Source organism: Emys orbicularis, chromosome 2 (genome assembly GCF_028017835.1).
Source record: "Emys orbicularis isolate rEmyOrb1 chromosome 2, rEmyOrb1.hap1, whole genome shotgun sequence".
NCBI classification, from domain to species: Eukaryota; Metazoa; Chordata; order Testudines; family Emydidae; genus Emys; species Emys orbicularis.
This window is the reverse complement of record NC_088684.1, coordinates 210,532,711-210,604,799: the sequence shown is the minus strand read 5'-3', so window position 1 is coordinate 210,604,799 and position 72,089 is coordinate 210,532,711. Positions and strand designations below refer to the sequence as shown.

The following is a 72,089-nucleotide window of genomic DNA, read 5'->3' as shown; positions in this document are numbered from 1 at the left end:
ATGCCTTATAAAGAATGAAATACATTTCTTAAGGTCTACAAAGGGATCTTTCTGTTGCTTTAAATGTGTCCCACAGTGTCCATGTAGCTGTTGCTTTAAATGCGTCCCATAGTGCAACAATTAAGAGAGTCAAAGGGGTATTACTTTGCAATTATTGTAAAAAGTTACTTACAGTTATTAATACATAAACATTGTTAGAAACATGGACAAGGGAATTTGAAGTGGACACTTTCTGACTTTCAAAATAGCTATTTTACAGGTAATCTCAAGGGGTATTAGCTGAGTTTTTTAGAGCATTTAGTAAAATCATAAATTCATCTCTTTGATGGAATGAATAAAGGACTATGTACTAAAAAAATGAAGTCAAGTATCAGAGGGGTAGCCGTGTTAGTCTGGATCTGTAAAAAGCGACAAAGAGTCCTGTGGCACCTTATAGACTAACAGACGTATTGGAGCATAAGCTTTCGTGGGTGAATACCCACTTCGTCGGATGCATATTTATACCTGCCTCTGGAAATTTCCACTATATGCATCCGACGAAGTGGGTATTCACCCACGAAAGCTTATGCTCCAATACGTCTGTTAGTCTATAAGGTGCCACAGGACTCTTTGTCGCTTTTAAAAAAAATGAAGTCTTACATTTTTTCAAATGCACTGAATCAGCAGTAAAAATACAGCATAATTATAGGAACTAGATTTTCCAAACAGTACACTAAAAAGATTGCATCTCCTTAGTGCCATTACTTCGTTATTCTTTTAACTTTTAATTGAAGATGTATAGCATTAGATCAATAACACAGGGATTATAGTATTCATCCCGTTTGGGGCTGCTGAAATTATGCGATATTTCAAAGAAATGTTCGTAAAAAGAATAAGAGAATTGTAAGGCAATTTTTAGTACACTATCACATGAAGTTGGGTTTTTGTTTGTTTGTTTGTTTGTTTACTTTTCATGTGCCTCATTGCAATATGACAGGTATCTTATCTCCCAGTTAGTCCTATGGGTAAACATGTATTTTTAAAATAATATAATTTATATATGCAAAGTAGCAGTATTCATGGTTTATTGAGAGCCTTCAACATGTTCAGCAATGAATAAATATAGATGACTTTTTTCCTTCCCCAAGGAACTTACATTCCGATGCCCTGAACCTTTTGCAGTCTAAACTCCCACTAATGTAAGAGATTAGGTGTACCAAAAATGTGGGCTCACATCCTAAATACATGTTGACTGCAGAGATTTCATGACCAAATCTGGATTGGATACTTATGCATGACTTCAGGCTTCTTTACACTGGAAGTTATTAGGAAGTCATACTGGTATATGGCAAGGGCCTGGTCTACACTTAAAATTTAGGTTGACATAGCTACAGTGCTCAGGCGTGTGAAAAATCCACAACCTTGAGCACCATAGCTCTGCCGACCTAATCCCTGGTGTAGACATGGCTAGGTGTAGACATGGCTAGGCCAGTCGAATAACCTTACTATCACTTGGGGAGTTTGTTTCTCTCAAGTGATGGAAAAAACCCTTCCGTCATTGTAGGTTCAGTCTACACTATGGGTTTATGCCAGCAGTCAATCTATACTGCAGTAGTTATAGGTGTATAACTCCACATGTGGATGCTCTGTTTTGGAATAAAAGTGGTCTTTTTACAGTTTAATTAATTAACTTGGAGTTATACCAGTATAACTCCTGCAGTATAGATTCACACCTTGCCTTATGCTAGTATAACTTCCTGATAACTCCCCATGTAGACAAGTCCTTCATTGACTCCATTTAAATTGGACGTGTGTATCAGAGGGAAGAATGTGATCCTTCACTAGTATGGAGCAAATATCAGATCAGATCAATACAACTAATTACAAATAGGTTTATCCAAATCCTTTGTTTTAAGAAACAGATTTGCATTTTATATGGACATTTTCAAAAAACGATGCTGTGTTTGACAGTATCTCCCTGAATTATTTCTAACTGAGCTGAAAACTGTCACTGTCCTCCACCAGGTTTTTGGTTTGTAAATTTTGTACGAACATATGGAGACGTACAAACAATACATATGAAATACTGTATCAGAACAGTACAGAGTACTTACTTTGTTGCTGTTTAAGAGTATGCAAAACAAAACAAAAACAAAAAAACAGAGTTTGACACTTCACAACAAATCTTTTGAATAGGTTGTTCTTTTTAAGTATTTTAAAAATAAATTAGATTTTATTAGTTTACAGAGACCCAAGATTACAGCTGGCATTGTGGTTTAATGAAGAGCTACTTTTCCTGTAGTTTTGAATCCACAGTACATAGTGAATTTGAATAACAAATGCAGGCATTGCAGTCACCTAATCAGTAATACTGCCTGCCTCTGGAGGCTACTGACACCTCGTAGAAAACTCTGAGCAGCATTCTGTTTAGAAACAGTTCTGCTTATAGCTAATATTTTTGAACTATTTAATGTAAATATCATTATCAATATATGGACTCTTTGACTTATGCTCCACTCCATCCAAAATGCAGCAGATAAAATTATTTTCCTAACTCATCCAAGATCATCCCTGTTTTTTTAATTATTCCAGTAGCTCCATTGTATCAAATATAAACATCTTATGCTGACTTTCAAGGTGCTGTATAACTCCACCTCTTCCTCCCTACCTGATCTAGTTTTTTACTGCTTCATTCTCCAGTCCACTTTGCTCCCCTTCATTTATATCTCCAACAAGCATCTCTGTACCTTTTTTTCATGTCATGTCCTATATCTGCAATGCTCTTCGTATTCCGGTCCACAAAGTCAGCAGCCTCTCCTCATTTAAATCTATCCTGAAAATTTGCCTTTTCTGCGATGCTCACAAAAAACATGTCAAGAATATTTATTATCTTTTTAATTTTGATTCATATAAAAAAGAAAAACGTATCTGAACTACCATGAGGTACTGTATATGTGCTTAACCTAAGTCACCATGTGATCATACTGCTGTGATCCCTATTTTGCTACACCCCTGTCTCTCCAACTTGTTTTCCTGACTCAGATCACATGCTGTATTTAGATTGGAAACTCTTTGGAAAAGGGATCATGCCTTATTATTTAGCATTTCTATGGTGTCAAGTATCAGAGGGGTAGCCGTGTTAGTCTAAATCTGTAAAAAGCAACAGAGGGTCCTGTGGCACCTTTAAGACTAACAGAAGTATTGGAGCATAAGCTTTCGTGGGTGAATACCCACGTCAGATGAAGTGGGCATTCACTCACGAAAGCTTATGCTCCAATACTTCTGTTAGTCTTAAAGGTGTCACAGGACCCTCCATTTCTATGGTGGTAGTACTGAGAATTGGGGCCTTATTGGGTATATCTACACTGCAATTAAAACCTGTGGCTGACCTGTGTCAGCTGACTCAGGCTAGCAGGGCTCAGGCTGCGGAGCTGTTTAACTGTGGTATAGATGTTTGGGCTCAGGCTGCAGCCTGGACTTTGGGACCCTCCCTCTTTCCAGAGTTCCAGAGCTCAGTCTCCACTCCAGCCTGAGCCTGTGTGTCTATATCACAACTTTACAGTCTCATAGCCCGAGCCTGGTGAACCTGAGTCAGCTGACACGGACCAGCCATGGATGTTTAATTGCAGTGTAGATATACCCATTGTGCTAGGTTCTATACAAACACAGGTAGGCATGGTCCCTGCCTTGAAGCACTTGCAATTTTATTGTCTTCTGTTAAGTGCCGAGCATACCTTTGAGTACTATAACACAATAATAAATATCAGTTAAATATGCAGTAAAATGGATTTATAATGCCTTAGGGGCAAATCTTGTGTTCTGTGAAAACCGGGCTTTGTGCAAGAAGAGGTGATCTTCCTCTGGGCTACAGGTCCCTCATGCTACAGGATAGTAACTGCCTGGGGTTAGAAATTAATTGCACTCATACACCATGAGAATTTTACACCTTCCTCTGAAACATCTGGAGTAGATGGGGCGTTGTAGTCAGATCCAATATGGCAATTCCTATATTCTTATGCTTCTGTAGCTTCAGACACAACCCCCAGACCCATCTTCCACAAACGTTTTGGTCAATAGATCTTCATAGTTACAGTTCCACTAGCCACATTCCCTCCCCCTATCCACCCAGCTCCCTTCAAAGCCCAGTTGTGTGGTAGTATAGAAGGGGGGAACAAGGTCCCTATGTAATTTATAGATGCCACTTTAGGATTGTCAGGGACAGGTTTAAACATTCTTTCACTCTGAGTAGAAGGAAGAGAGATATATACTCTAAATGCAGGAACTGTCAGTATAGTAGGGCTGGGCAGGCTATCATGAATTATTGAATAATGTGCAGTAGAAGACATGCTCTCTGCTGGGAGAAGGCAAGAAAATATCAGGAAGAATCTTATGTAAAAAGCACCCCTATTTTTATTTATTTTCATAGCCTTTTCGAACACTCAGTGTAGAATCTGACTATGGGTAGTTCATTTTGGTTATTGTGACCAAGCTCCCAAAGGCTTGATGTACCCATTAATTCTGGGATACTGGAATGAATCTGAATCTAGCATGGCAGACTCATCACAATCCCCCAATCTGTCCTGTCTGCAGCTAGGACCCCCTTGTATGGTGGAAATGTGCCAGTCCTGATGCCTTATTTGTCTTGTTACAGCTGCAGGATATGGCCCTAAGATCCTGGGACAGATTCTCTAGTGCAGGGGTAGGCAACCTTTCAGAAGTGGTGTGCCGAGTCTTCATTTATTCACTCTAATTTAAGGTTTCGCGTGCCAGTAATACATTTTAACGTTTTTAGAAGGTCTCTTTCTATAAGTCTATAATATATAACTAAACTATTGTTGTATGTAAAGTAAATAAGGGTTTTAAAATGTTTAAGAAGCTTAATTTAAAATTAAATTAAAATGCAGAGCCCCCCCAGATCGGTGGCCAGGACCCAGGCAGTGTGAGTGCCACTGAAAATCAGCTCACGTGCCACCTTCGGCACACGTGCCATAGGTTGCCTACCCCTGCTCTAGTGTAAAGAGCTATCCTTGGTGCAGGACCAGAGGAGGATGGGGAAATGGCTTTAAATTACCATGACATTCCACCAATCCTGGATCTGACTGCAGTTGGTTTGGTCCCTCGCATAAGTTGGAGCAGTCTAAAGGCAATTCCAATTTACTGGTCTCCCATGTTATCAAGGGTCCATTCCACAAATGGGGATCAGCTGAGCATGGGGATGCCACAATCACATGGGCAGGAGTGATAGTCAGTGCTATGGCATCCCTGTGTTGCTAGATAATTCCCCAATGATGGGAGAATGATGTGGTGGAATCTAACAGATTTAAGTCAGCTTTTTTCAGGGGACCAGAACAAAGTAGACTTAACAGACCCAGGAATTAGGTCCCTTATCTGCAGTCCTGCTGTTTGTTTTTCATCCGTTTGTGATATCAGGACCAGTTGCTGCTGGAATGTCTGTGAAGTTACAGAGGATTATCATTTCAGGGACAGAGCAACAAGGCCAGAAAGAATAAAACCAAAACCAAATAAACATCCTGCATTAATGTGAATGTCCTTAGTCAACAGAATTAATGAAAAAGAACACAAAGCAAGTATAAAAATCTCACACTTTTTCTCAATGTCAGAAAATCTCACAGACAGAAAAAGTAATGTAGCACATTGAAAAAAGACTGGTGAAATGAGAACAAAATCTGACTTTCCAAAAGGCCAGAACACTTGAGACCACTTTGGTCTGTGGTCTCTTTATACATAATTGATGTTGGGGGAGGAAGACAGGCGATCTGGGCACAGCTAATGATTTATCTACACTAAAATTCACTGTATCCATGGCTCTGGCATAATGCTAAAAACATGTTTAAATCCTGTTTGTGCTGCAAAAAAACAACAAAGCTTTTAATTATTTTAGGGAAAGACTATGTTGTAACCAGGTCACATGATAAATTTGCATTTAATTCTAGTACATATAATCTTTTAAAAAAAGGAAATAAGATCTATTGTTTAAAGCATAAGACTCTGAGTCAGAAGATTTGAATTCTGTTCATAAGTGTGTGGCTTTGGGAAAGTTCTTAATCTCTCAGGGTATGTCTACCCAGCAGCTGGGAGTTGTAATTCCCAACTTGGGTAACCATAAACACACTAGTTCTGCTTGAGCTAGTGCCTAAAAATAGCAGCACAGAGTACCTAGGGGTCTCAGACAGGATTGTACTTGGGTGGCTACACTGAGTTGCTGCCTGTACTTCCATGGTCAAGTTACTCATTTTAGTGTGCTAGCTGAAGCAGAGCTAGCAGGTGGATGTCTACCTGAGCTGGGAATTACACCTCCCAGCTGCTGTGTACAGGGCCGGCTCCAGGGTTTTGGCCGCCCCAAGCAGCCAAAACAAAACAAAACAAAAAAAGCCGCGATCGCGATCTGCGGCGGCAATTCGGCGGGAGGTCCTTCGCTCCCAGGCGGAGTGAGGGACCGTCCGCCAAATTGCCGCCGAATACCTGGACGTGCCGCCCCTCTCCGGAGCCGCCGCCCCAAGCACCTGCTTGAGAAGCTGGTGCCTGGAGCCGGCCCTGGCTGTGTAGATGTACCCCCTATGTCTTGCTTAACCGTCTGTAAATTGGGAATAACACTTATAGTCTCAGAGGTGTTAGGAGGCAATTAGCAAATCATCAATGTTTGTAAAATTCTTTGAGATTCTTTGAAATTCTTTGAGAAAGAATAGGAGTACTTGTGGCACCTTAGAGACTAACAAATTTATTTGAGCATAAGCTTTCGTGGGCTACAACCTACTTCATCGGATGCATTGAGAAAGAATGCAGTACAGAAGTGTAAAGAAGTACTAATAAATCCATGGCAAGGGAGCAAATCATGTGTTGGTATATTGGTTTGTCTGAAGCTCTAGTGATTTATACTATCATCTAGTATAACTTATGTGGTGCTGTTGGGAGGAATTTAGGAATACTAACAACCACTGAATGGATTAGTCAAGCAATGTCCAACAAAAGGTCACTAGGGCTCGAAAGCAATGCATGATCTCATTGCTGTAATTTTTGCCCTTCGCCCTCCACTCCCTTTCAACATTTATTTTTCTTCATCACTGCATATCCTAGTTTAAGTCCCGGTCCTGGAAACACTTACTACTAAGTGTAGAGAGCTACATTACCTTGAGTAGTCCCATTGATTCCAGTAAAGCTACTGTCAGTAATAAGGCACATAATGAGAATTTGCAGGACTGGGGACTTAGATAGTAAACTCTTTGAGGCTGGGACATTTGGCTTAATCCTATTCCTACTGAAGTCAGTTGTCACGCTGTCGGGAGTGGCTCATGACTGTGAATGCAATCCTCGGGGGACACTGTCTAAAATCAGGGCAGAAACTTCAAACTGGTTGTCTGTTCTTTCTATAATTAGACTTCACCAACCCAGTAACAGTCTTACCATGGAGTCACGGACAGTGCCCTTGGGCTTTCCAGTCTATCTTGCCACCCAGGCAAGCTGGACTTTGTGACAGACTGTCACTTTACACCACAAATCAAAACAATATTCAGGTTACTCCCAGTCCCAAAGGACCAGTCACTTTCTTCAGGTCAATTGTACTCAGATCTCAAACCAAAGACAATGCCTGTAGTCAATCCTGTAATTAACTAAAAATGTATTAACAATAAGAAAATAAATAAGGAAGTTATTTACAGGGTTAAAACAGGAAACATACACAAATTATAATAAGCAGCTCTGTGTGTCCTTTAGGGCTGACCCATGCATCATGGGGATCTCGTGCTTATGTTTAGGAATCTTTGCCCCCAGAGTCCAGACAGCATAAAGATCCCAGTTTCTCCTTGTCAGGGATTTTTAACCCCTTCAACCCAGAATCTAAGCTGATGGGATGGGTTCATGTGCAGGCCTTCCCTTCCTAGAGGGAGTAGGGAATACAATCAACAAGGTCTCTGTCCTTTAATGCTATACAATGCCTCATTTCCCTCCTGTGGTCCATCTTGTGTGCAGGAACAGCACTTTACCTTAATTAATGTTGTTTTTCCTGTTTAGTGAGTTACACAATTATAGAGGTTTACAATGCAAACACTCAATATAACTTTATACCATGAGATACAGATATTATAAGTTGGATTATTACATGCAGCACCCTACAAGCATTCCATAAAGTCTAAACACAAAACAGATTTTTATAACACTAATATCTATTTTAACTATACTAACTAGGGCTGTCGATTAATCGCAGTTAACTCACATGACTAACTCAAAAAAATAACTGCAATTAAAAAAATTAATCATGATTAATCGCACTGTTAAATAGAATAGCAATTGAAATTTATTAAATAGTTTTGGATGTTTTTCTACATTTTCAAATATATTGATTTCTATTAAAACACAGAATACAAAGTGTACAGTGCTCACTTTATATTATTTTTTATTACAAATATTTGCACTGTAAAAATGATAAAAGAAATAGTATTTTTCAATTCACCTCATACAAGTACTGTAGTGCAATCTCTATCGTGAAAGTGTAACTTACAAATGTAAATTTTTTTTTGTTACATAACTGCACTCAAAAACAAAACAATGTAAAACTTTAGAGCCTACAAATCTACTCAGTCCTACTTCTTGTTCAGCCAATCGCTAAGATAAACAAGTTTGTTTACATTTACAGGAAATACTGCTGCCTGCTTCTTATTTACAATGTCACCTGAAAGTGAGTACAGGCGTTCGCATGGCACTTTTGTAGCAGGCGTTGAAAGGTATTTACGTGCCAGATATGCTAAACATTCCTATGGCCCTTCATGCTTCAGCTACCATTCCGGAGGACATGCTTCCATGCTGATGTTCGTTAAAAAAATAGTGTGTTAATTTAATTTGTGACTGAACTCATTGGGGGAGAATTGTATGTCCCTTGCTCTGTTTTACCCGCATTCTGCCATATAGTTCATGTTATAGTAGTCTCGGATGATGACCCAGCACATGTTGTTTGATTTACGAACACTTTCACTGCAGATCTGACAAAATGCAAAGAAGGTACCAATGTGAGATTTCTAAAAATAGCTACAACACTCGACCCAAGGTTTAAGAATCTGAAGTGCCGTCCAAAATCTGAGAGGGATGAGGTGTGGCGCATGCTTTCAGAAGTCTTAAAAGAGCAACACTCAGATGCGAAACTACAGAACCCAAACCACCAAAAAAGAAAATCAACCTTCTGCTGGTGGCATCTGACTCAGATGATGAAAATGAACATGCATTGGTCTGCTCTGCTTTGGATTGTTATCGAGCAGAACCAATCTTCAGCATGGATGCATATCCTCTGGAATGGTGGTTGAAGCATGAAGGGACATATGAATGTTTAGCGCATATGGCATGTAAATATCTTGCGATGCCGGTTACAACAGTGCCATGCAAATGCCCATTCTCACTTTCAGGTGACATTGTAAACAGGGCCGGCTCTAGCTTTTTTGCTGCCCCAAGCAAAAAAAAAAACCACGGCAGCCACAGGGAGTGCGTGGAGGGCAGTCAAGGCGGCTCGCAGGGGGGTGAAGGGCAGCGCCCGCCTGCTCCCTCCACCCATGGGCAGCCCACTCGCAGCCTGACGAGAGGGGCTCCCCCCTCCGGCCTTGGGGTGCCTCTCCCAGCTGGGCAGGCAGAGCCCCCGGGAGCTGCAGGAGGTGCTGGCTCAGCCGCTCCTTTAAAGGCGGCTCAGCCGGGCCGGGCTCAGAGCGGTGCGGGAGGCGGAGGCCGGTGCAGGCGGCGGGGAGTGGCGCGTCCCGGGGAGCCCGGCAGCACGGTGAGTGGCGGGGATCGCTAGTTCCTGCCCCCCCGGGCCGGGGTCTATGCCCTTGCAGGGCTGGGCTGGGACTGGCGGAGCGCGGGGAGCTGGCCGGGGGCTCTGGATCTGCGGACCGGGCTGCCAAAGCAAAAAAAAAAAAAAAAAGAACCACGGCAGGGCGGCCGGAATGTGCCGCCCCAAGATTGGCCAGAATGCCGCCCCTTACAATGTGCCGCCCCAGGCACGTGCTTTCTCGTCTGGTGCCCGGAGCCAGCCCTGTTTGTAAACAAGAAGCGGGCAGCATTATCTCCTGCAAATGTAACCAAACTTGATTATCTGAACGATTGGCTGAAGTAAGACTGAGTGGACTTGTAGGCTCTAAAGTTTTACATTGTTTTATTTTTGAATGCATTTTTTTTTGTACATAATTTGACATTTGTAAGTTCAACTTTCATGATAAAGAAATTGCACTACAGTACGTATATTAGGTGATTTGAAAATACTATTCCTTTTGTTTTTTACAGTGCAAATATTTGTAATAAAAAATAAATATAAAGTGAGCACTGTGCACTTTGTATTCTATGTTGTAATTGAAATCAATATATTTGAAAATGTAGAAAATATCCAACAATATTTAAATAAATGATATTCTATTATTAACAGTGCGATTAATTGTGGGATTAATCACAATTACTTTTTTTAATCGCTTGACAGCCCTAATACTAACCCACAGGTAAACCAGACTGTCCAGTTATGCATTTGTCATGCCTGGACCTTAGCATCAGTTGCCACCTGGTCTGCCAGCATCACATCAGTATCACAGCTCACACTGAATTCAGTAGATGCAGGATTGGGTCCATTGTCTTTTACTTGTCTGTAAAGAAAGCATCATGCCCACTTATGGTGCTGGATAAATAAATAATAATTGTATACAAAACAAATGTTAAAATAAAGTTATTTAGGTTGTAAAGTCAAGTGATGTTAAGTTAGGAAATGCCAGATTTCTGATTGCTTGTGCATACTTAATTCTGCCTCATCATGTGTCCAACCTTTGCACTGAATTAGGCAGGAGTCCAGTGGAAAAAATTGCATGTGATCATGTAGTTAAAGATTGCATAATAGTGCATATGCACAAGGAGAGCAAATTAAAGTTGCATGAGCAACTGGAAGTCCGATATTTCCTATCTTTTGAGTGCTTGACTTTGCAGCTTTAAATAACTTTATTTTAATTTTGCATGCAATTTTATAGTTTTTTTTAAAAGGGAAAAATATAACAACAAATTATGTTACATACCACTGTAACAATCTCCCCCCTTCCCCTATCAACAGCATTTGAACCATGAACCTTCAGCACAGATAGCTACTACTCAAGCTACAGGACTATTAGTTGGTAGCAGAAAAAGACTACTATCCCAGTGGGGGCTGGGGGTGAGCTACTGGTGCCATATACTCCATTCAGGGGGTGGTCAAGGGAAGCCCAACCCGGCTAAGTATTTCCCTTCCCTTCAACTAGATCATAGGAGACATCCTGATCCATGTGGTGTTCCCTGAATGGAGATGAGCTGGTGGGATCATATGCTAGGTCCTGGGGATTACGTGAGGGGAGCCTGGTCCAGCTGTCTCTCCTGATGGGAGTTGGGGGACATTCTGACTCATGTGGTGCCTCAAGCAGAGGGGATGGAATGTGATGGGATGCTGGAATCATAGGCTGGGGCTGGGTTTGAGAGCCCATTCAGGTTCTTTCTCCCACTGTTTGCTGCTCCAGCAGCTTCCAGGTATTCACAGTGTAGTGTGCTGCATAGACAGGGTGAAATGTTTCTGTTGTTATTTTAGTATCCTGCCAAAATGTTCTGAAAGACACAAGTGACAGAAGTGAAATGGTGATTTTCAGAAGTTTATAACTCAACCAAACCTGAATAAAATTTCAAAGGGAGGGGGGTCGTGGGAAGGCACTTTTCTAACTTGAGGCTTTGTTTCCCTGCTGAATTTTGAAGCCAAGTGCAAACAATGGAGGTTGTTAGAGCGTCTCAAAAAAAGACTGCAAGAATATTTTTAATGAAAAGTATTAGGCAATCTAAATATAACAGTCATTACCGGCTCCTTCTATAATATAGTAAATATCAATGTAGAAAAACAAATATTAAAATAAAAATCGTTCAGTTTTATTATTTGCATTAAACTAGCACTCAGCAGTCTTAGCAGACAAGACCCATCTAGTAAGAAACACTCAGCTTGCAATCGTATTTAAGAAACATAAAAGTAGATGAAACAAACAACACGGGGGCGTGGGGAGGGCAGGAGAACAACCGTGTAAGAATAATGTCAGGGACCAGCTTTCGTTTGGCTCACAAGAGAGCTACAAAGCAGCCTCCGTCGCTCCGCTCCGCTCCGCTCCGCCCGCCCTTGGTTACTGAGAACAGGTGAGCGGAAGGGAAGCGCCACTGCGCAGGCACCTAACGCTGAATTACCATGGAGTGGTGGGGGCGGGGGGCACAGAGAGAGGGGCTATGGAGGGAGGGGGAAGGATTTGAGGCGCGTGGCTGGGCTAGGGAGGAGAGGAAGTGGGCGGGGCTATGAGAGAGGGAGCTCGACGATGACGTTGCGGGGCGGGGCTAGGGGAACCGGGCGGAAGAAAGCGCCTGACTGACGTGCCGTGCTGAGGTCAGAGTTTGCGCAGATCCCGGAAGTGCGGCGGGTGGGCGCGGGCAGTTCGCTGTACTGCTGCGGGCGGACGGACGGACGGACGGACGGACAGGCCCACCAAGCGCAGGCAGGGGGAGGGAAACATGGCGACTTTTATTTCGGTGCAGTCGAAGAAGGCCTCCGAGGTGGACTTGGCCAAGCCGCTCTGCAAGTTCATCCAGCAGACGTACCCGGCCGGGGAGGCGCAGAGCGATCACTGCCGCGCGGCCGAGGAGCTCAACAAGCTGCGCAAAAGCGCGGTCGGCCGCCCACTCGACAAGCACGAGAGCTCGCTCGAGACGCTGATGAGGTGCGGGGGGGAAGCACGCGCGGGCGGGCTCCACGGTAGGGGGGGGCGGGGAGGAGAGCGACGCCAGGCCTGTGCTGCTGTCCCGTCCGGACAGGTCGGCGCTGGGCGCCAGCCGGGTGGAGCGCAAACACCCACGGCGGCGGCTGTGCGCGCGGGCGGGCAGGAACTCCAAGGGGCGGGAGTGGGGAGCAGGAATGGGAAGGTGCGGGGGGAGGGGCAGGCGGTAGTGTTACTTGTGGGAAGTTCTTGCCGAGCGGACCCGGTGTTTCCCAGCCAGGCCCCGGGCTTTGGGCTGCAGTGCCCCGGGCGTCGCGTCGCCCTCCCCCTGGGGGGTAACAGGGTTTCTGCCCCTCCTCCCGCCCCCTGGCTGTGTTCCCAGAGCGGCGGTTTCTTACCTGGGATGTGCTCGCGCCGCCTGGGCGTCTCCCGCGTGACGTCAGGGGTCCGCTCAACTTGCCGGGACACCTTGGCCGGGCCGTGCTGTGATGCGAGGCCGCGTCGCGTCACGCTGGCGGCCTGGCCCCCACGAGCCCAGTGGCCTGAGCAAGGCCGCGGGTCGGGGCAGGGAGGTGCTGCCCGGGGGGCGCTCTCCGCCCGCTGTCTCCGGGACGTTGCCATAGGTGGTAGTTCCGGACCTTTATTGCCCCTTTCCTATGGCTTACAGCTCTTCCCTCCTGTCCCCCCCATCCCCCGCGTGCCGTGAGCTGAGCTGTTTTCCCGTCGCCTCCTCTGTTTTCCTTCTCCTCGCTTCTGTCACGTTTGTTGCTTCTTAACTTGTCTTGTGTTTGCGCCCCTTCCCGGCTTCCCAAGCAGCGCATGTCTGTGATCTGCTTGGTATGAGGGAGTCTGTGTGTGGCTCTACTGTGCCAGGACTCTTGCACTCTAGGTGAGTGGCATAGGAGAAAAAGGAACCGTGGGCAGCTGTGGTGCTGCTTCTAACCCGCAACGCTGTGCACTTGAGCTGCTTCTGTGTCCAGCTGTTGGGGATGCTGTGCGGCCCACCTGCTCCTTTACCCATGGAAGCGCTCCATCTTTCTTCATCCCCACTGGATTAGGCACAGTTTGCTTGGGAAACACTGATCTGGGGGTTGATTACAGGTTTCAGGGTGCCAAGTAACTTCTACTAATTTCCAAATGATAGGATGCATGCTGGGACTCGTAGTTTGACACATGTATTGCTAAATTGAAGGAATGGCTGCAATCTGTTAAGTTTTATGTGAATGGTGTGAAGCCCTTTGGCAAATTGTCAGTGCTGCGTTAATGGGGCAAAATCCCTGTGTTAAGATCTTGGAAATATCCCAAATAGTAAGCTGCTTTGACAGCTAGGAGAGCAAGTTATACTGTCCAGTTACTCAGGCGAAAGGTACTGTAAAAGGGCCCATATGAGCAACAGACTTCTGAAATGCAAATTAGACCAACCTAAGGCTTACACTACAAAATAGTAAAGGAGAAATCAGTACTTCAGAGTGTTTTGTGTACTTTGTGTTCTAAAAGTACACAGTGAAAGCTCGGGGGGGGGGGGGGGGGGCAAATGAAAGAACTTGAGTCTTTAACTCACCAGACTCTCATGAAGGTGGTAATGGAAAACGTTCTTTGAAAACCAGTGCCTTCTACATAGTGACTTAATAAATATTGAAAGTAACCAGGTATACTCACTAAAACATACTACACAAATGGTCAGAATTTGAATGAAGACACTAATTTTTTAGGCCTTGTCTACACTACAGAATTTTGTCGACAAAAGTTATGCCGCTTTAATTAAACGGCTTTATTTAAACCACTGTTGCATGTCCACACTATGCTCCTTGTGTCTGCAGAGTGCATCCCCACTAGCAGCTCTTGCATCAACACAGAGAGCAGTGCACTGTGGGTAGCTATCCCCTTGTGCAAGGGGCTGCAGGGTGCTTTGGGAATGGTGTGCAATGCCTCCTGGGGTAGGTACAGCATCACATGATGCAGGTTTCTCAATCCCATCCTTCCGTGGGCATCCTAGTAGGTTTCCAGCTGCTTTTCAACTGTGTGTGTGTGTGTGTGGAGAGTGTGACAGGGATTGATGTGTGTGGGGAGAGACCAGAAACAGTGTGTAGATGCCCCCCGCATCCTGCTTTGCCTGCCTATGGTTCTGTGATTCCCTCTGAGTCCTCCCAGTCTCCTCAGCTGCTCGGAGCAACCTCCTCAGCAGCTCTGTGAGCTCTCCGCTCTGAGAAATGTCAAAGCTTCCTGAAGCTTTGAAATGGGAGGGGCGCTTGTATACATAGCTAGATGCAGGGCAGCTGAGTTCATCAGTCCCCACCTTCCTCCTTGGTTCTGCACAGCGTCCTGTCCCGTTTCCTCTCCCACCCCCACCAGGAACCTGCCTGGTGCTGTGTTCCTAGTGTGGGGAGAGCAGGAGAATTCCATGATAATGATTTGCTCTTTGCTGCCTGAATGGTGTGCTCAGCTGTCAGGACTTCCCGGAACTTTGAAAGAGGAGGTGCCAGGCCCGCTGACAGCAATTTCGGGCCCCAGAGCAGAACGGTCCGCCTGACATTTGGGCGGTGCTGCTGCCTGCGCTGGCTAGTGCCCAGCGAGCAGCTGCTGCTGCCGCCGCCTGTGCTAGCCAGTGCCCAGTGAGCTCTTCCAGCACAGCCAGGGCTTCCACATGCGCGCTTGGCTGCCTTTACCACTGTCGGTACCATCCCGTGTGTGTCTAGGAGTCCTGTGGGCCGCCTGGGCAATTTAAAAGTGCCTTCTGCTGCTACTGTGGCAGTGTCTGGGGGCCCCCTGGCCGTTTTAAATCGCCTGGGCAATTGCCCCCTATGTCCCTCTTCCCCCCTCTCCCCCGTCGCCTGGGAGGGGCGCATGCCTGTAGGGCAGCTGAGTTCAAAACAGAGAGAAGAGCGGTTACGGTGGGCATTGTGGGATAGTGGGGGAGGCCAGTTCTGGTGATATAATGAATGGCAGTGTCTACAGTGATGCTTTAACTTTGCCACAAAAAACAACCCAATAGCTTCCCAACTCTCACAGAAGAGCAGAAGAATTATCGATAAGTTGAAATACTGATATACTGTAGCAGTATTCCTGTGGCATCAGTTAATACAAACCTGTATATTAGAGGGTAGTACATTCATTTTAATCTCCGTAGAAAAGGCAGTTCTTCATATATAAATTGTCTCATACCCTGTGAGCCAGATCTTTGGGCACAGTGCCACTCCACCAGTGAACTTTGTCCACAAAACCTAAGTAAGTGACCCCATAAAGATCACCCCAAGGAAGCTTTCTCTACAAAGGCTATGAACAGTGTATTGTCAGCAGTTACAGTTTACCACAAGCGCTCTCTCTCTAAAAAAGCACATTTATTCTTTAGGTAAAAGCATTACAGAGAAAACATAGTAACAACAAAAGTTCCTATTTGCATGCTAAAAGCTTTCCAGAGGTTGCACATCAGTCTTATGGGGCCTTCATAGGCCAAAGTTTTTCCAGACCCTCTACAACGCAGCGTTTTTATCCCAAAAGTCCTTTCTTTGTGTTTGTCTCTGGAAAACCCAGTTTGAACCAGTGTATGCAAGCTTCCCTAAGGGTTGGCATCTCTGTGGAGGAATTTACAATCAAAGTGATTCACCTTAATCACCCCCCACTGTGTTTGGTTCTTGGGGGAGCTGTGATAACCTGATCCCCTGGAGTTGCATTCAGTCCCTGGCCCACAGTGATGCACACACTTGATACATTATGGTCTCCAAAGATACTGTATGGCATTTCAATATGTGTCACAAGCACCATCCTGCAGCTCAGCCCTGATAGCTTTTTAACAGGCTCAGGTGTTTGTTCTTCAATTAACTGCCTAGATAAGCTAATTTAAGGGGAACGAGCCTTGTAAGGGTAGCCTGGGCCTAGACTTGTCTTAAAGGAGCCAGCAGCTCTGTGGCAAGGACACAACAATTTGAGATTCTCATTTGTCTGAGAATTTTGTGCCTACTTTGGTAACACCTACGATTACAACTGAAGAATCTAGTAAGGGAGGGAAATCTTTTTTTTTTTTTTTTTGGTTGACTTTGTGTATGTCTACAGTCATAGTGTTTTCACTGTATAGCATTCACTTGCTCCAAAAGATGTTTATAAATGTCAACGTGGAAGCAGAATAATTCTTTCAGTAAGGATTTTAAAAAAGGACATGCCTATTTATATCAAACTGGAATTTCTTTGTTAATAATTTAAAAAAATGTTGACTATCCCTTTTTAATACAAAAATAAATTCTTATATTGTATTTATCAACATTTTGTAGGGAAATAAAGCAGGCTATCAGACAGAAGCTACATCAAATAAATTCACATCCCACTCCACTCTGTAGTTGACTAAATTTAGGCTCTAGAAGCCCATAAAAAGGGGTATATGTGTGAAATTCCAAAGGGAGTGTAAGGGTCATAAAGTGAGAGATCTACCACAGCCATTCCCAGCGTATTTGACTCTAAAATGGTGAGAGTTGGCCAGCTGACTTTAGTTGCCAGGTTGTAGGCCATTTAGGGACTTAAGGGTATCTAGGTGATATATCTACACTACAGTGGCACAGCTACAGTGCTGCAGCTATGCCAATGTAGTGTAGCTGCTTCCTACATTGATAGATGGAAAAACCCCTTCCATGTGGGTAATCCACCTCTCTGAGAAGTGATAGCTCGGACTAGGAAAGAATTTTTCTGACAGCCAAGTTGAGTCTGCAGTGGGCTTAGGTTGACCTAACTTCTCCGCAGAAGGTGCAAACTTTTTCACAGCCCTGAGCAATGTAGCTAGGTCAATCTAATTTTTATGCGTAGACTAGGCCTGTATTCTTTTTTAAGGATGTAAAGTAAGTTAATTACTAACGCTTTGAATTGCACCTAGAAGTGAACAGGAAGTAAGTACAAATACTTCAGCAGGCTGTGTGATTTTTGGGACTTTAAAATCACTTCTGTCATCACCAGCTCATCTTCCCCCCCCTCTCTCTGTGCCATACAATCACTAACTACTTTGACTTAAAGATGGTTTTTAGTAGCTGCTATCTTGAAATGCTAGAAATAAACTGCTTTGTCATCTGCAATCCACTTGGAAGTCCAATTTGCAAATGGTATACAGCATTAATCTCTAACTAGCACTTTTAGAGAGCCTATTACATTCCTATCAGAATGGAGGTGTTATTGAGGAAAAGAAGGAAGCCATTGTTCTGAGTGACTTGATTTTAAATTTTGTCACCTGCCAAGAGTGAAATATAGAGAAAAATGCTAATTTCTATCCTTTCCACTTGTGTAAGGTATGCTTCTAGAATTCATGGATCATGAAATATAGTCTCTTAAATTTGTTGGTCCCTCATTTTAGAATTGTCTTCCTTGCTTTAGCTCAGCACTAAATATACCAAGTCCCTACTACAAGACGGGCCCAACAAAGAAAGTAATGGAATGCCACTAGCCGTCACCTACAGCCCCCAACTAAAACCTCTGCAGCGCATCATCAAGGATCTACAACCTATCCTGAAGGATAATCCCTCACTCTCACAGACCTTGGGAGACAGGCCAGTCCTCACCTACAGACAGCCCCCCAACCTGAAGCAAATACTCACCAGCAACTACACATCACACAACAAAAACACCAAACCAGGAACCAAACCCTGCTACAAACCTTGGTGGCAACTCTGCCCACATATCTATTCAAGGGACACCATCGTAGGACCTAACCACATCAGCCATACCATCTGGAGCTCATTCACCTGCACATCTACCAATGTGATGTATGCCATCATGTGCCAGCAATGCCCCTCTGCCATGTACATTAGCCAAACTGGACAGTCTCTACGCAAAAGAATAAATGGACACAAATCTGACATCAGGAATCCTAACATTCAAAAACCAGTAGGAAAACACTTCAATCTCTCTGGTCACTCAATAACAGACCTAAAAGTGGCAATTCTTCAACAAAAAAACTTCAAAAACAGATTCCAGCGTGAAGCTGCAGAACTGGAATTAATTTGTAAACTGGATACCATCAGATTAGGCCTGAATAAAGACTGGGAGTGGTTGGGTAATTACAAAACCTAAACTTAATTTCCCCAATACTAATTTCTCCCTACTGTTACTCACACCTTCTTGTCAACTGTCTGTAATGGGCCACTCTCTTACCACTTCAAAAGTTATTTTTCCTCCCTTGGTATCCTGCTGTTAATTGATTTCTCGTTAGACTGACCTCACACTTGGTAAAGCAACCCCCATTCTTTCATGTATTTCTATCTGCTCCTGTATTTTTCACTTCATGCATCTGATGAAGTGGGTTCTAGCCCACAAAAGCTTATGCCCAAATAAATCTGTTAGTCTCAAGGACTCCTCGTTGTTTTTGCTGATACAGACTAACACGGCTACCACTCTGAAACAAGTCTCATATTTTGATCCAGTATTTATTGGCTAAGTGAGGCCCTACTCAAAAGTGATGACATTTCTCTTTGTTGGATGTAACGTAACTTCTGAACACTGTATCAAATTAGTTCCTTCAGGGAGTGTTCTAGGCATCAGTGGGCAGAACCCTATAGATTTTGATGAAAATTGGGTAAACCAGAAAAGAGGCTTGCACAGCTGTGGGTTGGATGCTTAGCTAGCAGCAGGAGTGGAGAATAAAAGAGGCTTTATTTCTTCTTTTCTAATGCCCTGCCTCACCAAACCCTGCTCGGTTGGGGTGGAGGGGTGAGAAGGAGAGGGCGCCTCCCTTCCAGTTCAAGGGAAAGATGGGTACGTTAGAGGGGAAGAAAGGGGGGGGGGAGAGAGGTGCCTTGGCATGAGGGAAGGGGAGGTGGAGGGTTTTTCAAGGAATCCCTGAAGTAGAGGAGAATGGGAGTGTGGCACACAGGGAGCTTGCGGGTGTGACTGGAAGGAAACAAGGAGCCCTTGGTGTGTGCAATGAGCTCCACTATGGAAATGTGCAACACTCTAGTTTATTTTCATTACAGTAGTTCTGGGAGGCCAGCAGAGAATGGGGCCCCCTTGTGCTAGGCAAAAATAGTGACCAAAGAGCTTGCAATCAAAATAGACAAATGGTTGGGGGTAGAGAGAACATACAAGTTGAATCAGCATAGTGATGGTTAGCAAATGTTATGTTAATGTCATGATTTTTTAAATTTAATTTAATTCTCTGTAACATGATCATGAATGTCAAGGGCAGATTTGTTTCCTTGTCTGTCATGTGTTCATACGGTGGACACTTTGCATAAGGATCTCTCCTCCTCCTACCACATGTGGGAAGTGGGATGGAAGAGACACATTGTCCTCAGTATCCCTTGCCTTCCATCCACCTCCCCTCCTAGATCCACAGTGATTGCTGCCACAGTGGAGGCACATTGCATGTTCTAGTTATCTTTCCCAAAACGTTGCAGAATTAGTGGGGGAGTTCCATGATTTACGTATGGAGGGCAACCCTTCCTCAATGTAAACAAGACCAATACAACTCTTAATCTGGTATTTACCTCTGCTCTTTTGTCTGTTGGTCTAGATACTACGATCAGCTGTGTTCCATAGAGCCAAAATTTCCATTTTCTGAAAACCAGGTAAGGTGTAAGACTTGCATTGGCTTCACATATACTGTATTGGGACAATAGTTCATGGAAACCAGGATGTCTTTTTTTAAATTTTCTTCTTCTTCTACTACTACTTCTTCTAGGCCTATGTCTAAGACCGTGTTTCTCCCAGGAAAGACATTAATCTCTCTTAGCTTCATTTCCTAATCTCTCTCTACTTACATGTGGCTGTGGACGTGTTTAACCCTGATACTTTGAGATTTCACCCGTGGTAACTGTCATTGCTCTCATTTTACAGATGCCAAAATGCAGGCTCAGAAAAAATGTGATTTTTCTGGAGGCCACTGTGATCTGGTCCATCAGTAACAGTGGCACTTATTCAGCTATAGAGTTCATTTGCAATCACCTTATTTGCTAGTATACACTATTTTAAATTTTGTATTTAAACCTGATTTATTTTTAATAAGGGTTGCAAATTCTTTCTTTATGAGCAAAGAGGTAATGTAGATCTTTTAGCTGTTCTATATCCGTCTTTAAGGTGTAAGAAGACATCAGTCATCCATTTCGAGTTGGCTGCGCCAGTGTCTATAGGGCAGAAGTCACCATTTCTGTTTTTTTAAAGCCTTGCTCCTTTCAGACAGTGATGTCTTTGTCAGAAAGACTGACACACTTCTTACAAAGAGATTTGTATGACAGCAACTTAGTCCTTCTTTTAAACATGCTAAGTTCCACAAGGTTTATTCAAAGAGAGCTTCTACTGAAGTCTGTAAAGGGTGCTCCAAGGTAGGATGGCTCAGTAAAGGGGAAATAATTGGAAGTGATGGTAAAGAGAACCCAGAGGTAAATATATTTTTGTATATAGTTGCACAAACTTCTGGCATGGGACTTCCTCCTATGATAAATTCTCTTGTGGTGATCTTCACACTTTGCCATGCTGAAGAATTGAAGAACTTATCTGAGTTTCTCAAACCTTCTTCTCTTCAAGAAGTAAGGTCTACAAATCCCACCCACCCTGGGAATAAAATATGGCAGGCACCCTTTTCTGTTAGCAGTACTTGCTCAGAGTGGAAAATTCTCTTGTATTAGTAATTCTTGTCATGGTTACAAGGCTAGCTACACCTCTGACCCTTTCTCCGGTCTCCCTGAGTGCACCTCCATTAGGACTAAGGCTTCCTACTTTGCCTTTCCTGGGATGGAATCCGATCGTTCTCCCTCTTTTAGACTGGGTCCTAGGATATAGGCCCTATGTACTGACTATGCTTTCCTGGCAGGTACAACTGGATTCAGGGTTGCCAACCCTCCAGGATTGGCCTGGAGTCTCCTGGAATCGGCATTGATCTCCCAGTGGCTATTGAAAGCAATCCAGGAGATTTTAATAGGATATTTTAAGAAAATGACAGTACTTCATGTTGGGGGGGAGGGGGGGGGAATCTCTGAGAATAGCTTGTCAGAGCTGGCAACCCTAGGTACCAATGGTGGTTCTCTGTGGAGTCTGTGACCAGCTGTGAATAGGGATCCAAGCAGCCTTCCTAGAACAAATTATTTTTTGTTCTTAACAGTAGGAAAAAAACATTAACATAAGAAAAAAGGATTATTAAAACAACAAAAGGTCGACATAAGTCTCTTTCATTCAGACTCCTAGACAGACCTAGTTTCCCCTGACCCCTAACCTCTGGGTGTCTGCATCTCAGTCTCCTAACTCTCTCTCCCCCTCCTGTTCAGGGAGTGTCCTTTAAAACCCAGATAGTTTTTGTTCTCTTTTCCTTGAGCTTGGGTCTGCTTTGCCAAACCAGTTTGAGTGCAGCAGAGTTTCAGAAGTGGAAATTCAAAGTGATGTCTCTTGTGTTGTCTCTGAAGTTTTTGCTAGGAAGTGTGTATCAGGATCCACACATACACATTGCTTCCTGGGTGCATTTCTGAACAATCCTGCTATTGAATTAAATCAGTATATGCATGCAGTAAGCAGCACAATCATCCAGGCAAGATATGATATTCATAAATTATTGTAGAGCATCTTCAAATCCATCACAGTTCTTAAAACAAAAAAAAGTTCATGTACTTTGGAGAATGGTTAGGTTTCCTTGTAGCTTTGGAAATTTCTCACATTGGCACTCTCTTCAGGGGAAGGAGGTTCTGCCCTGTCATTCACAGGTATAATTCTGCTTCCAAAATGTGAGCATTAAAGACCTGTTGTGAGAAACTGAACCTTTCTTATTGAAGACATTTTGTGTAAGCTCAGATAGAAAGTTGAGTAGGAAAATTTATATGTGAAACTTAAGACTGTCTTAAGGTTCATAGGATTTTTGTAACATTACTTACACATTGCTAAGCATTATAATGCTTTAATTAGAATAAAACAGATAAAACTGTGTACTGGATGTCTTTTTAAAATAAGTCTTTCTAAAATGAAATGCAGCGCATTCTCCTTCCCTTTTTTCAGATCTGTGTGACCTTTACATGGAAAGATGCCTTTGATAAAGGGTCGCTTTTTGGAGGATCTGTCAAACTTGGTATGTAATTCTAATGAAAATAAAATGCAAGTAATTCTTCTAATAACGAATTTTGAAAATATTTGTATTTTGATGGTGGCCTGGTTTTCAACATCACCGTTTCTCACTGTGGCTGTTTCAGTGAGTCCAGGCACTAGAACTCCTCCTCTTGGAGATTTTATCCCTTTGGAGCTGTGCAATCAGCGGGTGTTTGCAGCAACGCAGGACAGCCTTTTCAAAACAAGGCAGCTTTTATTAGTCGATTGGAATACAGTATTTTTGGGGTCCCTTTTTTTTTGGAATGAAAAAGCCAAGCTTGTACATGTTACCATGTTGGCAGCACTACCTTCCTCTCTGGCCCAGGATTGTGTGTCTGCAGTGGGCAGCAGAATACTTACTACAGCTGCTGACACATGAGTTCTTTGTTTCAAGCTCTACTCATGCTGTTTTCCTATGCTCTGCTGGCCAAGGGAGGTAGTATTGAAAGTTGTCTGGTGGTTGGTCCTCCACTTTTTCTTCGAGGTAATTCAATGTGTTGACAGTTCTTGGGGGTCCATGCTTACCAATCCAGACGTATGCACATGACCAACACCCATCTCTTATTCCCCTGTCCTAGAGAAGAATTTAAACCCCTCAGTCCTAGAAGGTCATAATACAAAAGTGAGTGGGGAAACCAAGTCACACATTTTTTAATAAAATACAAAAATTTCCCCCATTCCACTTGGCAATACGTGCAATCACGGTGTTCAGCTGGATAAATAAGACTGACTTCCTCTCTTTCCCCAGTACGTTACTTTTGATTTCTTACTGAAGCCCTACAGATGCATTTATTACAGTACTGCTCACTGTTGAGGGGTGTCCTGGTAGGCCATACGTCACCAGTTCATGGAGAGGAAACATTAAAATCCCTGGGTAGCTACTTGAAGGAAGGGGAAGAAAGGAACAGTTTACTCCCTCCTGCAGCTGCTTTGTTCTAACCTTATCACTTTGGACCTCTCTCCCCTTTCCTTTCTCTCCTCCCTCCTGCCCCAGTTTGTTTCCTACAAAATGCTCTACTGTGTGGGGAAGGGAAAGTCTTGTTCAGAGCAGAGAAGGGTGCAGTGCAAGTGGGTGGGAGAAAGCACTTTCAGCAGCAGTGAGTTTACCCTATCTCACGTCATGGCAGCTGCATATGACTAATAACTTCTCCAAGGCTATTAATGGGCTTGGCTGCTTGATATTCAGAGCCAAGTGTTTCCCAATGTGTGGGTTAGGTACATCCTCTCAGGCTGTGAAGAACTGCTGGGGGTTGGACAGGCCTCTCAGTTCTCCAGAATGAAGGCTTAATTTAAATAAGGATGTGTGTACCCTGCAGCTGGGAGGTGCAAGTACAAACCCACCAACCCTCTGGGTCTGAGATCAGGTGGCCAGCCCAAGCCTCTGCCTGTGCTCAGGGCCGGCTCCGGGGTTTTGGCAGTCCCCCCCTCCAAAAAAAGAAAGCCGCAATCGTGATCTGCGGCGGCAATTCGGCGGAAGGTCCTTCGCTCCGAGCGGGAGTGAGGGACCGTCCGCCGAATAGCTGGACCTGCCGCCCCTCTCCGGAGTGGCCGCCCCAAGCACCTGCTTGCCAAGCTGATGCCTGGAGCCGGCCCTGCCTGTGCTGCAGTGTCCACACTGCCATTTTTATCATTCTAGCTCAAGCAAAGCTAGCACAAGTAAGTCTGTCTGTCTGTCTGCTGAGAATCATACCTCTCAGCTGCAGTGCAGACATACCCTAAGTGTCTAGCTGTTATGGATGCAGAGAGAATCTTGACAATGTGAATCTAGCATAACTAATGCAGAGATATCTGCCAGAATTTGCAGAGATCGTGAAACAATAGCTCTCAGGTCTGAAATGCACCATTCATTTCAGTAGATGCTAACTTAAATGTCAGTGATGATAGTTTAAATGTTAATAATTGACTATTTCACTGATTGTTTAAAGCCATCAAAGAGGAAGTATCATGCACAGTTACACAATCTACTCTTAAGCGACTGCTCACTTTGAGCAGGACTTCAACAATAATACATGCTGGAACTGAAGATTTGTGACTTATTTTCCTAATGTGGGGCTTATCTTTTAAAAGTTTGGGAAATGCTGTGCTACATGTAAGATTCAGCCTTCTCTAGATAAACAAGGATTCTTCTTTCTTTGTAGTTCTCTTTAACATGCAGGATCAGAGTGATTTGGGTGTTAAAAGTTCCATACAGTTGCTTCCTTAGCTTCTTGTTTGAAACTACTGGTGGTCTCCAAATTCAGAAGATACTTACTTTCCTGTAAGTCCTGGCCTTCTTGTCTTTAGGAGGGCAAAATGCTGAAGCTTATTTTCCTCACAGAATGCTCACTCTGGCTTTTTTGGTTTCAGCTCTGGCAAGTTTGGGATATGAGAAGACCTGCGTTTTGTTCAACTGTGGTGCATTAGCTAGTCAGATTGCATCAGAGCAGAATCTGGATAATGATGAAGGATTGAAAACTGCTGCTAAACATTATCAGGTGTGGAAGTCTCTCTGTACTGACAAACATTGAAACTATTAATTCTTAAAATTAAAAATTTCCAGTTAAGAAAAAAATATATCTTAACCTCCCATTACTGAAAAACTTGAAACTGTTGACCTCTGACTGAACACCAGAACTCTAATTGGCCAAACTCAGAACACCCCAAATAAACATCTTCTATTTTAACCTGTAAACATGACTCTTCCCCACCCCCAGTCCCTGCCTTTGGTTAAGTGGTCTGCTGAGCAGCTGGTCTTTCTAAAAAAAAAAAAAAAAAAAAAAAAAAAAAGTAAATATCAGTAAAGTATGATATAATACTATGTTTGTTTGCAAGTTCCTTGAGAATCCTAAATAGATGGCAAACTGTCTTTGTGTTTGCTGAAGCCTTTGAACTGCATTGGCTATATCCTTGGTAATAAGTTCATCAAAATCTTTAAGTTGAGTTCGTCACATCTCCCCTCTCCAAAATTAGGAGTCCAAAGAAATCTGGGCATTGCAACAATGTTTAATTCCCCACCACATCCCGAACTTTTAATCTGTTGTAGTATTTTTGAGGACTTGCTTTTACTGTTATGAAAATATATGGGCCATCTCAAATGTTCTTTCAAAATACTGAGTTTGCTGGCTGTGGTAAGAGAATTCCTTATTGGACTCTTTGCCTGGTTTTGGGTCAAACAAGGAAGTTTGGGATATTGAAGGATATCTTCAGCAAAAATACAGTGTTGCTTCCAGCTAGGCTCAGCCTTGGAATGTTTTGTAACACAGTAAGGAACTGTAGGTGGTTAATTATGATAGAAAATTGAGCATAAAAATCATATCTGTGGGAAGCAAGGGCTATGAAAAATGTAGTTTCGTGTTCTCCAACATCTTATTTACTGCCCATTTAAAAAAAAAAAAAAAAAAAATCCCAAAAAGTATAATAGCTGTGAAAAACATTTAGGTTTTTCATAACTTGTTTCTTCAGTTATGCAGTATTCTTAGTTCGAACAGCCCCTTTTTGGTAAGTATGGAGTGATAACAGTACGGTCATCAGTATTTCAAAGGAGTGCAACTATGATTTTGAAGTTTATTTGTAGTACCATTGCTAAGGTCTCAGCCAGATATCGGGGCCCCATTTGTGCAAACACAACAGACTGTTCCTACTCCAAAGAGCTTGTTCTCTAAGAAGATAAAACAGATCTAAGGGTGGTAGAAGGAAGAGATGCACAGAGATGAAGACATGATTTGTCCAAAGTCACTCAGCAGGTCCCTGGCAAATTTGGGGATAGAACCCCAATATCTGGAATTCCACACTGCCTCCTCTAGAATGAGACGTGTCTTCTCTAACGTTAACTACTCAGTACTCCTATCTTCCATAGCTGTATCGTCAATACAGGAAAAAATTGTGTAATATCACTTAAACTGTATTTCTAAATTTTGTACCTCTCAAGATCTTTATCATAATGCGGAAAGCATAGGTAGCTTCTCTGAGATTCATGTAAAAGGTAAAAACTTTCTCTAGATGTGCATGTATTGTGGATTATGTACACATTAGACAAAAGGTATAGACACTGTTTTGTCAACCTGTGCTTGTACTGAAATTGATATATCCATGTTCAGTAGTTCGTAAATAGTTAACCTGACAATTGAATCACCTCAGCAACAACAACAACAAAAACTACAGCAACTTCAATTTGTCTCTTACCATGATTATGGATAGCATACATCGTCTTGGTCTTAAACTGCCTTTATTCATAGAATCATTTTAAGAGACAATAGATTCAGAAAAGTCTGTTTAGGTTACCCAGTTTTAACTTTATTTGTATTTTGCAACTCTTCTCCCCAGACTGTTGTTGATACTTCTAACAGAACTAATCCATTAATTTCCATGCTCCCTTCCCTGCCTCTTCAGTATTTACATGCATCTGTCTCTTATTGTATCACCTCATTTCCTTTCTGGTGGTACCCCTCTAGGTATTTTTCAATCATGGTTTATTATACCATGCTGCTGTAATGCAAACTCAATTATGCACAACCATGAGGGCCCTTCCTTTTTACTGCTTATTTCATATATCTTTAGCATTGCTGTAAGACCACCTTAATTCCATGTCAGTAGTTTCATTTAGAAGTGTTGACGTTGCAGTGTCAGAACAGACCAATAGTCCTTTTACACCAGTATCGTATTTGATCATGACTAGATGCTTCAGAGGAAGTTATTAATGTCCACAGAATGCCCATAACTATGGAATATAATACCACGACAAACTTTTACCTTATAACCTGCACTTGGAGGTTTAATAGCCCTTGTCTGAGCCTGTATCTCAGTGCTCTTAATATAATTCATATTAATCCTAACTTTCCTCTTCATTTGACTTAGGCCTGGTCTACACTATAGCATTCGGTCGACATAAGGCAGTTTACGTTGACCTAATTATGGCAGTGTACACACTACAGACTTGCTCCCGCCACTGTAAGTGCCCTTAACTTCCATGAGAGGCATAGGGCTTATGTCTGTGTAGTTAAGGTGATGCAGTGTCCATTTAGACATTGCATTACTTACATCTATTGGCTGTCATCCTTGACAATTTCACGGCTGCTGCCCAGGCTCTTGGCTCCCTGGTCCCTGCTGGGAGCACCTGTGTTCCTGATGAGAAGTGTACCTGGGCTCCTGGCAGGGATATCAGCCCCCAGTGTCCAGTCAGCTGCCATTTCTAGCAAGGAGCTGAGAAGCCTGTTGCGTCTGCTCTGTTGCTGGCAAGGAGCTGGGCTGCCAGTGAGGAGCTGCCCACGGAGCTGAGAGCCCTGTCTCTCAGCCCCCCACACTGCCCCTCTGAAGTCGGTGGAAGCATTCCTGGTGGGGATGCGCACCATCGACAGAAGAAGGGCGGTATGGACATGAACCACCGCAATAATTACAGCTGTAAGTCGATCTAACGTAGGTCGATTTAAGTTTATAATGTAGACATACAATGTACTCAACTGAGGGTATCTTCCATATTTATATACTTTTCTCCTTTATAGCTTTGGTTAATAGCTTCTCAGTCAGCTTGTTCAGCTGTCTTAGAACAGGTGGGATCTCAAGAGTTACAAAGCCCATATTCTAGATTTTGTCCTTTCTGGTCTCTGCATTGCTGTTAACTATAAAAGTAAGTTTGTTTCTCAGACATCTGTTTATGCTGTACCTTTTCTATAAGCAAAAGTTTGTTTAAAATACAGGAAGAATAATTTATTCATTTTTGCTTTGGTTCAGTTTGCTAGTGGTGCCTTCCAACACATTAAAGACACAGTCTTGTCTGCGTTGAATAGAGAGCCTACAGTGGACATCTCTCCAGATACAGTTGGAACCCTTAGTCTTATTATGTTGGCTCAAGCTCAAGAGGTGTTTTTCTTAAAAGCGACAAGAGGTATAACTTTACATTTTACAAATGTACTTAAGTGTTCTTCACAACTTCCACAAATGTTTTGATTTTGACTTATTAATTTGAGAAATTAAGTTTAGTATCATGTGGGCCTTTCAGAACTGCCTCATTCATCCCTCAACTTTTCTTTTCACCTCAATGGAAGTACTGATTGTGTGAAAACTTAACATTTCTCCTTAACTCTTCTTGTCATAGTGAATATCAGTTGTCAGGTTGTGACTTGATTTTGAGAAGTGAGATGTACCATTTCATCATCCCGTCTTTCTCTTCCTGAGTCTTACCAGGACTGAGCATGCTGCTTGAAAAGTGACCATGTTCATGTTGGAAATCTATCCCAGGTCTTGCATGTGGCAGAGAGTGCTATTTACTAGACTACTGGATGACTTGAATTCTGTTTTTCAATTTAATTTTCCTTGATAAAATGCTTCAATGTCATTCCTGTAGATTCATGGCATTGGACTAGCTTTTTTTTTTTTTTTTTTTTTTTTTTTTTTATATTGGATATTGCATAGAGGCAGAGTTGAAGGAAAACAACTAATAACATCTTATGAGAGATTGAAAATAATTTAAGTATCAACTAGTAAACTGCACACTAAATTTTTAAAGCCTCGGTCAGGAATGTCTAAATGAAGAATTTACAGTGTTAAAGTATGTTGCTAGAGCAGACCCTGTTCATGTTACGTCTGCAGCACCTCCTTGCAGTGAGAAGCAGGGTGACCAGAATGAAGCTTCCCAAAAATAAGTAGGGATGCCTCTCAGTCTTGCTATATTCATGACTGCTGACAGTATTACATAGGGGGACCACTATCTTGGGATGTATTGTGTAGAATACACCCCAAAACTTTTGCCAGTACATTCTTCGCTAAAGGTGAACATGGGGGAAAGAGAATAATTGGTTTGAACCAAAACTGATTTTTTTGGGTTTCCTCTTGCTGAAACAAAAACCAAGTTTTGAGTCAAACAAAACATTTGGAAACAACAACAACAAAATCTTTTTAGTTTTGGGACATCATCAGGTGTTAAATCTTTTTTTGGTGTGCTAAATTTCAAAGCAAAATGCATTTCAAAAGTAAAAGTTGAAATAAAATGCGGTTGCAGAATGGTCTCTTTGCCAAATACAGCCTGTGAAAATATGCATATTTTTGTGCAATTTAATATTTCTCAGTAAAATTTGGCCCACCTATATTCCTGGCCCACTTTTGAACCAAAATGTTCACGTAAAATCTTCCTCCTAATCACAGGCAGCGACAAGTCACATTAGGATTTGTAGGTCTTGTTGACACTTTCCTTCTTCCTGAGAAATCTGGTTTACAGGCATGGATTCCTTTCCGACCTCTGTACAGTAAAGATGTTGTCTTTCATGGTAGTTACAGCGTTTGTTGGCAACCTCCTACATAAAGGAGATATTGACAAAGAACTGTCTGAAAAGTATCCCAGATGCATCATTATAATTTAAGCAATCATTCTTTCTATTATGTGCTTTGGCTCAAGCAGAAAGACAAGGTGGGTGAGGTAGCAGCTTTTTATTGGACCCTCTTCTGTTGGTGAGAGAGACAAGTTGGTCCAGTAAAAGATATTACCTCACCCACCTTGTGTCTCTAATATTCTGGGACTGATAAAGCTATAACTGCACTGCATACAACATTGATTCAAATAGACATGCTAGCTAAATAATCTCATTAGAAGACCTCTGTGTGGCATTTCATTCCAACACCGCACTAAATGGAATTTAAACTACCAATATAGCAACTTTCAATTGAGATTTTAAACTTACTTGAAAACTTGGTCCAGAGCATGTCTACCTAATCGTATTCATAGCAGTGCCCCTTCTGTCCCCAGTGGACACTGCTATAAAGCATTGTATTGTCAGAGCTGCACTGCCACCACATCTTGTGTGTGAATGTGCAGAGTCCCTCCTGAGCTCGTTACAAGTGAGTAACCTGTCTTTTCATGAAAACATTTGTATTAATGATTTTTGTTTTTGTTATTTTTAATTCCAGATAAAATGAAAGATGCTATCATAGCTAAACTGGCTAATCAAGCTGCAGATTATTATGGTGATGCTTTCAAACAATGTCAATATAAGGACACTTTGCCCAAGGTTAGTAATGCTAATAAAAAAAAATACAAAATACACTAACATAACTCTAGTTGAGTGTTACATTCTATAAATTATCTCTAAGGCTTGGTCTACACTAAACCCCCAAATCGAACTAAGGTACGCAACTTCAGCTACGTGAATAACGTAGCTGAAGTTCGAAGTACCTTAGTTCGAATTTACCTCGGTCCACATGCGGCAGGCAGGCTCCCCCGTCGACGCCGCGGTACTCCTCTCGTCTAGCTGGAGTACCGCAGTCGACGGCGATCACTTCCTGGTTCGACTTATCGCATCCAGACAAGACGCGATAAGTCGAACCCAGAACTTCGATTCCCAGCCACCGAACTAGCGGCTGGGTGTAGACATACCCTAAGATGGTTTCTCAAGCATTTTTATGATCACACTTTTGTAGCAATGGGGGGGGAGGGAGGAAAAAAAACCTGGGAATTCTTGAGTAACTGTAAGAATCCAGAAAAAACCTTCCAGTTCAAGTATTGTCAGCTGTCAGAAGCACACTTCAGTTTTCTTTGAAAGCTAATCATGTTAGTATTAAAATAATACTATTTTGAAATACACAAAATACTGTTATTTTTAAAACTGTTACTTTGGGTTAACTTGTGACAGTATATTTAGGGATGGCTTATTTAACTCCTTACTAAACTTGTTTTTCAAACTAACGCTTTCTAATGGGGTTTATATATATTTTATTTTGTTGGTGTGACCGTAGAACTATTATTATTGTAGGTCTACTGATAATTATTTAAATCTTGGTTCACTGTAAATGAAAACTTATTGCAGTAGTTTCTGCTGGATAATGGTTTTATTATCCTTATTAATGGTCATGTGGGGAAAAAGTAGATGTAGAACTATCACGTCAGCCTCTAAAGTATGATGACTTGATTAATGAAGAGGGCTAAATATTATTTCATACTTTTTGAAAGTACTTTGTCTTTGGGATCTTTGATGTCCTCTCTACTATTCTTTCTAATGCATGTTTGAATTTCTAATCTTTGTAAAGTAAATGTTGCGACTTCATGGCTTTAATTAAATGAAATGCAATCCCCAAATCAACATAAAACAATTGAAATAATTTTACCAGAGCAATATATTTATTTTGACTGAATTCAATCCATGCAGTCACATATCTCTAACATTTACTTCTAATGTTTTAACCTATCTAAACCATTAATTGGGTGATTCTAATTTCCTTTTCTTCTTCCTTTTTCTTCCTGCATCCCATGTTGTCTGTGGTGGTTTATGTGGTTGGACTTTCCCCTGGTCAGTATTTTTATTTCCAGGAGGTGTTTCCTGTTCTGGCTGCGAAGCACTGCATTATGCAGGCCAATGCAGAGTATCACCAGTCTATCCTGGCAAAGCAGCAGAAGAAATTTGGCGAAGAAATCGGGAGACTACAGGTGGGTTGGGGCAGAACTCTTAAGAAATGTAGGAAGACTTTTTTAATTTCTACCTATGACAAATCTTATGTACTTTTAGTTGCAAAACTCAGATCGTTAAGATTGACAAGTTTCCTAAAAAAATAAAATACCCCCCCCCCACACCCCCACCCCATACACACATTGTATACTTCTTGAAAAGTTCTTGGAACTTCCATACTGGAATGGTGAGATGTCTGGATTCTGAAGTATATGTTTCAGTCAGATCTTTGGAAGTATGACACCACAAGAACATATAAAACATAAGAAAGCCCATACTGGTCAGACCAAGGGTCCATCTAGCCCAGTATCCTATCTTCCGACAGTGGCCAATGCCAGGTGCTTCAGAGGGATGAACAGAACAGGAATCAAGTGATCCATCCCCTGTCGCCCATTCTCAGCTTCTAGCAAACAGAGGCTAGGAACATTAGAGCATGGTTTTGCATCCTGGCTAATAGCCATTAATGAACCTATCCTCCATGAACTCACTTAGTTCTTTTTTGAACTGACTGGTTCGTAGCATTACAAATGCTTAGACACCCATGTCTTCACAATTGAAGATCCTGCCTCTGCCAAAATAGTTTATACTAATAAATTTGACAATAATTGCAAACAAGCAACAAATTTTATAGGATGGATGATGCAATCTGGGACTTACTGAAATATTGGCTCTACTGATATAAACCCACTATCTTGTTTTTAATATGCAAATTGATTTTTTTTTTAAATGTTTTCTCTAGCCACTGCATCTACTTCCATGGCTGGGAGTTATCTGTTGTGACATACAGTCAGTGTCACAGCAAAGGCTTTTTCAAACCATAAGGTCCACCGGTCTTGGAAGTGTGGTAGAGAGAAGAATTTGGCTCTGTGACTGTGTTCCTCAGTATACCCATGTGTTTAAGATGCTAAGAGTGGAATGTTAATCTGAGTTGTTGGTTTCTTTTAAGGTCTACATTATCCATGAACTTCTATTTGCTCTATTGGTGGAGAGGCGGGGGAACCACATTGTGATATACACATTGGTGGGATGAGAGATTAAATATGTCACATGACACTTATTGTGACTGTTATGGCTGTGCATACTTTATCTGGTAATTGACAGGGCTTGAAAGGTTCCTTTCTACATTCATGGGAAATGGAAGAAACTATGATGTAGTTAGTATATTTACACACACAGTAATAAATGTCATAGAACATTCCTTTATAAGCTATAAGGAAAAAACAACATCTGGCGGTCTTTGTTACTTTGTGGATTAAATATAATTTTATGTCCATGTTTGTTAGATTCTAGCTATGGGAGATGCCTTCTTGTAGTATTTGCAGATATTTAGTTTTTTTGTTTAAGTGTAGAACTACCTAAATTTGAGGGAAACATGGTATCTTCACTCTCTTTTTACACTGGATCATGAGCAATTAGCAGATAGTTGGAGGAGTTGATAGAATACTGTCAGTCTGTTCTCCTTATTAATAAGGTGGTGACCATTTAACAATTGTTATTCCTTAAAACTAGAGCAGAGATTTAGCCAACCTTAGCAGCCTTCCTCACTGCTGTAAGCCTGTGACCAGAAAGGCAGCTAAAAGCAGTGCCCTAAACAGCCTGATGCCGTACAAGCTTGCCAAGTTTTTGAGTGGCTGATAATACTGTGTGCTGTACCTGTTTTTCCAGCAGTGAGGTTGCAAGTGAGAGTCAAGACCAGAGACACAGCCTGCATTTTCTATCTTTGCTATTCTTTTCTTTCCCCATTTAGTTTTTGTCTTTTAGGAAATGGGATTGGACTTTAACAATCACAACTCCAGTCCATCTCAAATAACTTATTCTCTCTTCCCTAAAAGGACAGTTATTACCATCTTTAATGCCATCTAAAAGACTTTTGCACAAGGGGGTTTTTCCTTCTAAAATCTCTCTCCAGCTAAAGGGAACAAGTGATGTAGTTAAAGTGGAAGCCTTACTTAATACTTTACGCTTCAAATTCTTTAATTCGTTTTTCTGTATCTTTTAATAGTGGCTTTCAACCTTTTTTTTTTTTTTTTTTTTTTTTCATTTGTGGACCCCTAAAAAAGTTTGAATGAATGGAGATATATATGGACCACTTTGGAAATTCAGCCTATGGTCTTTGGACCACTACCATAGAAGTCCTAGACTGAAAACTGACTGAACAGAATTCAACTATAAATGTTTCATGTGTTCAGCATGGCATGTGATGCAGCACGAGAGAGGGCGCTAAACTGTGGGCTTCTATGATAACCATACTTCTGGGTTTTGACCCATAGATGGGGGTATACACAAACTGTTGATTGATCAGAAAAATTGAATGCCTTTTTTGGGATCTGAAACTTTGTTTAAGGAGTCCACGAAAGGGGACTATGAAAATAATCAGCGGCGCCCCAGTAGTCCTCGGGTCGCAGGTTGAAAACCATTGCTTTAATAAAAGGTTCAAAAGGATGTTTAATGATGTTTGCAATGGTACTAAACAGACTGAGGTTTCTATGCCAAATCTCAAACCTTGTTTAAAACTGTTCAAAGTTGGATAGTGACTAAGTTATGTTAATGCCTTTGGCATGTACTAATTTAGATTAAACATATAACACCCACCCACTGTTTCGGGCCTGCTTCAAATATTTCAGTTTAAAAATCACAGGGCATGGCTTAAGAAACACACTTCCCATTTATAAATGGTTTATTTTATAAACTGTAAAAGTGCCCTTAAGGTAAAATACTTGTTAAATGGTTGATTAATGTTATAAGTATGTTAGACATAAGTAGAAAGGGTTTTATAAATAACCTTGTTTGGTTGGACAGCTCTCTGGCCTCTGGCTGTGGGATATTTGGTTATTCAAATAGGGAAATGATTTTCTTTGGTTTTTGAAATGGGAGGTCTGTGCTACTAGAGGCAGGTTAAGGTGGGAGAATGGGTCTCCTGTGGCTGGTGTTGGTGGGGTGGAAGGAGGGGAAATTGGTATCCTTTGGTTAGTAATGGGAGTGAAGGGTGTTTTCCCTGGGTGTAGATGGCAGGTCAGGGTGGAGGAGGAGGGTTCCGGGTTCCTTATTCTCAACTTTTCAGAGTCTGAGCTGGGGCTTAATAGACCGTGGTAGCAGGGAGATGGCTGTAGAATTCCAACTCTAGGTGTGCAGCTGTTTCTTAATCTTTTTTGCACGTTGTTCGAGAAACAGGCAAGAACTGGAGAACAGGGGTGGAAGTACACGGTGTCTCCCATGAACCTTTAGCAGCACATGGGAAGGGGACACAAAGAAAACTACATATTGTAGCATCTGCCACAAGGTTCCTTGAACTAGGAACAATCAACTCAGTTCTAGTCCTTGGAGCTGAGATAGTGTTAGCTTTTTTGAGTGGTCTTGTGAAATAATTTTACCCCAAATTATAACTGAATTCTGTGGATTTTGGAGACTATTGGTGAGATTACTTAGGGTATGTCTTCACTAGCAACGTTAAAGCGCTGCCACGGCAGCGCTTTAATGTGGCTGTGTATTGCGGCACCAGCGCTGGGAGAGAGCTAAAAAAACCCACCTCCACAAGGTGCAGCACTCAAACACACCCTTGAGTGAGAAAGTTGCAGCGCTGTAAAGTGGTAGTGTAGACAAGGCCTTAGTATGAACTGCAGAGGACTCTTGATCCCATTAATGACAGAACTGTATATAAAGTCAGTGAGTGTATTGCAAGAAGTAATTTTGCTAATTCTTCTCAAAATCCTTAGACGGGGACATTCCCTTAGTAGGCAGGGAGCAGCTAATGCTGAATCTTATGCCTTTGCAATAACCATAGTTGGCTAACTAAGATGATCAGCTGTTTTACTATATATTGTTTGTGTTAGAGATGGAATACTGCTGGGAAGAGGATTGGGTGGAGAGACTTTGAATTGTAATTGTGTGTATTTTGATTTTTAGCATGCATCAGACTTGGTAAAAACAGTGGCATCTCGTTATGATGAATACGTAAATGTAAAAGATTTGTCTGACAAAATCAACCGCGCCCTTACAGCTGCCAAGAAGGACAATGACTTCATTTATCATGACCGGGTTCCTGACTTGAAAGATCTAGATCCCATTGGCAAAGCCAGTCTTGTGAAATCTACCTCAGTTGTTGTCCCTATCAGCCAGAAGTTCACTGGTAAGCAAAATATTCAGAGCAGATTTAGAGGTGAAATGTCTCTTACCTGTATATGAGATTAATATGGGCTCCAAAGTTCAACCATAGCTCTGTGATTTAGATGTACACTATTAAAGTTAATGTTCAATTTCCAATAGTGTGTTCTTCTTCAAGTGCTTGCTCATGTTGATTCCATTCTAGGTGTGTGCGCGCGCCCACGTGCACAGTCGTCAGAGATTTTTGCCTTAGCGGTATCCATAGGGTCGGCTGTAGCGCCCTCTTGAGTGCTACGTTCATGCATTGGTATATTAGGCGCTGCCGACTCTATGCCCTACCAGTTCCTTCTTACCGCCCATGACGGTTGGTCAGAGCGCCTTGTCTTGCATCACTAGAACGTTAGGGGTTCTTATAGGCCATTGTTCTGTCTCCTTTGTTGTTAGTTGATAGGTACTTAGTTAGATCTTAGTTAGATTAGTTGTTTTTAGGAGTTAGAGTCCCGGCTGGGACTTCACCTCGGAGTGGGGCGTGCCTCGTTCCTCAGGCTTTAAGCCATGTTGATCGTGCAGCTGGTCGATGCCCATTAGTGACCCCCATGAGAGCTGTTTAAAGTGTTTGTGGGAATCCCACCGAAAGGATAAGTGCAGGGTCTGCATAAAAACTTTTGTCCTTGAACTCGGAAGGAGCGAGGTGTCAGCTTGAGGGCCCTCCTCATGGAGGCTGTGCTTCGTCCCATCTCGGAGACCTCTCGATTGGACTCCACACCCGGTATGTCGGCGCTCCGTGCAGCACACCACCGGCACCAAAACCCTCCCGGCACCGTTCCACCTCCCAGAGCTGAAGAAGCAGTCAAAGTCAACAGGCCCTCTGGCACTGCAGAAAAAGGGTGACTCGGGTAAAGGAGCTCTGTCAGGCCACGTGCCCGCTCCAGAGCTGCTCGGGTGTACCGCTGCGGTCAGACCCCCTAGTCCAGCCAGGGACCCGACTCCTGGGAGCGGCAGGGTGTACCGGCCCCTAGTGGGGTCATCTATGCCCAAAGTGGGCCTGGCGGCCAAGCAGGCCAACCGGCACCGCAGACAGAAAGCCAAGCGACAGACCCGGCCAAGGCCCCAGCATCTATGGGCAAGCCGGTTATGGGACCGCCCCTAAAACAGCAGAGCGTACCTAATCCCCGGACTGCAGGCGTCGGTCCCCATCACTGCAGTCTCGGTCCCCAATTAGAAGAGACAGGTCCCCGACACCAAGGTCTCCACCTACATGGCACGGGACACATGAGTCGCAATGCCGATCCCTATACCCATGGTACCGTTGGGCCTCCCGCCAGAGTTCGCCATGGCGCAGATCACCACAGCCTAGGTGGTCTCCCAGGCATCGATTCTGCCCCGGTGCGGGATCATTCCTGGTCGCAGCACCGGTCTCTGATTCCCTGGTACACTCTTCAGGCAGGTACCTGTCCTTTCCCTCTCCTTACTGGTCGCTGACAAGGGGGTCAGTCAGCAGATTCGGGTATCTATGGCTCCGCCCTGGTCACCGGAAAGGCAATGGTCCAAGCCTGAAGGGGAGTTCAGCCCTTCGCCTATAAAAGGCAAATCGCCACCGGCCCGCGAGACTGGCATGGCTTCTGCGGCAGTGGTGTGGAGGCAGGGTCAATGGCCCGCTCAGTGGCAGTACTGGAACCTGTGGGGTGTACCTGTTATGCCGGTCCCATACTCCCACCGTTCCTCCCAGGCCAGATCGGACAAGCTGCCCCTGGCACTGCTGGCACCCGAGTCGGAGCACGGTGCCAAATCCCACACGGGGCGACACAGCAGGCCCCGATGCCCAAGGAGCCGTCCCTGGACGAGAAAGGGGAAGCCGCCCCTCCCTCTGCTGTACAGTATCTTGGTTGTCTCTGGACAAAGTGGTAGCAGGCCCCTTGCAAACGAGCAGCTCCCCTGACGACTTCAAGGAGCACCAGGCCAGGCTTAAAAGGGTGTCTGAAACCTGAACTTGGAGGTCAAGGAGCTAGCGGAGGAGTCAGACGATCTCTTTAATGTTATACCTTCCTCTACCCCGGCCCGGGTTGCACAGCCCGTCCAACCAGGGGTCCTTAAAATTGCCAAGTCTGTGTAGCAAACCCCCTCTTCCATTCCGCCTACTCCAAGAAGGCAGAAGAGAAGTACTGTGTCTCCGCAAAGGGGTTTGAGTACCTGTCACCCTCCAGCGGGATCTGTGGTCGTGTCCGCCGTCACTGAAAGGGCTAGGCAAGCAGCACGCCGAAAAATAGACGCCAAGAGGCTGGACTTGTTTGGCAGGAAAATTTATTTGGCGGACAGCCCGCAATTTCGGCTGTCTAATGGTGCAGACACCCTCCAGATGGCCTCGGATGCTACGGACTTGGCGGCCAGGATAGTCGCCTCCGTGGTGGTCATGAGGCGCAGCTCCTGGTTACAGTCCTCTGGGCTGTCCCAGGAGATGCAGACTACCATTCAGGACCTTCCGTTTGAGGGAGCAGGGATCTTTTTGAAGCTGACTGATGCACAGCTCCATGACCTTAAAGATTCCTGTACCCTCCTCCATTCCTTGGGCCTTCACACCCCTCAGCAGGCTAGAAAGCCTTTCTGTCCACCTCCGTCGAGGCCCTGGGTTGTCCCCCAGTCCAGCTCCTACAGAAAGAAGGACAGAGACAAAGGATTTAAACTGCGTCACCCTTCATCTTCCCGTTCCTCAACCTAGCCTGGTTCTTCCAGAGGCCAAGGAAGCCAGAAGTAGGCGTTTTGAGGATGCGCCCAAGGACGGCGCCCCAGTCACTTTCCAGGATCCACCTCCCTGCTCTTTCCTCAACCGCCTACGCCCCTTTCAGTCGGCCTGGTCGCAGCTGACCTCGGACCGTTGGGTGCTTGACATAATATCTTCAGGCTACACCCTGCAGTTCGTGGCCAACTCTCCCTCCCACCCCCCACTACCTTCACATCAGGGACCCCATTCTGCCATGGGACCTGAATCTTAGTGCTGTCACGGCTCACGGGACCTCCCTTTGAGCCTCTGGCTTCCTGCTTTCTCTCCTGTCCTGTAAAGTCGCGTTCCTTGTTGCGATAACATCCACCCGCCGGGTTTCAGAGATTAGGGCGCTTACCTCAGAACCGCCCTTTACAGTCTTCTACAAAGACAAGTTGACGCAATTGTTCGTTGCGGTGGCTGACTGGATGAAAAGTTGTCCAGTGTCCGCTCAAAGAATTTCTTCTTGGATCACTGCCTGCATTTGCTGCTGTTACGATCAGGCAAAGATGCTACCTCTGGCGATTGTAACTACGCATTCAACCAGGGCGCAAGCCTCATCAGTAGCTTTCCTAGCCCAAGTGCCTATCCAGGACGTCTGTAGGGCGGCCACCTGGTCGTCCATCCACACGTTCACGTCCCATTGCGCACTTACCCAACAGGCCCGGGACGATTCTGGCTTCAGTAGAGCAGTACTGCAAGCCGGTAGACTGTGAACTCTGAGCCCACCTCTGAGGATACTGCTTGTGAGTCTCCTAGAATGGAATGAGCAAGCACTCGAAGAAATGGTTACCTACCTTTTTTGTAACTGTTCAAGATTCGTTGGTCATGTCCATTCCATTACCTGCCCTCCTATCCCTCTGTCGGAGTTGCCAGAAAGAAGGAACTAAGAGGGCGTAGGATCGGCAGTGCCTAATATACCAACGCATGAACGTGGCACTCAAAGGCGCTACAGCCGACCCTATGGATACTGTTCAGGCAAAAATCTCCGACTGCGTACGTGGGCGCACACACCTAGAATGGAATGAACATGAGCAACACATCTCTAAGAACAACAGTTTAGAAAAGGTTGTATTGTGCATTAAGCCATTGGTTTTAGTGTCAGAAAGATTACTGACAGGCTCCTGCAAAGGGTAAATCTGCAATTTCAAGTTAGGACTAGTGCAGATTTGAATAACTATCTCAAAATGCTTGGATGAAGCACAATAATCTGGTCTCTGAAGGAGTTTTGTTGAAGAGCTCTTATCCGACAGATTTAACTTGCCTAATGCAATATGTTAAAATCCTATACGTATCCTCTACCATGAGTCTTCTGTGATAAATCTGAAGTTGAAAGTTTTGAATGTTGGTACCAGTCCTAAGGAGATGTTGACTTTCCTCAGTGGTATTTCCCACTCAGTTTAGAAACTTGGATTTGTGAAATTTCTTTATCAGTAATTGTCTAGATGAATCTCTAAGGATATAGCAAAAGGATATAAAGAAGCTCCATGTTTTTTGGTCACCTTTATAGTTGCATTAAAATAATTATACTGCCTCAATCACAGATCTCTTTGAGAAGATGGTTCCTCTGGCAGTGCAGCAGTCTCTGAGCCTCTACAACCAGAGAAAGGCAGACTTGGTAAATAGATCAATAGCCCAGATGAGAGAAGCCACCAATCTGGCAAATGGGTGAGTATTGGTTATTCAGACTTCTGATCTTTTTCAAAACACATTTTTTAATTGTCTGTGTGTCCAGAATAATCAAAACCTTACTTTTATCCACTTCAGTGAAGATTTAAAAAAATCTGAACAAAATATTTAAATAAATCTCTGGTTTAGACAAAAATTGGGTGATGGAGGGGAGAATATGTGAATACTAATTTAAAATAAAGTCCCAGTCGTGCAAAGTTATAAATCACTTCTAATTTCCATTGGCTCAGCACTTCTCAGTAAGGGTCTTACAGGACTGGGCCAGTAAATACTGTAATAGTTAGACTTCTTCTGTTGTAGGAGGTAAACCAGGTTGCCACTCAATAGGGTTTGGAAATTTTACCAGATACCTAATAGTCAGAGGACTAAAATCCCATTAGCCACATATGGATACAAAAGATTGAGGGCTACACTGTTTAGGGGCAACATCCAGATGTGAAGCCATTTCCTTCCCCTCCTAAGCTTCTGGGAAATGGAAAGTTACTGAGTTGTCTGCCATAGTGCTGTCCTTACAGTCTGCTTGTGAGCGTCATTGATTTTGTATTTATCTTCAGTTAGTAGGTGTCTTATAAACTGAAGCCCCCGCCCACCACCTGTGGCTGTTAGGAGGAACAGTCTCTCTTCTCATCCCTCTCATCTCAAAGACTCCTGGTGGCTGCCCTATGGTATATGGCTTGGCTGAAGAGGGATATAGCAGTACAGACACATTATTTTTGCTTTAGCCAGAGAACCACTTTTTCTGGTTGCTCCAAGGAGGGAGTCTCCAATACATTATCCCTTTTTCCAAATCTATGTTTGGTCAACCTCCCCATTAAATAGTTCCAGTGTGCGTCTGCTTCTGTTTTCCAGAGCAAAGTTGAAGTGAAATGGACCTAATTCTTTTTAGTCTCCCTACTTCCTGCAGGCATCTGAATCACAGTAGTAATTGGCTAGCACTCTGCAGTAGTTTGGCAAAACTATGAGAAGCATCAGGGCCATTAGAGTTTCTTCTCTGCAGACATAAGAAAACAGCAGTTTTACATTTAACTCATGGTTTTAAAGGCTTTCCTCATGAACAAAGCATGAAGCTAGAGATTTCATTTTTTAAATTAAACTTAAGTTCTGTAGAGGCTGATGTTGCTTGCTCAGGAAAAGTCCCTACTATTCCCCTGCATGAATGAATATTTCAAGCCGTTGAATATTGTTTCAAGGCATTGAAACAAGAATTTGACTTAAAAAGTAAATACAAGTTAAATATAAAGCCAGGGTTCTGGATGAAAGTAGATAAAGTTTGTGTTCAAAACTGTCGTATATTGCTTAAAATTGTCTACAAGTCTACTGCTATGCTTTATAAACACTAAAATACAAAGGAAAAATGATAGACAAGTTAAGTTTTTAAAAATGTTTAAACTATTGCTTTTTTGGTTAAGTATGTCCTTTGAATAATCTTTTAACTTTTCCAGTTTTTAAATTGTTATCCAAGATTTCATTATGCTCCTGTTTGTTTCCTTTTTTCCCCCTCTTGTTCTTATGGCCTGTTTAATTTGGATACCAAAATGATTCTTTTGATGCTGTGATTTTTGTGGTGTACTAATTGTAATGCAATACATTGACCTTCTCAGAGTATTGGCTTCTCTCAACCTGCCTGCTGCCATTGAAGATGTGTCTGGTGATAGTGTTCCTCAGTCTATTCTGCAGAAGTCTAAGTCTGTTATTGAACAGGGAGGCATCCAGACCATTGATCAGCTCATCAAAGATCTACCAGAACTGCTACAGAGAAACAGAGAGATCTTAGATGAAGTAAGCTTAGAAACAGCTGAAATCTTTAAAATGTGCAACTTTAGGAATCTAACTCCGCTTCTTTAAATAGTAAAGCATGCTTGTTATAATTGCTTCTCGGCTCTCTGTGAGCTGAGGGGTGAAAACATTATCTACTATCCTTATCAGTTTAATATTTAAAAAAAATTAACTTGTATTTGTCTAAAATAATTTTGTCACTTTAGTGACATGATAAAAGTGCTTGATTGTGTGAAGGTTTTAGCTTTTAAGTGTGAAGTCCAAAGATATGCATGGAGGTTGGTAGACACTTTATCTACAATTGTCCTGTGTCACATGTGGTATTGTCTTGACAGATTTTTTTTCAGTTTGAGATTATGGGGGGAGGGAAACTGGTAAAAGTAAGAACATGATTCTATTATAGTCACTACTACTTCAAGTAGTATCTCTGAGTGCTCCATTCTAGGTGCTCTTGCACCCAGTGTGCCTCAGATCAGAGACTTTAGGTAGTCGTGTCTGTTCAACCCTGCACATGCGTGCCCCGGCGCCTCGTGCCCTGCACCAAGGGTATATAGAGCTGCGTGGGCGAACCACCCTCATTCCTTCTCAGCTGCCTCAGCCTGAGACAGAGCCTCAGAGTCCAAGTTGAGTATACCTCAACTGTATTTTTCCTGATTCTTAAAGCGTGAGCTCTTAGTTTCCTTTGTTACTTAGCTATAGTAATTCTTATAGTTTAAAAAAAAAAAAAATCTTAAAATTTTTTTTTACTTACACTTTTAGCATAAGGACCATTATCCCTCCCCCTATTTTTCTGTGTTTCTTCCCCTCAGGGGAACTGAAATCCTGGGAGGGTCTTCCCGGGTTTAAACTTTGCCTTTCGTGCCAAGAGGCTATCCTGGTCCATGATGGATACTCCTAGTGTGTCCGCTGCCTTATGGAGTCGCACTTCCCCACAAAGTGTAATTTCTGCCTGAAATTAAAGTTGAGGGCAAGAAAGAACTGGGAACTTAAACTATGTCTTCTTATGATGAAGGGTTTGCGCTGACCAGCTTCTGACCCCGGCCAGCAGCCCTGCCTGTAGAACGGTCTGAGAACAGGTCATCTGCTTTGACCTCGATGCAGCACTCCCCCCTGATCATCAAAGAGGAAGTCTCCAGAATCCTCTCAAAAAGACCCTAGAAAGCAATCTTCCAGTCCTATGGTAGAGAATCTACCTCAAAGACGGTATCCAATTCAAACACCTGTTTCGGCACCTACCAATATCCAACTCAGTACCCATGAGTCTGCAGGTTCCTCAAGTACCATGATCATCAGCAAACCTAAGGGACTAAGGGTTCTGTCTCTTGAAGATCAGTACTGTCAAGTCAGAGCAGCAGAGCGAAGACCAGCTCTTCTAAATCTGTACTGACAGAGTCTACTAGGACCTCAGTACCCAGCACTTCGGTTCTGCAAAAGACCAAACTGACACCTACTGGTCATTCGGTACCGTAGGTGCCTTATGCCACCATTACCTCTACTCACCTTGCCTCATCAGTACCACCCAGTGTTTCAATATGCAACAGTTTTCATTTCCTTGGATTTAGCAGTAACAGAAAAGCCTGAATCTCTTCTGATGAGTTCTTGGTACTGACCATCTCTTGTTCCCTGGAGATTTGCCTGGTTCTGACAGAGTCTCCGTCTATCTCTGACTGCTCCACCTCTACCAAGTGAGGGGGGACCTGCAAGAGGCAGACACAAAATATTACATCCCCTCCAAGGACTCTGAATTTTTATTTTTGCATCCATCCCCCAACTCCCTTCTGGTTGACGTTGTGCATGAACATGGCAGACAGCACCACGTTAAATCGATTTCATGTGACAAAGATTTAAAGCATCTTGATTTTTTTGGCCAGAAGTCATGCTCATAGGCTACCAACAACTCTAAGCTGTTAATTATCAAGCCCTCATGGTGAAATACAGCCATACCAACTATTAAAAGTTGAATACCTTTGAGCATCTTCCAACAGGCAGATGGAGTAATTTGGGTGATCATTGCTGCAGGCCAATTGTGCTCGCAAGAACATCTCTGCATGCCTCTTTGGACTCCACGGGTAGAGCCGCTCATTCTATCTCCACAGCAGTAGTCATGAGGAGGGCCTTCTGGCTTCAGCTCTCGGGTTTTTCAAGGAAAGTCATGCAGTTGAGGATCTTTCTTTTGATGGTTTAAAGTTGTTTGCAGAAAAAATGGATGAATCCCTGCATACTTTGACTCTAGAGCCACCTTGTGCTCTTTGGGAATTTACACCCTTGCATAAAAAAAATTTCAGTGAGTCCCAGACTGCACAGAGGTCTCATCCCACCCAATTTCCTGCCTCCCAGAGACATTACAAACCCCAGTGTAAACGACAATGATCCAGAAGAAGAGACCAGCTACTTGTCAAACATCGACCTCACAACCCACAACTTGAAACACCAATTTGGATGGGTTAGGCGAGGTACTGAGTTACCATCCCCATTCTTATCTGCTGCAACAATCTGTCTCCCCCTTGCTTTGGAGAGACCGCCTTTCTCATTTCTGTCAGAACTGGGAACATATCACTATGGATAAGTGGGTGTTGGAGATCATTTCAACAGGATACTCCATTCACCTTACCTCCCTTCTTTCCCATCACTCTTCAGGGGAGCCCTCTCACGAGCACCTTTTGCAACAGGAATTCAACTCTACTGAATATGGGTGCCAAAGAACCAATTCCCATCCAACAGAGAGGTAGGGGATTTTACTCCAGGTACTTCCTGGTTCCAAAAAATAATGGTAGTTGGAGAACTATTCTAGATCTAAGGTTACTCAACAGATTTATAAAGATTCAGAGGTTCAAAATGGTAACTCTTGCAGCAGTGTCATCATTGGACCGAGGGGGACTGGTTCTCAGCCCTTGACCTTCAAGACGTTTACTTCCATATAGCAATCCACCCCTCCCACAGAAGGTTCCTACACTTCACTCTGGGTCCAGAGCACATTAAATACACGATGCTCCCATTCAGTCTCGTATGCACCCGAAGTGTTCTCCAAAGTTTTCTGTGGTTGTGGCTCATCTTCACAAACAAGGAACTCTCTCTTTTTCCCATACCTTGACAATTGCTTGCTCAAAGGATGGTCCTTCAACAAAGCTTCAGTTGCCATTCAGAGGGCAGTATATCTATTTCTCAGACCGAGACTACAATTAAATATCCGAAAGTCCACCTTAACTCTAGTACAAAGTCTGGAGTTCATAGGAGTTGACCTTGATACAGTAATGGCTGAAGCATTGCTCCCTTCATGCAGGTTCATAACCCTACCCAATTTAGTCACTATAGTCCAAGTTAGCCCTCAAACATTGGCCAGAAATTGTCTTCAATTATTGGGACAAATAGCATCTGGCACCTTGGTAATAAATCATGCAAAACTTCACATGCGCTGCCTCCAAGGGAGGCTCAGAACTGTTTACTCACCAAGCAAACAAAGTTTAAACAAACTACTGTCCATGCCTTTGGTAGTGGGGGGGAGGAAATCCCGCTTCTGGTGGAAGAAAACAATATTTGCACAGGGGTGCCCTTTGCTCAACCATCTCAGTCAGTAATAACAGATCCATCCCTCCTGGGATGGATGGGGCAGGGCTCACCTAGACACTCACTGTTCAAGGCAGTTGGTCTCCTCTTGAGTCCACCTTGCATATCAACTTGCTTGAACTTAGAGCAGGCCTGTATCCATTCCCTTACACTTATCTGGGGCAAATACATAAAGATAACGACAGACATGTCATGCATGTTTTATGTTAACTGCCAAGGAGGAATAAGATCACCTTCCCTTGCGCTGAAACAGTGAGACTTTGGAATTGGTGCATATGAAACCAGATCAATATCAATAGCTTACATACTGGGCATACAAAACACCTCAGCAGATGCCCTCGGCAGATGCTTCTTGCAAGTTTACAAGTGGGAGATGGATCCCACTATACTCCATTGTATATTTCAATGTTGGGGTGTCCCACAGAGCTGTTCACCACAACCAAGAAGTACTCTCAGTTCTGCTTGAGAAGTGGTCTGGGTCACCACTTCCTGGGCGATGTCTGTCTTCTTCATTGGAGTACAGGTCTTCCGTTTGCATTTCCCATGCTGTTCAAGATAAAGAAAAACAAAGCCAAGGTTATTCTCGTAGTTACAACATGGCCAAGACAAAAGTGTTTTCCTTACCTCGCTCAGCTTGTTGTTGTTTGTCAACTGATCGCTCTCTAGACTGTCCCCCATCTCCTCTCTCAGGATGCCAGTCAAATCAGTATCGCAGTTCTTCAGCTCAAGGCATGGTTTATGGATGGGTTGCAGGGTTAGAAACAAATTGTTCTGAGGGTGTAAAGAGTGTTTCCTGCTATGTAGCAGCACTATCTACACGTGACATGTATACCAAAAGTGAATTATATTCAAACACTGGTGTTTCAACTGCGTTCTTTCCATTATTGTTTTGTAGTAATTTACATTTTAGAGCTAAAAGTGATAGGATTATCTTTAAGCTCTGAAAAAGAGCATTTGGCAGCTGTTATGACCTTCCAACATATGGTATTTTTTTCAGTCTTCGCTTATCCTTCAACAAGGTTTCTCAAGGGACTGGACAATCTCTTCCCACGAATCAGATGCCCTATACTGGAGTGGGACCTAACTTCGTACTCTGTCTTACGAGGCCTTCCTTTGAACTTATGGTCACCTGCTCACTTTGTACACCTCTTTATGAAAAATGTGTTTCTAGTAGCCATGAGTTCTGAAGAGTGGGTGAGATGGAGCTCTCATGGCATTTCTCTCCTTCCTCCTCCTCCCCCCCCCCCCACCCCCCGCAACAGAATAAGGTCACACTGCACCCGCATCCCAAGTTCCTGACAAAGGGATCTTTGGCCTTCCACATAAATCAACTGTTCACCTTCCAGTTTTCTTCCCTAAGCCTCACCAGTATAAAGGAGATGTGACATTACATACACTCTGTCAGGAAGGCATCAGCCTTTTACTTAGACAGGATTAAGCCCTTTAGGAAATCTCCCAGATTTCTCTCCATTGCGGATGGAACTAAAGGATCTCCAAGTTCCAAGCAAAGACACTTTAGATGGATATCTGGTTGCATTACTTTTTGCTACCCGTCTTAGGATCTTCAACCTTCCTCTAGAGTATTAACTCACTCCACAAGATCCCTCTCTACTTCAATAGCCGTTCTTAAGAATGTTCCCATCACAGAAATATGTAGAGCTGCGAGTTGTACATTCATTCATAGATTTGCTGAATACTGTGCAGTCACTCAGCCTCTGATGCCATATTTGGCGCTACTATTCTATCTTCAATCCTAGACTTGACTCCAAAGCCCCACCCCTCCACAGAGGGTACTGCTCCATAGTCACCTAGAGTAGAGCACCCATAGGGACACTACTCAAAGAATAAAAGGTTACTCACTCTGTGCAGTAACTGTAGTTATTCGAGATGGGTACTCCACTGCCCGTCCTTTTCCCCTCTGCTTCAGAGTTCTTCAATGAGCTCCATAGTAGCAAAGGAACCAAGGGCAGTTTGCCTGCGCAGCTCCATATAGCCTTGGTGCAGGCCACGAAGCTGCGGGGGATGTATGTTCAGGCCGAATAGACACTGCTACCTAAAATCTCTGATCTGAGGTACATGGAGCGGAAGTACACCTTGAGTGGAGCACCCATAGGGGGATACATCTCGAAGAACCACAGTTACTGCACAGGGTGAGTAACCTTCTCTTTGGGCTTTTAGTCACTGTAAGAACTGATGGACTGTTAGATTTAGTAAGTCTTTTTTTCAGCTTTATTACTATGTTCTAAAATTTATCTTTACAGTTTATAATTGTAAAGCCATTTCATAGTAAGGAAAACTTAAATTGCGTGTAACACTGTTTGTTTTTTAATTCTTTAAGTCACTAAGATTATTGAGTGAAGAGGAAGCCACAGACAATGATCTAAGAGCAAAATTCAAAGAGCGTTGGCAAAGAACACCATCCAGTGAACTCTACAAACCTTTGAGGGCAGGTAAATCTCACCTTTTCACTTCTCTGAGCCTGGGACTGCTGCATGAAAGGCCATTCTTAAATTTAAATTTAACGTAAATTAAAGTAGCTTTGAGTCATCTGGTATTAGTTTGAACAAGATCAATTCAGTTGAAGAAAGATCTGTCTGTACTCTCATTATGCCACTAGAACCAAGATTGGGGGTATTGCCATAGGAGTCTGGTGGTTCTGCGCCATCAGAGGATCAATTTCCCCCCCCCCCCCCCCCCCCCTTGCAGAAAGTTAATTCATAGAGCCCTGCAAATCTGCGGGTATCCACTTTATATCCGTGGACCATTTTTGCGGATTGTGGATCGGATTCACATACAGATTTTGTATCCACACGAGGCTCCATTAATTATCATATGTATATACTAGTTGTACAGCCAGATCCCACTAGTGGTGTGAAAAGAGGCTGATCCTATAACAGAATATCTGGCTTATTGTGTCACTTAAATAGTCTGTACTTTTGGGTATAATGGACTTCATGTTTCAGGTTTTAAGAACTGTATGCTGCTTTTCACTAAGTTTTGGATGGATTAGGAAAAAGTCACTTGCCCTTTTCTGAAGGAATTTTGTCTGTAAAAATCCAATTTTTAAACAGCTGTTCCTCACCCACCACCATGTTCTTTGACTTCTGATTTGTATTATTTTGAACTGACATGCAAGCTTTAAACTTTGATGTGCAATTCACACCACAGAATTTTTTTAATGTACTTTCTTAGTAATTCCTTGAATAATCAACAAATGGGATTTTAATTTAGACATTTTAGACCTTCATTGCATGAACAGGACTTCTGTTTGAATGTTCTTGTGTTTGAAAACTTATAACGAATTGCTGAAAGGTACAAATGTTGCTGTAGTATAAGACTTGGATTAAATCACGGCTTTGTAGTAGTCTAAATATTACCTCTGTTTTATTGCCAGAGGGAGCCAATGTCAGTAATATTTTGGATAAAGCTATACAGGCAGATGGACACGTTAAAGAGCGCTATCAGACTCATCGGGATACAATTTCACTTCTGTGTAAACCAGAGCCAGAATTGAATGCAGCCATTCCTTCTGCCAATCCAGCAAAAACCATGCAGGGAAGTGAGGTAAGGCAAGATGAAGGTTGCATATTAGTGGCTACGCTGAATGGCAATGCATTGGGACAACAGTTATTTAGTTTGTCTAGAGTTTCTTATAGATCCATTGTTTTTTTTCCCCTTTATGAAATTAAATGGGCAATTATCTGGATAACATTTAGAATGAGTTGTCTTGCACAGGATAACACTGGCATGGTATATGAAACTGCACTATTTTACAGTATTTGGGGTTCCCCTTAAAGGTTAGGAAAAGGGAGTGCTAGAACTGACCTACTTCCTTCCCAAACTAATTCCTCTCTAGAGTATAAAAGGGAGTTAAACAGCTGGTACTAAAATCAAGGGAAATTTTGCTCCCAGAAAGGACTACAGAAATTATCTTCTAGTAACCTGCAGATCTCATTTTTATTTTGCTCACTCTTCTGTTCATTTACCTAAAATAAAAGGTTCCAAAATTGATCTGGTTGACAGAGGTGATCCACAGGATGTTAAGATGACGATGGTATGGAAACATTTGAGAGCCCCTACCTAAAGTATTAGAATTAATCCAATTGCTTATTTCCAGAGTAGCCATATTTAAACTGTGTCAGTATGATTAGTTGCCTACTATGGAGAAGTTTGAATGCAGTATGTTTGACAGCATGTCAGATGTTTGCGGCTATTTCATGGATCCTTAAAAATCCTTCCTAGTACTTTGATGTTTAATGTTGCAGTGGTGGCGTTAAGTCTTTAAAGTCTTCAAACTAAGTTCAAATATTAACTTAATTTTTTCGTAGGTTGTTAGTGTCTTAAGATCTCTACTAGCTAGCCTGGATGAGGTGAAGAAGGAGAGAGAACAACTTGAGAATGACCTAAAATCTGTAAATTTTGACATGACCAGCAAATTTCTGACTGCACTTGCACAGGATGGTGCTATAAATGAAGAAGCCATCTCTGTCACTGAATTGGACCGGATATATGGAAGTTTAACACACAAGGTGCAAGAGACCCTGAAAAAGCAGGATGAACTTCTCAAAAACATTCAGGTATAAAACATTAACAGTAGGTTTCTCCATGTGACTTTTTTATAAACTTGGCAGTACTTTCCCAGACCCATGGGGCCTACTCAGATAGCAGGACTGCAGATACCTTACTTAGCCTTTTAGTCTTTACTCTTTCCTGCTCAGGACTCCCACTATGCTGAAATAATAGCTGATCAAGTGTCTGCTCTCTTCTGTTCCTTTGATTCCTTCTGGTATTAGAGCAATGCTACAGCCCCTGCCTTTAACAAGGAATTGGGTGCTTGGTGACTGGGCGATGGTCAGTCTTGGGTGAGGAGCGGGGGAGGGAAATTGTTGGAGTTCTTTTTGCTCTTTTGTCTGAAACCTGTACTTGGAGATAGGAACCTTTTAAAGAAAAAAAGGGAAACTCTAGATAATTGAGATATAAAGCTGGGAAACTCTCATTTCTGTACCTAATGCAGGTCCTGCCAAGCATCCTTGTAATTACTTCCTTTTATGTGCCCTCTCGTACTTTGCATATGGAAGATGTGTGGGATGTTTGATCTTCAAAATTCCACAACATTTCACTTGGTCACAAGCTTAACTTTTTCATGCTTGTTGAAATCTCTCTTCTGGTGTGCAACTAGTAAATACTCATTAGAGTGGTTAGAGCATTCTAATGACAGTTTTTTAGTTATTTCTCAAGAAAGAGAAGCTTGAATTTGAAAAGGTAAAATCATATTGTTGATCTTTATTTACTACTTCAAAAATGTTTCTGTACGAGTACAAAATAATGATGCAATAGATGTTGAGTAAGTGTCCAGAAGTTTCTGAATAACTATTTAAACATGAAATTATTGTTTGTAGAAACGTTTACTAGGTTACAACTTCTGCCTCTGCAGGGGTTATTTGAGATGTTCCTTACTTCCAGGAGGAGGAAACTGTTTCTGAATGACAATACGTCATTCATGTTTACATCCAATATTTTAAATGCAAAAGTCACTTAAATACACTACACATAATTGCCTTAATCCTTGGAGATATTGCTGTTTGTTTGAATGCCTTGGATTTTAAATTTCAGGAAATTTAGACATCCCTTGGGACCAAAACTGTTCATTCGTTCTTTTTTTGCAGAATGCACATCAGGAATTTTCAAAGATGAAACAATCAAACAGTGAATCTAATTTAAGAGAAGAAGTTCTGAAGAATTTAGCTGTAGCAAATGACAACTTTGTGGAACTTGTAGCCAATTTAAAAGAAGGCACAAAGGTATAGTAACCGTAGGGAGACAGAATGGGGAACATTGCTGTGTACATGCAAAACTATATGTAAGCAACAGCAAACTTTGCAGTTATGTCAATGCATTCCTTTCTTTGGCTTACTGTTTTTACTCCTTTTTCTCTAAAATGTGTATCTGTATAACTCTGAATTGCTGCAGTTTTAAAACTTTTTTTTGGTCATGTTTGTATGAAGACTTACACACACACACACACACACACACACACACACACACACACACACACACACACACACACACACACACACACACACACACACACACACACACACACACACACACACACACACACACAATAACAAAAGGTGTGAATTACATTTTGTTACTTAGATGTAGTTAATTCCGTGCAAGACCGTAGTATTTGAGGCATTTTCCCCCTCCATCTACAGTGATATCAGGTAACTTCATAAAACTTGTATTTGTATGCATTGCTGTTTGTGTGCTCTGGAGAGAGATCAGGAAGGCCATACTTAATTGTCTTTATTTTTGATGACTTGATACTGGAAAGTTGTCTCTGGACAATTTGTCTTGCTTGTTTATCAGCAAGAGATTAACACTAACACTATAGTACTGACTACTAGTGTTATGTAATAGTCTGATTTTTAAATTTTATTAAACTAGTATCTCCTGTTTAAATATTCTGATCTGTTTGAGCTGAAACAAATTTGTCTTCCATTTATAATATATTTGCAGTTGCCGAGACTAGTTGATTAATCTAGTGCAGCGGTTCTCAACATGCGGCCCAATTAGCATACAGCTGTGGCCCAGCTGTGTGCTAAAGGCTGCGGGGTCTGCGTGGCTGGGGTCTGGGCTGCCGGGCTGCCCCGCTGGCGCAGCGGGGTCTGGGGCCCCTGGCGCAGCCCACGCCCTGGCTGCCATGCCCTGCCCAGCACAGCCGGGTCCGCTCCTGGCCCCATTCTGTGGAGGGGTCTCGGGGTGGCGCTGGGCATACGGGTCTTGGGGCAGGGAGTGCAGTGGTTCTCAAGTAGTTTTGAGAACCACTGATCTAGTACTTTTCAAACAAACAGCAAATGTATCTCTGTGTTGTTTTACTAGAATCAGAAGTTTTGGGCCATGAAATGTCTCTTCATAACTGAGTCAATTTATAAAAACATGTATAATGTTGAGTTAAACATTAGCTTGTTTTTTAAATGGGGTGTGAATATGCTTATGCGGATCTTAAGACTGCATTCATTGCAATATGTTCACTTTTTCTTTGATAGTTTTACAATGAATTGACAGAAATCTTGCTGAAATTCCAAAACAAATGCAGTGACATCGTTTTTGCCCGTAAGACTGAAAGAGATGAACTTCTAAAGTAAGAATCTAGTATTTTGTTTAAGCGCTAATGAAAATAATATATATTAGTCATAACAAGTACAATGGTTGTGCTTACTATGGTACTTAACTGAGAGGAGGAAGGATGGCTCTCTGGATAAAGTACAGCTCTCATAAGACTAAGTTGTGCCTTTCTAACACATTAAAATTATTTGAAAGGATTATCAAAACAGTGATAAAGGGAGCAGTTGAAAAAATTATTAAACTTCCAGAAATCTCTTCACAAGATGCTGTTTATCATTTTTATCCTAGCTAGTGTCTGCATAATTTAGCCTTATTCATACTAGTATCTACCCTTTCAAAAATTTTCAGATAAATACCATTTAAAGCTGAAGATCATTGCCCCAGAATTCATTATTTGTTTGTCAGAAATTACAGTTGTCCTAATACTTTGGATGTCCTCTGACAGATATTTGGAGTTCACTTGTACTAAACAATTTTCCTCAATGTATCCTGTAGTAGGGAATTCTCAAGTGGTACTTGGTAAAATGAAAAAGTATTTCCTATAATCTATTTCATACTCTACTTTTGTATAGATTTTTTTTTTTTACCACCCTCATTATCATAGTGTCTGTGCACATTCCAGTAGTGCATTAAACGTTGACTACCTTTCTGTCATATCTTTGTGCTCTCATCCTCTCCCCAGGGTGAGAAGCATGTGCAATGGAGTGTCTTGTTTAGACAGACATTTTTTAATATGCATGTTGCTATGTATTTATGTCAGAGAAGGCAAGGTCAAAGAAATGCCCCTTCTGCTTGGGGTAAAAGGTGATGAGGGAGCTCATGCCACAACCTTGGACCAGCCTCTGAGAAAACTCTGTCTTGTTGCCTTCAAGTGACCTTTGTTCTATGATAACCCAATTGGACTTCTCTGTTCTAGTCACTTGATATACTGCTTTTTCCATAAACTCTTAAACTAAGTCTGTTCACTTTCAGAACGCTGCTTCTTCCACAACCCCTCTGTTGCCTTTAGTGGTTTTTTCTCACCTTTCTCTGGATCTTTTTATTTCTGCTATGCTTCTGAAGGGAAGTATTCAAGCTGAATGCTTCAGGTCATAAGGTGATCATCAGCTGGCATCAGGAAATCATCCTGCCCCCTGTGTGCCCAGTAACATAAACCTAATGCTGCCCATTCAGTCTAATTCATTGTGGTGATCTAACATAAGGCTAAGATTTTTGTCATGGTATTTTTATTAAAAGTCATGGACAGGATGCAGGCCATAAACAAATGTACACACAGTAATGCAGTTTTCACTACACCAATACAGAAGCTTTTAAATTGCCTGTTAAACCTTATATAACTTTGACTACTGACAAGATTAATTGTTAGTGTAAAATGGTCATTTACTAACAGAGCTTTCCACGTTTCTGAAACAGCTTGTTGTATTTTGCCAGGTTGTCATCTTTGAGTGTCAGTCATCTCGCAAGATACCTTTGTAAGACAAAAATGATCTTTAGCAGTCCGCACTGTTATCGGGCACCGACAAACTTCTCAGAGCTATTATGGCCAGACTTGGAATGCGATCTTAAGTTGCACCAAAATTTTACAATGTCAGGGCACTTCATTTCAGAAACTGCAGTGCAGTAGCTACAAAACTCTGCTTTTGCCAACTCATCTTCAAACATGGGAATAGAACCAAATACATTTAGTGATGCAAGGTCAAGAAGTGTGGGCTGATGGGGATCAAACACTCAGCAGGCTTTAAAAAAGCTGGCAGCTGGTTGACAAAACCATTCAGAACCAGTCATGTAGGTTTTCTTAGCTAACAGATTGTCGGTCGTGTCACTGAAGGACTTTGCCAACTGGCAAGATCAGCCAAGTCATTTGCCACCTTACGTGATCTGATTTCTGGTTTTTCATAAGCAGTGAGAGTTGCCATTATTCTTGGTGCAAACAGTTCTAATGCTGCAATATCTGCTTTTATTTCCATTGATTTACTGAGTGACCACATCTTCAACAGATGAATTACAACTTCGCTCCCACTCCTCAAAAAAAATCCACATAATCCTGCAGGTGGCTTCAAACCAGCTGTTTCACCATATGGTTACCAGTGAAGGTGGAATTGCAGGCACTTCCTTTTGCTGCAATGATTGACTGAACCGTGTTTTGTGGGCAGGGCAAGCAGTAAATGCACTTTTTACGGCAATAACAATTTCATTTACTTTTCCAAATGTTGTTTTTCTCCAGGTTTTGCCCACTAAGTTGAGAAGATGTGCCGTGCATGTTACGTGCACTGCATTTAGAAAAAGTGCTTTGAGACTCTGCTCCCAGGTTTTCTTCATATATGCAGCATTGTCAGTGACAAAAGCAGTGATTTTTTCAAAAAATTCCATATTTCTGAACTGTTTCCACCACTGCGTGACTCAGTTTTAAAGTTAACAGTCTTCAAACATACACACACTATTAGCAAAGACTTCAATTCCAAACTACCTTCCCCTTGTCTGCTTGAAGTGTCTGCAAAAGACAAACAGGGATATTCGCTATGTAGCACCCTTCAACCTCAGTAGTTTCACCTGCTATGAGACCAATTCCAAAACATTGATTCAGCAGTTCTTTCAGGTCATTTACATGTCTTTCAAAAAGCTTTGGCAAGTATGTTTTTTGGAGATGATCCGAGGTACGTATAACATCGATGTTCTACATGGAGCTTTCCAGATAGACCACTCTGCTAAGAAAAGCTAAGACATTGTGACAATGCGGTTCTGGCGGAACCCAACTGAGAGTGCCAACTCAGGACAAATTGCTCAAACAGGGCAGTTACAGCCCAAGCCTGGGGTTTTTCCACCTCTAAGGCAAACCAAACCAGCCAGACTAAGGACTTCGGTCTCACCCCACTGGCTAACCGCAAATCTCACAAGCAATTTCCTTAGACACTCCAGTTTCCCAGTATCACCACCAGTACCACTCATTATGGGGACAAATGGTTATGTAAACCAATACCCCAGTAAAAGAAAAAAGGTTCTCCTGATCCCAAAGGACCAAGCCCCAGACCCAGGTCAATATACAAATCAGATCTTACCCACAAATCACGTTGTTGCCAATCCTTTGGAATCTAAAATCTAAAGGTTTATTGATAAAAGAAAAAAGATAGAGATGAGAGTTAGAATTGGTTAAATGGAATCAATTACATACAGTAATGGCAAAGTTCTTGGTTCAGGCTTGCAGCAGTGATAAAATAAACTGCAGGTTCAAATTAAGTCTCTGGAATACATCCCCCACTGGGATGGGTCATTCAGTCCTTTGTTCAAAGTTTTCAGCTTGTAGCAAAGTCCTTCCAGAGGTAAGAAGCAGGATTGAAGACAAAATGGATATGAGGCATCAGCCTTATATAGTCTTTTCCAGGTGTAAGAACACCTCTTTGTTCTTACTGTGGAAAATTACAGCAAGATGGCGTCTGGAGTCACATGGGCCAGTTCCTGCATACTTTGCTGAGTCTGAAGGCATATTTGCCTTCTCTCAATGGGTCCATTGTATAGCTGATGGTCCTTAATGGGCCATCAAGCAGGCTAGGCAGAGCTAATCCCAGCCTGTCTGGGATGTCACCCAGAAGCATAGCATAAGTTTGCCATACAGACAGTATAGAGCCAATATTCATAACTTCAACTACAAAACTGATACACACATATAGACAGCATAATCATAACCAGTAAACCATAACCTTGTCTTAGACACCCCATTTGACCCCCTTTATACGAGATTTGGGTGCCACGACAGGACCTTGGTTGCAACAATGATCTATATGGTCCCAGTCTATGTCAATAACGTCACAGACATGTAGTAGAATGTTAGCAGTGCAGAAAGCCTCTGTAAACATCTGTCCTATGATGCATCTGTTCTTCGGTCTTTACAGTAAACAGGTCACTCACCATTTTGTATAGTTTAGCTTTCTTGGCCAGACCTGATTCAAGGCCTTGTGCCTTACATTTATGCAAAGCACTTTCTGTATGTTTGTCACAGTTTGCTTTTCCTGTGTAATCTACAGGAGCGTTACATGCTGTACAAAACATCAATCCGCCACTTTCATGAGATTTTCCATTTGGGTATTTTACTATTTCTCTGCTTAGCAGTTGTATTTGCCATTTTGCTCCTCAGTGTACTTTGGCGTTGCCATTTTTTCTCTCACGCAACTAAAGCTCCCGCATGTGCTCCTCATGATTGACTGCTCAGTTACAAAAACCTTATTGGCTAAGCAACAACTAGGCCCAGCATTAGGCTGGCTGGGATCCAGGGCAGAAACTAAGGTGTGCCCCCGCCCCCCTGCCTGCTGGGTCTGAATTTAATGGAATTTTGAGGAAGTTGTAGAGGTCTCATAAAAATCACAGAATCCATGACTGATTCTTACCCTTAATCTTACGCCTTCCGGTGAATAAGCCAGCATTGTCAAGTGCTTGAGACCTGAGTACCAGAGAGGACTGCCGTTTGATCTTGTGTGACAGTTATGTTGTCATGTAGATTAGTCAAGCACACTACAAACAGTTGGCAATAGCACAGCTTTTCAGCCTTCACATGTAGGGTGACAGTATCGTGCTGCAACAGTGATATGTACATGGATAAGGTTAGTACAGTAATATGCTTTTTGAGGGTCAACCACTTGGCCTTTTTCTTAAGAAGAAAGCTTATCAAAGCTACATATGTTCAGTCTTTCTAACCAGATCATCTTATTCACCAAAGCATTGATGAAGGCTGCTTGTTACTGAAACTACTTGGGGAATGTTTCTTTAATCAGTACACATGACCTATTGACACTTAATCCCCAAATCCTGTCCTATCCTTTTTTTAGAAGTGCTTTATATGGAAATTGTGCTTGTAAAGTAAATCTTAACATTTAATAGTGTTGTTCACTGGCCTGCCACATCATCAGGCCAACAAAGAGAAACCTAAAGTTTCTCCATTGTGGTATATTTGAGGTGAGGATTCCCAAATTCACTTTTAAGCCTGACAGTCTCACTTTCTCAGTGTATAGGGTTAAAACTATAAAATTAGTGCAAACAAAATATTATCATTATCTGTCAGTAGTTGGTTAGTGTCACTAGCACTGTTACTGCTTGTACTAAGAATTGATCGCCACCAGAAAGTTGTTGTAGGACAGGGTAAGATGATCAGACAGACTCTTCAGGATATTTGTAGTACATCTCTACTAAAAACTCTTCTGCATTATGCAAAATCTAAAATCCTAGTAAAACATTAGTCAGTAAAACACCTCCCATCCCCCAGGTAGCTTCTTGTTTGGCATTGGAACCTTTGGAGCCATAATATGACAGTTTTTTAATGTTAATCAAGGTATAGGAGGAACATTAAAATGGATTTTACTTCTAGCATTGTTGTAAGAGCTTTGTAGTTTGAAAGGCTAGTTTTTAGTCTTTAAATTGTTTTTAAGCTGGCTACAGTATCCTAAGTGTGTGGTGTTTTTTTTTTTAAAAGCATAAAGTTAAGCTGCAGATACTCAGGGCTTAACTTTAGAGAAGACATGCTAGTTAGTTGGATCACTCTCCTAGAAATCCCTTCACCTAAGATGTTGCATTTTGTTTGTGACACTTTTGGGATGTGGTATTTAATAAATAGTAGTTCCACTGTCTGCAGCAAATTGAGTTTGGCTGTTCATATAACCTTTTTTTATAAAAACCCACCAAGACAGTATTGATCTCTTGTTCATAAGAGATCTCTCATTCCCTTAACTGCAATGACAATTTTCTTTCTCGCTTAACCAGCCAGACCAATAGTTGTCCAGTTTTGTCTCCCTCTTCTGAGTTGACCTTCATATTTGTCATAGTATGAAACTCTAGTTTATTATTAGCGAGATTGGAGAGAATGATACATTTTTATCTTTCAGTTTTCTATTTCAAAATGCCATATATAAATTTCTAGCTGTGACACTTTCTGATTTTATCTAATTTATCATACTTTTATGTGAAATAGACTTCCTTTAAATGTTAAATGGTTCCCAAAGAGTCTCAGTAAAATTGGCCAAATCTCAAATATTTAACTTTATCCCAACATCTTGGAATACGCTACATTTCTCAGAATGTCTGACTTCAATCTCCAAACTTCTGGCTTGGAATTCCCATGGAACTGTAATAGCCTAAGAAAAGGGTAGTTGTTTGGTGTTACTTTTAGTATCTTATACTATCTGAACTCTCTATGTATCTTATAAGATGCTTGCTTAATAAAGTTTAACTAAAGAAATAGAGATTGCATGCTGAAGAACGTGAGAACAAGTGTTCTGAGAGCTGCAGGTTTCTGGCAGTTTGCATATTCAAATGTTTTCCCTCTGCCCCAGTTTTCATAGGGCTAGTCTATACTGGCAAACGTGGCTTGTGTGGTCACGGCAGAGTGCTGGGAGAGAGCTCTCCCAGTGCTCTTAAAACACCACCTCCAGGAGGAGTGTAGCTTCCAGCGCTGGTGCACTGTCTACACTGGCGCTTTACAGCGCTGAAACTTGCTGCGCTCAGGGGGGTGTTTTTTCACACCCCTGAGCGAGAAAGTTGCAGCACTGTAAATTGCTAGTGTAGACAAGCCCTTAGACTGTTCATTTTAGTCCAGAAGATCATATCCACTGGAATATCTAGGAGACTAACTTCTCCATCCTACCCTGAAACATGGTCGGTCTTGCTCTCAATTAAATAAAAATGTATGTAATGTGAAATTATTTGTCCTCTGTATGTGAAACACAATCACTTTGCAGAGTAAAGAGCTTAAGATTTTTTTTTTTTAATCAGTATGTCCTCTAGCGGTACCCTTTGTAACCTAAGAGTACGTCTACACTATAGAGAGAGTCTCACTAGCTTGGCTTGAACTAGTGTGTTTAAAAATAGCAGTTTGGACTTTGTGGGCTAGCTACCCAAGCTTGGACGGAGGATGGTGGGGAGTGGTGGTGTCTGAGCTTGAGTGGCTAGCCGGAGCCTTAGCCACTGCTGTAACATCCACACTGCTGTTTTTAATGTGCTACCTTGAGCCAAGGTAGCTCGAGTCTGTCTGCCTGGGCTAGGAGATATGCTGTAGACATACCTTCAGAGACGCTCAAAGTTGCTGAAACGTTCCTGATTTTTCTAGGAGTATATTTTTTCCTAAAGCTTGGCTCACTTCATAAGCTATATTCTGGGTGGATTTGGAGCCCAAATAGGAAATAGCTGTGCAAATTGTTAAAAGGATTGGCTGGAGGAAGGACTGAACAAGGTGAGATCATTCTCCAGTCAAAAGTGGGTCCAATATTAAGTGTTACACTTTAAAATCAGATTGGCACAGCCAGATCCTGACTTGTCTTGCTTCAGGTTGTTAGTGAACAGAAATATAAAATCCATCTAAAATCTAAACCATACTTTTACTCTTTTTAATAGAGACTTACAACAAAGCATTGCTAGAGAACCCAGTGCTCCCTCTATTCCTTCACAGCCTGCATACCAAACCGCAGCAGCTGGAGGAAGTAAACCTGCTGCATCAACTACTCCAACTCCAGCACCCAGAACCATGGTGGTAAGTAAAGGCTTGTGTTGTATACAAGTTGATAACAGATGGGCCATGCTTTGTAACAGTATTTGATTATAATAACTTTTAGCATTAAAAAGCATTATATTATCAGCCTCTTTAATGTATTGGGGTACAGTAAAACCTTAAAGATACAAACACCAGAGTTACAGACTGCCCAGTCAACTGGACATAAAATGAAACCGGAAGTAACCAATCGGGCAGAAAAAAAAAATAGCAAGTACTGTACCTGAATTGCATCTAAAGGTAGGCACATCCGGTCTCCCTGTCCCCAGGTGCATGGGGCATCCACTTACAGCAAGACGCTGGGGCTGACAGCCCAAGGCAGCCAGAGCCAGCCAGCAGAGCAGGATCAGCGCCGAGGTCGGCACTGCTTTCTCTCACACACGGCCTGTCAGGAGGGGGACACACTATTTTTACCCCCCACCACCCTCCAGCTGAGAGGGAGACGTGCTGTTTTTACACACATAACACACCTCTGCAGGCCGGGAGGGGGGCAAGCTGGCAAACTCATTCAGACCTGACTATGGAGCTCAGCTGCTGTTGAAACCTGGCCTGGAGTGTCAGCTGCTGGATCTGGAGCCTGAACTGTGCAGAGTTATGAACATTTCAGAGTTACTGACAACTTCCATTCTCGAGATGTCTGTAACTCTGAGGTTCTACTGTATTATATTTTAACATCTATTGCCAAATCAAGGGGGGTGGGGGGTGGGAAAGCATTCAGTGGTTGCAATTGTCACAGTGGTTGCAATTAATAAGGTTTATAGTTAACTTTGTTTGTTTCCATTTTATCATCTTTCATTTGTCTCATAACTTTCTAGAAAGTTTGAATTAAGCAATTATACAGCAATATAAATGTATAACATTGTGTAAAACCAAAAAAACCTTTATAGAATTGAACCAGATGCTTGCCTTGAAAAACTTGGTCTAATTGACTTTTTTTCTTTTTCTTTTTAGTCTAGTAAACCACAACCACCAGCACGCCCTCCACCACCAGTGATTTCTACAGCAAATACTCCTGTATCGACAGCCACTGGAGCTACTGCTTCTCCAGCTCCTCTACCTGGTTCATCTGCAGCGAGCACTGCACCATCACAGGCACAGGGACCACCTTACCCAACCTATCCAGGATACCCAGGGTAAACTATAAGAATGCTTAAGTAGTTCATAGATAATCATTTTTTGGTGCTGTAAATTAGATTATTTTGTTAAATGTGAATTGAATTTAAATAAGCTGCATTTAGTGGACACTGGGGTTTTGTCTTCTGTGTTAAGATCTGATGTTTCTTTGATTTGTCATGTCTACAGTTCAGATACATGTTGGTGTAGGACAGCAATTCTTAAACTGTGGTCTCTGCACTGCTGTGGGGGTCCTTGCTTAACTGACTAGTCACAAAGTGCTGGCTCTCCTTGCTTCTAGTTCTTACATCATATTAAAGACAGCTAAAACATATAATTGCTAGAGCAATGTAATGTAGTTGCAAACTTGAGGACTCATGATGGTCCACGATACTGCTTTAGACATTAGTGCACTTTTTCGGGGAAGGATGGGTAGGCAGGAGGGGAAGAGTTTGAGATGCTCTTGTAAAAGGGCTTTGTCTTTAATTGTCTTATGTGAAGAAGCATTATAAATAGAATTTTACGGACCTCTCTTCTGTTTGCAATATTGGCTTCTTGTTCTAGAACTAGTATTGGGTATTCATTTTTATATCTTATGTCCCTTCCCTCTTTGAGACTAGTAGCTAGACTGTGGGAACCTCCTGAAATACCCTTACTTGATTTGAGTGCAGGATGGATAAATGTAGCTTATAGCCTTCAATTCTGTCTTGGTGATGTAAGAGCTATGTACGTATGTACCTACCATTGTAGTGAGTTTTATATTGCTACATGCCGAGGGAAGATTCGTGAAGTAGAAATCAGCTCTTCATTTAGCTCTGGCAAGTAGTGCATTTTGTGTAAGAATTAAAGAATTGGTATTGCCACTCAGTGACAGCACACTTATATAATTGGCAACACCCTACACTCTTTTAAAAAAAAAAAAAAAAAAAAAAAAAAATAATTGGGATTTTAAGAGCCTATTTTAATTTTGCAATTGTATTTAGCTTTTTCAGATTCTATCTTGGCTTCTTGGTTGACACGGGGTCTGCCTTTAGAGTGCAGCACTAGCAGTTCTGGGTCAACTGACAGGAAGAGCCTTTGTCTTTGTGATCCTGCTTATTAAAGACAGCATGTGGCATCTCTCAGGGTGGGGACTGAGCCTTGTTGGGGAGAACTGTGAAGACTCTAGCAAGGGCAGGAGGGAGCCTTTGATAGCTTGCTCTGGCACTCTGCAAAGCTGCCAGGAAAGCAAAGGGAAGGAGTCTTCATCACCTGAGAACCCCTTACTCTTCCTGTGGTCACCACCAGCAGTATGTATATGACCTCTTGTCTCCCTTTCCTCTGGTACCTGCTGCTGTGTATATCCTGTATATCCTCTAACTGCCTCAGACACAAATGTGAAAGGAAGAATGGAGAATTAAGTAGCAACTAGAGGCGACACTGGGAAGAAGAGGCTAGTAAGGGAATCCTGTACAAACATCTGGATAACCTCACGAGATGAGACTTCTTTTCCTGCTGCCTAGGAGCATGCCCAGAATTAGGAGTCATCTGTCAGCTGCAGCTCCTGCTAATGCCTGCTTATCTCCCTGTGGACTTTTCCCACTCCTCTCTCTTCGACCTTGTTGTAGCCGGTAGAGCGAATGGGATATCTCCCTTTCTGAGGCAGACACTCTTCCTATTAGTCACTTTGTTGTTGCAGTGAGTACGGCCCCTGATTGAACACAGTGCTGTCCAGGCAGACCTTATCTTAACCAGTGAGATGGAATGGTCTGAAAATACTAAATAAATACAATTACATTCAACATTGTTTTTAAGAAGGGGGGGGGGGGGAGAATTGGTTTAGAGCAGGGTCATGATCTTTTTAGTTATGAAAAGCTGCTGTTTTTTTCCTTTAGCTGAATTTCACTTCAAGGTATTGTGTTGCATTTAATACCTGCTTCCTAAAGGTTATGTGCAGTAGTAAATGCTGTAAAGGGGGAAACAAGTTGAAACTGTCTCCTGTGGGTTTCTTGCCTTTTTAGCTTTCTCTCTAACGCTGAATCCTATTGCTGCCTCAGTATTTAACTTGTAATTTTTGCAATTAATGGATGCTGTTTTCCACAGGTATTGCCAGATGCCAATGCCAATGGGCTACAATCCTTACACCTATGGCCAGTATAATCTGCCATATGCACCACAAATGTATCAAAATCCTGGACAAGCACCATACCCAGGACCTCAACAACCTGGATACCCTTACCCTCAACAGCCTTATTACCCACAGCAGTAACATGTCTGCAAAGAAGTTCTGCTTGTTAAAAATGAGACTTGCAATAAGCATACTAAAACTTTAGCTCCAATTAATGTATCATACTCTACTGAATGCAGTCTATAGCTCCTGTCTGTTAAATACTCAAAGCTGTATTCCAGTTTCTGATTGCACTAAACCTCTTGAGAGATTTGCTGCTGCTGCAGTCCAAACACTAGGCACGATGTGATCAGAATTAAATTACAGCATAATTCAACTGTATGAAAACTGTAACTGCACTTAAACTAAACCAAAATGTTTCTTTACAAAAATCTTCCATTTCAATAGTAATGGGGATATTTGAACAGTGCGTGCACTGGGTGTGATATATTTTACAGAACTACATAGGGTTTCCTTCTATATTCTGTTGGTTTGTATCTCTTTTTGTTTGAGTTTAGTTACTATTTTGTCTAATCAAGGCCTTGTAAATCATATAAGTAAATAAAAAATAAATGATGTAAGACTAGTTTAAATTTTTTTAAACATTTGCTATTCTCATTACCATAAAAAAGATGTTTTGTGTGACTGTTATTGTGGATTTGTCCTTTGACTTCTGCTGGTCTAGGAAACAGAAGCAGCTGTTCCATAGTTAAGATTGCAACTGAGTTTCCATTTATTCCACCTGCAGATCTGCAAACCAAGGAACAACTAGCACAGCATTGGTTAGAATAAGTCTGGTAGAATTTGTCTACCAAATTTGAAGTGAAATTGGCAAGGGATTTGAGTTAGGACACACTAAAAATAGTTGTTCAGTTCAAAAAGTATCTAAAAGCTTTTGTCACTTCATGGCCTCCTCACTTCCCTTCTGCCACCCTTCCCCATCTCCCAAACTTCCAGAAAGTCGGGAGAGCTAGCTGCTCACTGCATTCACCTATTCAAGGTTAGGGGCATGGGCATAGGACCAAAGATGGGCTGATCAAACTCAACTTCTCAAAACAAGATAGTCAATGTTTTCTGGCTCATCTACTCCAGGCTTAAAATAGGGATCTGATGACTACTGTTGACCTCATCTTCCATATTTAGGAAAGACTCCACCGTTTCTTTGCTGAGAGACCTCAAAATGTAAAAAGGCTAAACAGTTCCCTATGGAAGCTTGTCATCAATGCAATTTTGTAAATTAAACCATGTTAAAAATAGCAGTAGTTACCACAGCTAGATGATTTTTGTAACACTTGTTCTAGCGTGAGAAAAGAGGAGACTTTTTAAAAGTGAGCTTGTTGGACAATCCTCTTAACTCCCTGCTGAGCTGCCTTTCCTCTTCAGTCCCTTGCTACCCCTAGAGGCTCTCCAGCTATCTGTATCTGGAATGATCTTCCCAAGGGGCAAGCGTAAATCTGTAGTAATGTGCTGTTCTTGGCTCATGGTTTTGGGTTGGGGAATATTTCTGTAGAGCTTGGCCTACTTGCAGTGTTCTCACCTACCCATCTATAGCCACATAACTGAGACCTGAGAGGCTTCTCTAGGCTTTGAAGCAAGGGGGGACACAGGGGAAGCAGCATGCACCGTTTCCTTCCCCAGCAATGATGTGTAGGCTTATATTTCATTTTATGTGAGGAAGTTGATTGTGGTTCATGGTTTTTGTGAAACATCTATTAGCCATGTCTTTGGGACAGCCTGTATTTCTAGAGGTATATTTGATAAGGGATTGGTTAATCTTTATTGCTGTTTGGTCCACAGTATGACAGAATCCTGCCATCGTGCCGTGGGTCAATTTAGTTTAGATTTTCTGAACTGCCTCCTGCAATGTATCCTTCTAACACAAATTTTTTCTATTGCCACTTTTTATAACTTTTACCACTTTTTCAAATTAAATATCTGATGTAAACAAATGTGATTAAAACATTAAGGTATGTTTTAATTATAACCTTATTGCCTTTGAGGGTACCAGTCACCATGACATCTGAGTGTAAACCACTTCTTAAATCTTTTCCAAGCCTTCTCTCTCCTCCTCCCCCCCCCCCCCTTAAAGGAAATTATATGCTGTGGGTGACCAAACAGTGAGCTGCATGTGGCTCTTCCAGAGTTAGTGCGGCTTGGGACACCCTATGTCCCCCCATTCTCTGCATACCATACTGGCAGGGGGAGGAGCTCGGGGCTTCTGCCAGAGATGACTGATGCCTGCTGAGAGTAGGAGGACACCATTTAAATGTTCATCCCACTGCAACAGCGTGAATCATGTTTCCCTCTTACTCTCAGCGGCCCCTCCCTGCAATTCCCACGTGTTTGCCACTGATTCTCTACCCAGAGCTAACAGCTGGAAGCTGCAGGGAGGGGCTATTGCTTTAGTTCCATGGGGAGAGGCAGTGGCTCTTCCTCTAGCTCTCAACTGTTTGCAGTTGCCTCTCCCAAGCTTGCCAGCTCCAGCAGCGCCCATGCAGGGAGGGGGCCTGGCGGCACCACATGACCAAGCAGCACTAGCAAACCATGGCAAAAATGTGTGTGTGTGGGGGGGGATATGAGCCACATGCCCCCCTACGTATCGCCTCTGGCTTCTGCCCAATGGGAAGGGGGGTCTTGGGCATAGGTGCTGACTCCGTGGGTGCTCGGGGGCTCAAGCACTCACTGAAAAAAATAGGGGGTGCTCAGCACCAATGAACCACCGCTAGGTGGCAGGAGCACGTACATGGTGCACAGTGAAACCAGAAGGTGGAAAGCACCCACTGGCAAAAACAAAAGTCAGTGCCTGTGGTCTTGGGACTTCAGCAGCAACAGGGCTGAAGCCCTGGCAGGCACACCCCGGCTCTTGAACTTCCGAAGATTATCGTATGTGGCTCGGATGGTAACTAATTTTGGACACTCCTGTTATGTGCGCATATGTTTCTCCCCCCCCGCCCCCCCCGCTCCAAGGTTTGCATATTGCATGCAATCACTCCCATTATGCTGCATCAAGGAATCTGCAAAGCCAATCAGAAACCACTAAGATGTCTGCACACCAATGCAAGGAGCCTGGATTACAAAAAGTGGGAATTAAAATTAGTGGTGCAAGAAGTGAAATCACATATTACAGGGATAATGGAAACATGGTGGAATAGTAGTCATGACAAGAGTACAGGTACTGAAGGGTATGAGCTGTTCAGGAAAGAAGTAAAGGTTGGGGAATAGTGTATATTAATGACTAGGTAGTAGAGTAAAAAAGTTAGAAGTGATGGAATGGATAAAACGGAATTGGTTTTACTGGGGTTGCCTACAGAACCCCAGGATCTGATTTACAGAGAGTATTTATTTCATTAGAGTGGTCTATGGGGAATTGTGTGATTATGGGAGACTTTAATTTTCCACATATAGATTGGAGAACAAATGCTACTAATAATGGTAGGGCCCAGCTATTCCTGGATGTAATAGCTGACATTTCCTCACCAAATAGTCACTGAACCAACAAAAGGGGATGCAATTTTAGATTTAGTATTGGTAAGTAGTGAGGACCTCATAGAGGAACTGGTTGTAGAGGACAACCTTAGTTTGAGTGATCATGAGTTAATTAAGTTTAAACTAAATGGAAGGATAGAAAATATAAGTGTGCAACTAGGGTCCTTGATTTTAAAAGGGCAAACTTTACAAAGCTAAGGTGATCAGGGAAGTGGCCTGGGCTAAAGAACTCAGGGATCTGAATTTGCAGGAGGATTGGAATTACTTTTAAGTCAAAGTTGCAGAAACTGTCTGAAACCTGCATCCCAAGCAAGAGGAGAAAATTCATAGGGAAGGGCTACATACCAAACTGAATGAACAAGTATCTCAAATAGGTTATTAAGAGAAAGTAGAAGGGATGGATCAGGAAGGAAAGCTATTTCTTGGAGGTCCGAAATTGTAAGGAAAAAGTGAGAACTGCCAAAAGCCAACCACAGTTGGACCTTGCAAAAGAAATTAAAACCAGTAGTAAAAGGTTCTTTAGTCATATAAAGAAAAAGAGGAAAGAAGAAGTAGGTGCACGAAGTACTAAGGATGGCCTGGAGATAAGATAATCTAGGGATGGCCTAGCACCTAAATGAATACTTTGCCTCACTCAGTTTTTAATAAGAGTAATTAGGAGCTTGGGGATATGGCAGAGCAGCCAATAGAAATGAGGATATGAAAGTAGAAATGATCACATAAGAAGTGAAAGGGAAACTCGAACATCTTAATGGTACCAAATTAGTGGGGAAGGCATTGGATAATCTCCATCCTAGGAGTTTAAAGGCACATGAAATGGCAAGCCCAATAGCAAGAATTTTTAACGAATCCCTAAACTCAGGGGTCGTACCTTATGACAGGAAAATTGCAAATGGAGTATCACTATTTATATTTAAGAAACGTGGGGGGGAAAGTGATCTGGGAAACTACAGTCCCATTAGTTTCACCTCAATCATATGCAAGATCTTAGAACAAATTTTGAAAGAGAAAGTAATTAAGGACATAGAGGTAAACAGTAATTGGGATAAAATACAACATGGTTTTACAAAATAATCTTGCCAGACCACCCTGATCTTTCTTTGAGAAAATAAGTGATTTTTCTAGACAAACTAAACGCAGCAGCTCTTATCTATCTGGATTTCAGTAAGGCATCGGATACTGTTCCACATGGGAAGTTATTAGTTAAATTGGACAAGAGGGGGATAATAGATCATGCTGAAAGGTGAGCTCACAGTCTGTAGGGAGGTTACTAGTGGAGTTCCTCAGGCATGGGTCTTGGGACCAGTTTTTATCATTTTCATTAGTTACCTTGGTACAAAAAGTGGAAGTGTGCTCATAAAATTTGCAGATGACAAAATTTGCCAAGACAGAAGAAGACATGAATATCATACAAGAATATTTGAATGGCCTTGAAAATTGGAGTAATAGTAATAGAAATGGGATGAAATTTAATAGTTAAGGTCATACATTTAGGGACTCACAACAAGAATTTTTGCTATAAATGGGGGACGTATCGTTTGGAAGCGACAGGAGAAACAGCTGGGTGTATTGGTTGATCATGGGATGACTATGAGCTGCCAATGTGGTGCGGCTGTGAAAAAGGCTAATACAATCCTGTGAAGTATTTCCATTAGAGAGAGGACACAAGAACAAATGGATATAAAAGGGCCATCAACAAGTTTAGGCTAGAAATTAGACAAAGGTTTCTAACCATCAAAGGAGTGAAATTCTGGAACAGCCTTCCAAGGGGTGTAGTGGGGGTAAAAAACCTAACTTGTTTCAATACTGAACTTGATAAGTTTATGGAGGGAATGGTATGATGCTATTGCCTACAATGACATATGGTCTGTTCCATGACTGCTATTAGCAAATATCTCTAGCTGCTGGAAATGGGACGCTAGATGGGGAGGACTTTAAGGATTTTCCCAGGTTTCTGGCTGGTGGGTCTGAGCTGGCTCAGGGTCTAACCGGTCGCTATATTTGGAGTTGGGAAGGAATTTTCCCACAGGTCAGATTGGCTGGGACCCCCTGGGATTTTTTGCCTTCCTCTGCAGCATGGGGAACGGGCAACTTGCTGGTTTGAACTAGAGTAAATGGTGGATTCTTTGTAACTTGAAGGCTTTAAATCAGGATTTGAGGACTTTAGTAACTCAGTCAGAGGTTATGAGCCTATTGCAAGTGTGGGTGGGTGAGGTTCTGTGGCCTCTGATGTGCAGGAGGTCAGACTAGATGATCATGATGGTCACTTCTGGCCTTAAAGTCTATGAGTCTAACTAGAAAATCTGAATCTCAGTGTCCTTTTTGCCTAGCTATTATCAAGGGAAAGTGTAAAAGTTAAATGTGAATCGGGTTCCAACTACAGGAAGCACCGCTTGCAGATGCTCAGACGCTAATGGGCAACAGGAAAAGTAGAATATGGGTTAATATCACACTTTCCACACAGCTGAGCTTAAGATGGGCACTTTGTGGTTTTTCCCCACAAACACATCTGAATGGAGAGGAACATGATTCCTGAATTTCGTTTTTCTAATGAATATACAGTATAAGGTGCAAGGGAGGGCAATGTCTCGTATCTGGTTAGCATGGACTCTTTATAGACCAGAAAAAAGTAGAGTAGATAACTGCATTTTTAAACCAACAATTAGGGCCTAATTCTGGTTCCACTAGAAAATAGTGGAAAGCTTCCATTGACTTCAGTGGTACATGGGCCTGATGCAATATTTTTCAAATTAAATTGTAAAGTATGTTACAACTGGCCCTAGTGCTCAAATTATTAAATTAAGTATATATAAACTAATGTATAGATAAATGGTTTTTGTGCCTCAATTTATAAATCTTGTTTTACGGTGGTACAAAAATTAAACTTCTGGATAAATAGTCCCTAGAATTTAAATTCCCGATGCTAAGAAATTTCCCTTTCTAGCTTATTCTTGCATTTGTATGTAATTAGAAAGTTTGGGTTCTACATTCAGCTTTCATTTCAATGTTCTTGACATTTTTCTGGGAAAAAAATAGAAAACTCCATTCATTCTTTTCATGTATGTATCTGCTTTTAAGCACAAAGTTGTGTGTTCTAACTGTTGGCTAAATGTTACTTTGTTCCGGTGTAGTTTATTTAAAAAACAAAACAAAACAATACTTTAATCATCTGTACTTGTGCTTCAGCCTAGAGCTACTTTGCTGCAGTTCAAAGTAGTTGATTTGGAATATCTTCCGTCAGCTGTTTTGTGAAGTACTCCTCTCTTGTAAATCCAGTAAGGCCCTTCTATTGCCAGTAGAAGTGTCCTATCAAAATGAAGTTGTTTCATTAGCTCTTGGTGGGCAGGTGTTGACGTAAATAGTGGAAATGTTGTTAAACTGGGCAAAAGGGCAAAGACTTGAATTGACAGGGAGACTGGAATTTTCTTATCACAACAGATACTAAGCTTCAGAACACACATTGAACCATGCTGATGTGGCAGTGGTAAGGGAGATGGAGGAGGGGAATGCTAATGTAATTCCTCTGGATATCAGTCTCTTTCAAGCCACCCCACCGCCACTCGTGGTGAGGTCTGCATATACTAGTTCAGACTGGATTCTTCAAGTACTCATAGACAAAGAAAGGATTTTGAATAAATAGCCTGGTTTTAAACTGGCTCAGGGCCTTTTTCCTCATCCAGCAATCGAACAGGACCTGTGGTCCACAGAGGGCCCCAATCCTTAGGGAAGGATTCGAAGGACTGGGCCTACTGAGACCCATAAAACTGGTGTGCTTGTTCTGAGTTGAAGCTGTGATGAACTTGAAGCTACAAGGAAACCCCTTGGGTCGGGTGTTGAAGAACTGCTCCTGCCAGAGCCCATGTTAGGATTGGGGTGATGTCTAGGAAGCCTATTAGCATGCGCATAGGTTTTTATTATTTTTTTATGTTTTCTCTGTAGTGCTTTTACCTTACAAATAAAATAGGCTTGTATAAAAAGAGCTGTGGTAATTATAACGGTGGGCAATCACACTATTAACCATCCCTCTGAAGAGAAAGCAAGCAGGCCTATCTCTGCTGGGGATAACAGTGAAGACAGGGAACTGTGCAGCCCGATCAGAAGGGAGAGAGAGACACATGTCTCCACCCAAGAGAGGTGATGACTGGGGAGCCAGAGACCTGACTGTCCCTTGGTTATACCATAGATGGGGAATACAGGTGCCGTTGCCTTGAACTGTGATAGTGGTTTCTTATGTTTTTAAGCAGACTCATGTGTTAAATGGTTCATTTTGTGCCTTGGTGTAGTTTATTTATGGGCCAAATTATACTGTTTGATACAAGTTTGTGCCTACTATTAGCATCAGTGGTTGCATGCAGGCTTCCCAGGATAGGTCTTGGCTCCTAAAGTTGTTGTATCACCCAGGCAAGGTATTAACAAACTTGAACAGAACTTTATTTACAGTGGAAATCTCTTTGTCAAGCTGTAACTGCACCCTCTGTAACTCTCACTCAGCCTCCTCAACTCCTCCCCCCTCCTTCCTGTTTCCTGTCCTTTCAGACTCCCAACAGCCAGTGCTCCCAGTTCTAACAATCACATGCAGCATCTAAACACCACATTCCCTCCTCTCTTAAGAAACTTTCCAAATTAAACTAAACAT

The 72,089-nt window shown here is 42.3% G+C and overlaps 1 protein-coding gene across 2 annotated transcripts; it reads left to right on the top strand.

The window, feature by feature from the left end:
• Positions 1-12,408: 12,408 nt before the first annotated feature.
• PDCD6IP (programmed cell death 6 interacting protein) lies at positions 12,409-64,543 on the top strand. Of its 2 annotated transcripts, none has more exons than XM_065398556.1 (18): positions 12,409-12,725; positions 20,206-20,260; positions 22,671-22,740; positions 25,104-25,231; positions 28,464-28,617; positions 30,633-30,733; positions 32,029-32,145; positions 36,068-36,290; positions 40,568-40,691; positions 42,314-42,491; positions 48,391-48,502; positions 49,447-49,616; positions 50,381-50,629; positions 51,719-51,853; positions 53,105-53,199; positions 60,555-60,690; positions 61,660-61,841; positions 63,904-64,543. In XM_065398556.1, exons 1-18 carry the CDS (start codon positions 12,520-12,522, stop codon positions 64,067-64,069), a joined length of 2,601 nt encoding a protein of 866 aa, XP_065254628.1. In that variant the 5' UTR covers positions 12,409-12,519; the 3' UTR covers positions 64,070-64,543. The 2 variants fall into 2 exon arrangements, with proteins under 2 accessions (XP_065254628.1, XP_065254626.1); XM_065398554.1 differs by having other exon boundaries at positions 32,014-32,145.
• Positions 64,544-72,089: the final 7,546 nt, after the last annotated feature.

Bases quoted from the DNA above. Each gene is read 5' to 3' on its own strand.
- PDCD6IP (XM_065398554.1), top strand. From the start codon at position 12,520: ATGGCGACTTTTATTTCGGTGCAGTCGAAGAAGGCCTCCGAGGTGGAC. The intron at 49,617-50,380 runs GTAAGGCAAGAT...ATTTTTTCGTAG, and splicing joins AAACCATGCAGGGAAGTGAG to GTTGTTAGTGTCTTAAGATC. The intron at 61,842-63,903 runs GTAAACTATAAG...TGTTTTCCACAG, and splicing joins ACCTATCCAGGATACCCAGG to GTATTGCCAGATGCCAATGC.